Here is a 60,948-nt window from a genome sequence, read left to right as displayed (position 1 = left end):
AGAAGGCCCCTACCAATGCCTCGTTGTTCCATCCCAAATCAGAGGATAGGGTCCGAAATCGGATGGCATATTGACCCACGGTTTGGGACCCTTGGTGGAGGTTGAATAAGGATTCCGTGGTAGAGGCCAGACGGCCCGGCTCGTCGAACACTCGACGAAACGTCTCGAAAAAGGTACTTAGCTGGGAGACCACAGGATCATCCCGCTCCCAGAGAGGGTTAACCCAAGCCAAAGCGTCTCCCTCAAGATGGGAGACAATAAAAGCCACCTTGGCCCGCTCAGTGGGATATTGCTGAGGCAGGAGTTCGAAGTGGAGGCGGCACTGGTTCAGGAAACCCCGACACAGCTTGTGGTCCCCGTTGTAACGAGGCGGCTTAGCTAGACGGGGTGGTGGGTGAGGGGCCAAAGCTGGAACGGGAGCTGCGGCGACCGACTGCAGGGAGAGTAGGCGGTCGTCTATAGAGGCCATAAAACTAAGGATATGGGTCTGGGTATCTCTTTGCTGCGCCAGCTCTTGCTGCAGGCCAGCCAATTGGGAAGCATTCCCAGGATCGGAGGACTGGAGTGCGGACAGACGAGAATCCATGGATTTCATGAAAGCCATGATACGGGTTTGATTCTCCCGTAAAAACAGCAACTCCTTTTGAGCCGCAGCGGCTCCAGCGGGGTCCATGGCCTGTTTGTTCTGTTAGGGTTCTAGGTAGAAACCCGAGAGTGGACCCTCTGGGTCGTGGCTCCAGAGCCCCCGAGGGCGAGCGGCCCAGGTGATGACCACCCCCTATACAGGGAGTGTTAGGGGCAGGCCCAAAAGGGATGGGACCACGACAGCCGGAACCAAAGGGACGACCCGGGGAGTATACAGAAGAGCAGATCAGAGAATGAGAGGGTATATGAGGAATTGAGTGGACCCGGGACGGGAGGAGACAGGCTGCGGAAACCGGGCAGGATCAGGACGGAGCCGGGACCAAAAGCTGGAATGGAAGGACACAAGGAGATTAGGAGACACTGACCTAGGGGTTCGGACAGAACACCAGATAGGAGAAGGAAGCGAATTATGCCGGAGACAGACAGTTACTGAGACAGAGGACCAGGCGGGGAACAGGCACCGGGGAATACAGGATGGCGAAACAGAGGACCCGGGGAGAGAAGTAGGAGGACAGAATGAAGAGGAAGGCAACTGCAGGGAGAACTGGAGAGAGATCCCAGACGGAAAACTGGGCAGAGAGCAGAGCGCAGCAGGGGGTGCGCAGGGACCTGAGAGTCGGGGGTGACGCTGCACAGGAACGCTAAGCGCCACGGATCATGACAAACAGGCGTCTTACCTGTCAAGACGCCACGCAGAAATACCCGGTGGGCGCCGCCATGATGGGGCGGAGCCACCGGGTCACGTGCTCCCAGGATGCCCAGCGGTCGGTGACAGGCGAGCGCGCATGCGCGGGCCTCTGACGCGCCGTGACCCTGCAAAGCCAGACAGGGGACGGCGCGAGACTGAAGAGGGAGGGCGCCGGGAGGAGGAGGACCCCAGGTGAGCGTCGGGGAGTGTAACACTTACCTGAAAAAGCCTAAAACGTTTTGGAAGAATGTTCTCTGGTCAGATGAGACAAAAGTAGAGCTTTTTGGGCAAAGGCATCAACATAGAGTTTACAGGAGAAAAAAAGAGGCATTCAAAGAAAAAAACACGATCCCTACAGTCAAACATGGCGGAGGTTCCCTGATGTTTTGGGGTTGCTTTGCTGCCTCTGGCTCTGGACTGCTTGACCGTGTGCATGGCATTATGAAGTCTGAAGACTACCAACAAATTTTGCAGCATAATGTAGGGCCCAGTGTGAGAAAGCTGGGTCTCCCTCAGAGGTCATGGGTCTTCCAGCAGGACAATGACCCAAAACACACTTCAAAAAGCACTAGAAAATGGTTTGAGAGAAAGCACTGGAGACTTCTAAGGTGGCCAGCAATGGGTCCAGACCTGAATCCCATAGAACAACTGTGGAGAGATCTAAAAATGGCAGTTTGGAGAAGGCACCCTTCTAATATCAGGGACCTGGAGCAGTTTGCCAAAGAAGAATGGTCTAAAATTCCAGCAGAGCATTGTAAGAAACTCATTGATGGTTACCTGAAGCGGTTGGTCGCAGTTATTTTGGCTAAAGGTTGTGCAACCAAGTATTAGGCTGAGGGTGCCAATAATTTTGTCTGGCCCATTTTTGGAGTTTTGTGTGAAATGATCAATGTTTTGCTTTTTGCTTTATTCTCTTTTGTGTTTTTTCATTTAAGACAAATTAAATGAAGATAATAATACCGAAGAATTTGTGATTGCAGTCATTTTCAGGAAGAAACTGAGTATTATCTGACAGAATTGCAGGGGTGTCAATACTTTTGGCCACAACTGTAAATACACACTAAATATTCTTGGATTACTTCTGTGTTACAAGGATCAAAGTTGACATTAAAGGGAATCTGTCAGGCGGCTGAACCCTCCTAAGCCATCTATATTGGCATGTAGGTCGTAGGAAGCAGAATAAAACAATATCTGTGATCTGGTGTCTTATTCCAGAGAAATCCCCTGTTGTTGTTTTTTTTTTGTTTTTTTAAATGAGCTGTTAAAATCTATAGGACACAGGGGTGGGCATATCACTGCTGCAACCTGTGGCCAAAAAGGTAAGGGGATCCAGTTCTGCCTCCAAATAAGGTGCAATTTTGCATTTTTAGGATCTCTTGGGCTGCAGAGGGCCCATATATTGTTATTGCACAGGGGCCCTTTTCTGTCTGTTTCCACCAGTGATGGGCCAGACACTGATCTGCATGAGAATCTGCCTCCAGGGATTATTTTGAATAAAATGGGACATTGCCAGTGTGATGTGTAATGGCTGCTCTCTGCTCTCCTGATCTCACTGCAGAGCTGTGTGATTATACCTGACACATCTGAAGTTTCCTCCTAGCTTCAGCTTACTGGCAGACAGGTCTACAACATTGTTGTAATACAGCAGAGCTGTGAGAGCTGCAGCAAATGTGATTGTAAGGAGATAAAGTTCAGTTCTACTGTCCTGTGTTAGTTACTTGTCTCACACTGGTAACTCCCCTTTCATATAAAATAATCTCTGGAGACAGATTCTCATGCAGACCACTGCCCGTCTCATAGTCCTGAACTATGTCCTGAGCTCATTTATATATTCCAGAAAAATCCATGTTTTTCTTATAAAACATTGGATTACAGAGTATCAAAGTATAATTTTATTCAGTTTGCTATGACCTGTATGCTCATATAGACAGCTTAGGCTACATTCTCACAAGGAAATTTTGATGTTGCAGAATTTCTGCACCTATTATTTAAATTAGGTTACTTGCATTTTTTCATTGTGTGTTTGTGCACCTTTTCTCACGTTTTTAAAGCTGTTTTTTTTCCTTTTTTTGAAGTGTCATGCTTTACATAAAGCTTCGTTTTTGATACTTACTTTTTTTTGCTTTGACAAAACTTTATTGACATATTTACTTGTGGATTACATGCAGTTTTGATGCATATCTACTGCAGAAACACGCTAAAAAACACGTGTGATTTTACCTACATGTTTTCCGTATCTAATGTAAGTCTGTAATAAAAATCCGCACAGGAAACTCTGCATGCACACAAGAGTAATTGACATGTTGTGGAATTGAAACACGCACTGCAGGTCAGTTTACGCAGTGTTAAAACGAAGCACAGTGAGCATGAGATTTTCTATATATTTGATGAAAGATGCTGTGTTTTTAAAGGGAATCTGTCACTGGAAATTTGCGGGCTATGTAAATGCCGTGTCAGGTCCGATGGGCGGTGTTTCTTCTTATTTTCTCCACCCCATCCGTGGCCGACGTCCGCAATATTTTCAGGAATTAGAGTAGTTCTCCTCCATATTTTGCACGTGCACAAAGCAATCTTGCCTCGCGCACGCACAGTATGCTTTGCCCAACTGCGGGCAAAGCCGAAAATAATTACTGCGCATGCGCTGGTACACTATGTCCCAGAAGTATTTCGCTGTGTTCCGGGACATAGTGCACTACGGATGGGTTGGAGAAAAGAAGAAGAAACACCGCCCATCGGACCGGACACAGGGCATTTATATAGCCCGCAAATTTCTGGTGACAGATTTCCTTTAACGCAGCAAACATATGGAGCATCAGAAAAGCACCAAAAACTCTTGGTGGGAACGTAGCCTTAGAAGGGTTGATTCTACTCACAGATTCCCTTTAAGATAAGAATAGTACTATTAATTAAAAGAATATTTTTTAGTTTTAACAATTAGTGTTTTAATTTGCCACATATTGGGGTGCATTGTGAATACTTTGGAAACCATTCACTTACTAAAGACCAAAATAATACATTTTCTCAATATATTCTGCTTCATGATTCCTATTATACAGTGGCATGTAAAAGTTTGGGCACCCCTGGTAAAATGTACTGTTATTGTGAACAGTTAACCAAGTTGAAGATGAAATGATCTCTAAAATGTCTAAAGTTAAAGATGACACATTTCATCTGCATTTTAGGCAAGAAAACGTCATGTTTTAATTTTTAAAAAGGAAAACGGGCTGATGCTAAAGTTTGGGCACTCTTGGAGATTTGTGTGCTCGGATAATATTGACCAAGGTTTCAGACCTTTATTAGCTTCTAACCTGAAGCAAAAAAACAGCAGCCATGGGTTCTTCTACGCAGCTGCTTAGCACTCAGAAAATGAAAATGGTGGAAACCCACAAAGCAGAAGGCTATAAGATAGCAAAGTGGTTTCAGGGTGGAGGGACATGGGACCTAACCTTTTACCAGCAACCTAGGCGAGTAAGACTTTTGTGCGATTATCTGCGCTGGCAACTACCTGTAATAACTGTATCCTATGCACTGATGCGAACTACATGTTTACAGGGTGTAACTATATATCTATGGTATAGTACCCATTTGCTTTGACTACTATATTTTACTGTAGATGTCACATACCCCTTTGGTCAAGTCCATTGTATGCATCCTTCAGCTGTGAGGCACCTATATTTTTAAATTTTTTTATGTATGTTATTCTACTAATAAAACTTATGCAAAGGATGTAGCGTTCACTTTGTGTCCTGAGACAGACACTATTATACACACGTATTAGAGCAATGATATATAATAGTTTTGAAGTGCAATCCTCCATATGATATTTACCTATAGATTCAGAGGACGGTCTATGGATTGATTCTATGATTCCTATGACCGAGATAGAACACTTACCGTATTTTTCGGACTATAAGATGCAATTTTCCCCCCAAAAAATTGAGGAAAATGGGCGGTGCGTCTTATAGTGCGAACGCACACTTACAGGGGGTTGCGGCAGTGGTGTGATGTGGCAGCGGCAGAGATGCGGTGGTGCTGCGGCGCGGTGGGCAGTACGGCATGCGCCTGAGCAGGGTCCCTTCCTCGGGTGAGGTGACGCCGCGGCCCGGTGTCCACGGAGAGCAGAGCCAGGTGAATCACAGGTCTCTCGGTGGCGGCAGCCATCTTCCTGAGGCCGCGCATGCGGAAATTGAGTTCTTTGCTTCCCGGGCCTTCATGAAAATGGCCGCGGGAGGCCTCGCGTGCACAGATTGAGATGGCGGTGGCCATTTTCCTGAAGCAGAGTTCGCAGATTGAGATCTCGGCTTCAGGAAAATGGCCGCTGCGATCTCCATCTGCGCACGCGCTGCCTCCCGTGGCCATTTTCCTAAAGCCCCAGGAAGCAGAGAACTCAATCTGCACACACGCGGCCTCAGGAAGATGGCTGCCGCCACCGAGAAACCCGTGGTTAACCTGGCTCTGCAGCTTGCCTTGGACACCAGGCTGCGGCGCCAATTCACTTGAAGAAGTGACCCAGCCCACACCGAACATCAGCACCGCCGACACCAGACCGGACTATCCTGAGGAAGGGACCATGCCTCCTGTGACCCTACTGTACCACCGCCAGCCCTCAGGTAACACACCTTAACTTCGGACAATAAGACGGACCCCCATCTTATAAAAATATTTTTCTGCTATTTTCACCCCCAAATTTGGGGTGCATCTTATAGTCGGGTGCATCTTATAGTCCGAAAAATACGGACTGCAGTGCAGTGACATCCAGTTAAAAAAATTGCATTACCAATCTATAAGTTTTTTTTTTTTTAAATGGAACCGTATGTATTGTCACAGACTTTTATTAAAAGTTGATGTCAAGAGCTTTACCTGATGTATGCATTCATAGGGTATGTTCTTGCAAAGTTTTTACATGAGGTTTGGGATAGAGGCAAGCACCTCTTGGGTGGTTCCGATTACTCTTTGTTTACACCAGGGGTGGGGAACCTCAGGCCCCAGGGCCATTTACGGCCCTCGATGACCTTTTATCAGGCCCCCGAGCAGATTCTCAGGGACCACATTCTTGGGCAGGGAGCTGTATTTTGTTTGCCACAAGCTCATTAATTTCTTCTTGCTCTGTTAGCACACACACGCAGCGTTCACTACTGAACATTGAAGGGCATGCAATGAAAGATTAAGTCATGAAACCAGTGCCAGAGTCAGGATGTACTTTGTGGGGGAGTTTGTACGGCCCCCGAAGGATGGTATAAATATCCAAATGGCCCTTGGCCGAAAAAAGATTCCCCACCCCTGGTTTACACCATTGAGGCATAATCCTAGTCTTCTGGAATTTCAAACTTTAGAAGGGTGCTCTGATGGGGAGGCGAAGGGGGTGACGACGGTGGCACACATTCAGTCTAAAATTACATTAATACAGTTTGAACAACTGTGCACTGAATTTGACATTCCCCATAGGTTTTTCTACAGATTTTTACAGCTCCGGCATGCGTATGCAGCTCAAATCAAAGCTAGAGATCTTAGTATAGACCCTAATCCCTTGACAATGTTGGTGGGGGGCTTGGGCTCCAGAAGAGGACTGATTTCCTCCGTCTATAGAATACTTCTCAGTGCATTCCACAATAAGTACCCCCTTTGCACCAAAGCTAGATGGGAGGAGGATGTTGGCCAGCTCTCAGATGATCAGTGGGACTATGTGTTGAGTTCAGTGCCCTGTCTTTCATTATCGGAGGCCCAGAGATTATCGCAGGTGTATCTAATACTTAGGAAATATAAAACGCCTGCGTTCTTGCACAAAATCGCGATAAGGAGTGACTCGTGCTGCCCCCGATGTAGCCTACCTGATGCACAGCTTATGCATATGTTCTGGGAGTGTCCTCGGCTTGGACGGTTCTGGAATAATGTTCTGAATACCTTGGCAAGAGTTTATGGTACAAGATTGCTCCCTGATCCAAAGGTCTGTGTGCTGGGTATTATACCGGATATTCCTGTAGAAGACCCGCTGGCGATCGGTATGGCTAGAATTCTATATATAGCACGGAAAACTATTGCCTTGCACTGGAAGCAATCTGCACCCCCGACGGTGGAGGAGTTTATTAATAGAGTCAATAGTTCTATAAGGCTGGAAAAAGGAGTGTATATTAAAAGAAAAGCTATCGGAAAATTTGATAAAACCTGGAGCCCCTGGCTTAACACCCCGGGTTTGCCATCCCAAATTTTGCTGCTGGAGAATCTGTTCCCTATGCTTCGTTAATTATGGTACCCATTATTCCCTCTTGGTTCCATATGATCTCTTGCTTTATGAATAGGTTTCATGAATATGTCTATTGCTCATTTTGTACTATGTGCCTTTTCTACTATACATTTATAGGTCACATTCTAAGGGACCCACGGTTATATTAGTTATAATTTGATAATGGGGGGGGTTGGGTTGTGTATAAGAGGTATGTCTCAAACCTGTATGTTAAAACTGTGTGTGCCTTGTCTCAATTTTGTAAGTTAAAACTGTTTAATAAAAAATAATCTGATTTAAAAAAACAAAGTTTTTACGTGAGTTTTTTTGTAGTAGAAATCCAATAACTCTACCATAAACATGTGGTTTTAGAATTCTTCGCAGTTTTATGGTATGTGTTCATAACTTTTAAACTCAAGCAAACACAGAGTTTTACAAGCAGAGAAGACATTTTTTTTCTTCCTGATGCATCTTTTGTGTTTTGTCGTTTCCTGAGCATTTTCTCTGATTGGTTCGGCCTCCGGTGTTGTTGTTGTTTTTTTTATTATGGTTCTTTCATGGTTTTTGTAGTTTGTTTTTCGTTCCATTGAACAATGAAGAAACTGCTAGTGATTTTTTTTAACATAAATTATGTCAAAATGCTCCAAAAGACGTCTGGGATTTGAGCTTTCCTATTGACTTGTATCGTAAAGTACAGAGCATCTTCCGAGCAAAAAAAACAAACATCTGATGAAAATTTTTTTTTTATTGAATAACCTGATCATGCAACTGTTCAGAATACACAATTTTATCTCCATCTTTAATGTATACTGTCCTCACATTAAAGATCCTTTAATCCAGCATCTACTGTGTTCATCAACTGCTGTTAGATTAGTGCAGAAAAATTATTAAAAGGTCTTATAGAAGTAGTCAGTCAAAAATATATCCTTTAGGAAGAAATGAACCCATAATTAAAATAAAAGGCTACCATAAAACAACAAACTATCAGATGCCGGAATAAAGGAAATCTATAAATGTATTCTGATAAATACATCCAGTTGTGTCAATGCAGCAATGTAACAGTAGGAATTAGTCCTCATTCAGACGTCCGTGAGCTGGTGGGAAAAAAAAAAACAAAAGTGGTCTGATTGTCATGAGTGATTTTGAACAGATTTTCATCCTTTTCTTGTAAGCAAGAAAAGTTTTCTCTGTTTCTCCTTCTCAATGCAATGTTAAAAATGGACATCGTGTGATAGTGAAAATTTGGAATGGCAAAATTTTTCTTTTCCTTGTAAAAATTGAAAAATTTCAATAAAAATTACAATTTAAAAAAAATGGACCTCACATGGATGCCAATGTGTGCTGTCAAAGATTTTTCACAGACTTAACTTGCATGGATAAGGTTGATCTGCAAAGTGGATTAAAAAAATGACAAGTCCCGATGATATATATATATTTTTTTTTTTGCAAAAAATAAGGTGAACAGGATTATAACCTAATAGATACATGTTCTATCAGGGGAAAGACGGACGTCTGAATGAGGCCATATTCCATTTGCATGCCTCACCTGCTGCTAACACTGCAGTGTAATGTATGGCTAGGTAACACAGGGCTCAGATATAATCTAGCACCCCGCTTCCTCAGGGTGCTTCCTATACTCTGTTTGCACAGGTTAGAATACTACAAAAAAAAATACTAAAAGATACTGTGATCTTTCACATTGTAAGAACATGTCCGTACATACATGTTTTATAATGCACTAAGGCTTCAGAGATCCTGATCTCTTCTGCTGTGAGAGAAGGACGATAAAGGCCCGGCTTCTCTCCCACAGTCCACCAGGCACATGCGTCAGGCACAGGCGAGCACAAGGCAGTCTCCGGTCACCACTTTTAGTTTCACTATCTTTTCCCCGTCCGCCGTGTCTCTTTGCCATTACTGATTGAGTTTGAGGCTCCAGGGACTGAGTGGTTGGGTTGGCTGCGTGTAATTCGTCCACTTGCCGGGTGAGACGTTGCAGGGGGCTGGTGCACAGCACTACCTTGGTTGTTGTTTCCATTACCGTTGGGCAGCTCTGAAGGTGGAAATAAGATACATAATGGGACTCATTCAGAAAACAGTGTTCTAAAAAAGTGTTTGTGTTGTCACGGCAAATAACAGAATGCGTAAACACTCACAATATAATTTCAGCAAATTCTATTCCTTCAATCTAATATATAAAGCTCAAGTGTGTATATGTCTGGGATTGGTATCCGCACCGTCGCAGCTACAGCCACAAAATTTGGCAGTCACACGTCTGGACCCCGAGAGTATCCTAGGCTATGTGGTGAGGTGAAAGTTTAACCCTGCGCGTTCCAATTCACCAAACAATTTTGCCCCTATCTACATAATGGGGAAAAAGTGTGTGTATCAAGCCCCACCCCTCATTATGATGTCATAATGGCTGCCATAGCGACGCTGATGTAATCATAGGTTGCAAGCCCCACCGCTCATTATGATGTCATAATGGTTGACCATGGGATGGAGGATGTGTGATGGGTATATGGGCACTGGACTATGGGATGGAGGATATGTATGACAGGTATGTATGATGGGTACATGGGCACGGGACTATGGGATGGCGTATATGTATGTTGGGTATATGGGCACGGGACTATGGGATGGAGGATATGTATGATGGGTATATGGGCATGGGACTAGGAGATGAAGGATGTGTGATGGGTATATGGGCACTCGACTATGGGATGGCGAATATGTATGATGGGTATATGGGCATGGGACTATGGGATGGTGGATATGTATGATGGGTATATGGGCACGGGCCTATGGGATGGTGGATATGTATGATGGGTATATGGGCACGGGCGCTATGGGATGGTGGATATGTATGATGGGTATATGGGCACGGGACTATGGGATGGAGGATGTATGATGGGTATATGGGCACGGGACTATGGGATCGTGGATATGTATGATGGGTATATGGGCACGGGCCTATGGGATGGTGGATATGTATGATGGGTATATGGGCACGGGACTATGGGATGGAGGATGTATGATGGGTATATGGGCACGGGACTATGGGATCGTGGATATGTATGATGGGTATATGGGCACGGGCCTATGGGATCGTGGATATGTATGATGGGTATATGGGCACGGGCCTATGGGATGGAGGATAATTATAATTTGCTATAACTAACCACAGTTAGTTAATATGCCCGGGCAGCGCCTATGGGATGGTGCATATGTATGATGGGTATATGGGCACAGGACTATGGGACAGAGGATATGTATGACGGGTCTATGGGCACGGGACGGAGGATAATTATAATTTGTTATAACTAACCACAGTTAGTTACTATGCCCGGGCAGCGCCGGGCTCTTCAGCTAGTAGAAAATAAAATGTCTCATCTGCAGGACTATTCTTGAAGAAAAAACAAAAAAACTGAACTGAAGTAGAATTGAATGACATGCATGATGTAAAAGCATGTTCACATTGGTTTTGCTTGCTTTTATGGCCAAAGGAAAAAAACAATGTATGCATATACCCTAATAAAAATAAATAAGTAAAAAAGCAAGTGCATTAAATAACATAGGGTACTTAGTAAACACTGGAGCTGGGTGTCCGTTTGGGACCCAGAGACTCTGCTACTATTCACACTAGGTAGGTTTTAACCGTTAGTGTAGTTACTGTCTCAAATGGGTACACCTTGTCGTGGTGGGACAGCTTTATACTTTTTTGATCAAAATAGTGTTTACTAAGTACCCTATGTTATTTAATGCACTTGCTTTTTTACTTATTTATTTTTATTAGGGTATATGCATACATTGTTTTTTTCCTTTGGTTTTGCTTGCTTTTATGGCCAATGTGAACATACTTTTACATCATGCATGTCATTCAATTCTACTTCAGTTCAGTTTTTTTGTTTTTTCTTCAGCATTTTTGTATTCAGTACAAATAGGGTGTGGCCTCCATTCTACTGAGCTGTGTAGTTTATTTAGTCCCTCTGAAGCTGGGTGTCCGTTTGGGACCCAGAGACTCTGCTACTATTCACACTAGGTAGGTTTTAACCGTTAGTGTAGTTACTGTCTCAAATGGGTACACCTTGTCGTGGTGGGACAGCTTTATACTTTTTTGATCAAAATAGTGTTTACTAAGTACCCTATGTTATTTAATGCACTTGCTTTTTTACTTATTTATTTTTATTAGGGTATATGCATACATTGTTTTTTTTCCTTTGGTTTTGAGGACTATTCTTGAGAATGATGGGACTGCTGGACCAGTACGACTCATGTCAGGTGATGCATCATTCAAGAGTGGCTTCAAAAATCAAACATTTTTTTTTCTGCATTTCTATTGTTAAAAATGCTTGAAAGCTTGTACAAAAACAAAAAATAAACATATATTTTTTTTTTCTGGTTTTACATGATTGTGAACTAAAATTTCAACAAAAATATTCACCACTGGTGGTCTATCAATAATTGGACTCAAGCGCATGCTTCTTTAACCCCTTCAAGACCGACTAAGACATTTTTTGAACTTTAATTAATTTTCCTCCCTTTCTTCTCCCACGATCCATAACATTTTTTTATTTGGCCATCAAAAGACTTTTGTGGGTATGTTTTTGGCAGGAAGTAGTGTAGTTTTGAGGACACCATTCACTTGACCATGTAACTTAATGAAAACAAGAAGACAAATATTCCAAGTATGGTAAAATGATGGAGTAATAAAAAAAAAAATTCAACTTCACTATTGGTTTTTGTTGGTAGTAGGATTCTTCAGATCAGTAGGAATATGGGGACACCAAACTTAAGGGTGGAGAGATATACTGTATATTTATTAGGGAGAAAAAAAAAAAAAAAATATGAACCTGAACTTGGCATACATCCAATGATCTATTTTCATTGCATTTTTTTCTGCAGAGTGTATGCTCCCCACTCCCCAAAAAAAGGCCAAGAAAAGTTGAAATGCCTTAAACGTATGGCTAAAATTTGATGACTTTTTAATCACTTTATTTTTTGTTCACCTTGGGGGGCATGTGCATACTGCATGTGTCACAGTATTGCAGTATACGGGGAATCGCAGGTCTCCTCTGAAGCTCAGCCAGTGACTGAATGGCAGAGGAAGACCAAGGTAGCTATGAAAGAAGCCCTTCAGCAGGCTCCTGGCTGCAACGACAATTTATTGGTTCCCAACCATCTCGTCACAGGAATCGGGTCAATGGAAGTTTGTCACTCAAATTGAATTGCAGCCATTGCATGCATGTACAGTGACATTAAAATGGTTAAAGGGAATCTGTCAGTAAGATCAGGCCGTCTACATGGGCAGGCAGTCATAGGAAGCTGAATTACGGCAAATGATAACTTCGATATCAGCAAGTATCTAATTCCAGAGATATCGATGATGTTTTGGCGAAAGGGTTGGCACCCTTGAAACTGTTCCAGAAAATGCAGTATTTCCCCCAGAAAATTATTGCAATCACACGTTTTGAATTTTTATTCTGTTAAACCAGAGAGTCATGTGACACAAAATAGTTAATAAATAACATTTCCCACATGTCTACTTTGCATCAGCACAATATTGGAAACATTTTTTTGGTTAGGAAGTTATAAGGGTTAAAAGTTGACCAGCAATTTCTAATTTTTACAACAAAATTTACAAAACCTTTTTTTTTTTTCAGGGACCACCTCACATTTTAAGTCAGTTTGAGGGGTCAATATGGCTGAAAATACCCAAATGAGACACCATTCTACAAACTGCACCCTTCAAGCTGAGCAAAACCACATTCAAGAAGTTTATTAACCCTTCAAGTGTTTCACAGCAGCAGAAGCAACATGGAAGGAAAAAAAATGAACATTTAACTTTTTAGTCACAAAAATGATCTTTTAGCAACAATTTTTTTTATTTTCCCAAGGGTAAAAGGAGAAAGTAGACCCCAAAAGTTGTTGTCCAGTTTGTCCTGAGTACGCCGAAACCCCATATGTGGGAGGAACCACTGTTTGGGCGCACGTCAGGGCTCAGAAGGGAAGGAGCGCCATTTGACTATTTGAATGGAAAATTAGCTCCAATCGTTAGCGGACACCATGTCGTGTTTGGCGAGCCCCTGTGTGTCTAAACTTTGGAGCTCCTGCATAAATGACCCCATTTTGGAAGCTAGACCCCCTAAGGAACTTATCTAGATTCACAGTGAGCACTATGAACCCCCAGGTGCCTCACAAATTGATCCATAAAAATGAAAAAAAGTACTTTTATTTTAGCCTCAATTTTTTCATTTTCACATGGGCAACAGGAGAAAATGGGTCCTAAAATTTGTTGGGCAATTTCAAGTACAACGATACCTCATATGTGGTCATAAACCACTGCTTGGGCGCACGGCAGGGCTCGGAAGGGAAGGAGCACCATTTGACTTTTTGAATGGAAAATTAGCTCCAATCGTTAGCGGACACCATGTTGCGTTTGGAGAGCCCCTGTGCACCTAAACATTGGAGCTCACCCACCAGTGACCCCATTTTGGAAACTAGACCCCCACAAGGAACTTATCTAGCTGTGTGGTGAGCACTTTGAACGCCAAAGTGCTTCACAGAAGTTTATAACGCAAGGGTAAAAGGAGAAATTAGACCCCAAAAGTTGTCCAGTTTGTCCTGAGTACACTGGTACCCCATATGTGGGAAGGAACCACTGTTTGGGCACACGTCAGGGCTCGGAAGGGAGGGAGCACCATTTGACTTTTTGAATGCAAAATTGGCTGGAATCAATGGTGGCGCCATGTCGCGTTTGGAGACCCCCTGATGTGCCTAAATAGTGGAAACCACTCAATCCTAACCCCATCACACCCCTAACCCTAATTCCAACCCTATTGGAAAAATAAAAATAAATATTTTCTTTATTTTTCCCTACCTATGGGGCGTGATAAAGGGGAGGTTTATTTACTTTTTTTTATTTTGATCACGGTGATAGGGTTTATCACAGTGATAAAAATGTACCTGGAATGAATGAATGAATGAATGAATGAATCTGCCGGCCGGAAGGGGGGGGGGGGGGAGCAAATACTAACAGTGGCAGCAGATCGCCACCGTCAGTCGGCGGGGGGCAGATTGTAGTCTCCAGCCATGGCCGATGCTATTGCAGCATTGGCAATGGTTGGATTGTAATATTTCACCAAATTTCATTGGTGAAATATTACAATTGCTCTGATTGGCTGTTTCACTTTCAACTGCCAGAGCGCTCGTAGCCACGGGGGCGCAAAGCCACCCCCCCGGGGTGAAGTATAAGTCCTTCTGTACCTGCGGGTAGGGTGACCTTTCAGTGACCCGGTCACCTGACCCGCAGGAACGCAGTCAATTCATGACACAGCATATGCGTAAGAGGTCGGATTGGCACTGACTTTCATGATGCATACTCTGTGTCACAGGTCGGGAAGGGGTTAAGATCCCTCCACAGGTGTTAAATGAAATTTAGACCCGGACTCCTTGCTGGACACTTAAGAACTCTCCAGCGCTTTCTTTCCATCCATTTCTCGGTGCTTCTTGAAGTATGTTTGGGGTCATTGTCCTACTGGATGACCCATGACGCAAATCCAGATTTCTGACACTGGGCACTACAATGCGACACAAAATCCTTTGGTAATATTCAGATTTCATGATGCCTTGCATAGAGTCAAGGCACCCAGAGATAGAAAAACAACCCCAAAACATTTTTGAACCTCCACCGTATTTGACCGTAGGTACTGTGTTCTTTTCTTTGTAGTCTTCATTCCATTTTTCTCCTTTGTCTCCAGCCATAGCGTTGCATGTCACTCAAACATCGACGGATAGTCGGCGCTGACACTGATGCACCCCGTGTGTGCCAGACAGCTAAAGTTTCTTTGGAACGGATTGGGGCTGCTTATCCACAATCTGGACTATTCTGCATTGCAACCTGTCATCAATTTTTCTCTGCCATTCACATCCACGGAGATTAGCTACAGGGCCATGTATTGTAAAATTCTTGATTATGTTGCGCACTGTGGACAAAGGAACATAAAGGTCTCTGGAGATAGACTTGCAATCTTGAAGTTGTTGATATTTTTCAATAATTTTGGTTCTCAAGTTCTCAGACAGTTCTCGGCTCCGCTTTCTGTTCTCAGTGCTTAGCGTGACACACAATGCAAAGACTGAGTCAACTTCTCCCCTTTTTATCTTTCAGGTGTGATTTCCATATTGCCCACACCTGTTACTTGCCACAGGTGAGTTCGTACAAACATCACATGCTTGAAACAAAGTGGGTTACCCGCAATTTTGGAAAGGAGCCAACAATTTTGTGTGGTCCATTTTTGGGGTTTTGCATATTATGTCAAATTTGCCTTTTTTTTGTGTTACAAAACACACAAAGAAAATAATCGTGTATAACAAAACATATGCAATAGCAATAATTTTCTGGGATAAATACTTCATTTTCTGGAACAATTTAAAGGGTGCCGACACTTTCAGTCATGACTGCACGTAAATGAGCTGTTCAGGACTATGGGCTGGACACTGATGAGAATTTGCCTCCAGAGACTATTGTAAATGAAAGAACGCATTACCAGTGTGATACTTGTAACTAACACAGAATAGTACAACTAAACTTTCTCCCTACAAAACACATTTGCTGATGCTCTCCCAGCTCTGCTGTATTGCAACAATATTGCAGCCCTGTCTGCCTGTGAGATGGAAGCTGATAGGAACATGCAGATGTGTCAGGTATAATTACACACAGCTCTGCAGTGAGATCAGGAGAGCAGACTGTCAGCCATTACACATCACACTGTTAACTCCCCCCTTTACTAAAAATAAGCTCTGCAGGCAGATGTATGTCCAGCCCATAGTTGTAAACAGCTCATTTATATATATATAATAAAAACAGGGATTTCTCTCTGCCTAAAAACAAACATCGGATTGCAGATATCAGGGTATCATTTTATTCAGCTTCCTATGACCTGCATGCCCATAAAGACATCTTAGGAGGGTTGATCCTACTGATTGCTGCTGTTGCAAGCAGATGATGACGACTTTATAACACAGCTGGCAGCTGCTGGGTACTGTGCTCTCCATACATAAGCTGTGAACATATGATGTAATTTGACGTTATGTGGTCGTGGAGGGATTAAAATAAAAATCAAGTGAAGGAAAAAAAAACAAACACAGAAAAAAAAAAAAATTGCACTGTGTACTGCAATGTGTTTTGCAAAAACCAATACTGTGGTTATGTCCAGATAGGCGATCCTTATGGCTGTATTTTTCCCCAAGATTAAAAAAATGTCCCACTGAAGGCCATAGTCAGAGGGGCTGCACAATTTTAGAGCTGTAATATTTAACTAAGAGAACAGCCAAATCGCAGATGATCACCTGCAACATGCAAACAGTCTTATCAGTTGTGAGCAACCGGGGACCAATGACGAAAAAAAGAAATTTAAACCCATATGGAAGCATTTGCGACGCTGCATTGCAGTTTCAATAAGTCGCAATGCGTCCCCATGGAAAATCATTAGTCGCGATGCAACACTGATGCAAATGTGGCGGGACATGTCGCTGTGCAGCCCTCTGGGCTCCTGAAGGGAAAAGCCAATAACAATAACACTAGAACGTCCGGACCAACTGCACGAAATTATCTTACCACTGTATACAGGACCGTGCAGGGCTCATCTACATATATAATTGCCAGTTGGCCGCTGTCACCGAATCCCATAAGGCACCGCGGCAGTGTCACTTGCACCTGCACAAGTGACATACGGTATATACTGGAGTATAAGCCAGTAAGCGAGGGGGAGCAGCTGTGACCGCATACTCACCCACTCCTGGCGCGGCTGCAACGTCCCTGCATCTCTCGGTTTTCTTCCCCGCTTCCAGCAGCACTTCCTGTATTCAGCGGTCAGGTAATACCGCTCATTAAAGTAATGAATATGGACGCGTCTCCACGCCCATGGGCGTGGAGCGCATACCCATTACTTTAATGAGCGGTATCACCTGACCGCTGAGTACAGAAAATAGATGCAGGGACGTTGCAGCCACTGCGCGGGGAGGACGAGAGAGGACCACGGAGGACGAGCCAAGGCAAGCGATGCATACAGGATGGGACCAGGGAGCCATGCATACAGGATGGGGAGACACACATAGCAGGACAGGGACAGCCACACATAGTAGGACAGGATGGGGGGAAACAATGGATACCCGGCTTATACTCGATTCAATAAGCTTACCCAGATTTCCGTGGCAAAATTAGATGCCTAGGCTTATATTCAAGTATATACGGTCCACGTGTCCGCCATTCCCACGCAGGCACAATAACAGCCGTGTTGTTACGACGCATGCGCGGGAATAGCGGTGATGTGTATGTCACTTGCGCAGGCGCAGTTCGTGGCCGCAATTCCCACGCACGTACAGTAACAGCCACAACTGCGCGCTCTACCTGCACTGCTACTGTTAGCACCAATAAGCATACACAGATGTCAATTTAACCGCACTCCCGATGCGATAGCATCGGGCCTATTTCTATCTACATATATAATTACCAGTTGGCCGCTGTCACCAAATCACATAAGGCACCACGGCAGTGTCACTTGCACCTGCGCAAGTGACATACAGTATATACTTGAGTATAAGCCAGCAAGCCGAAGGGGAGCGGCAGGAGAGAGCAGCTGTGACAGCATACTCACCCACTCCTGGCGCAGTGGCTGCAACGTCCCTGCTTCTCTCTCTGTTTTCCCGGCTTCCAGCAGCACGTCCTCTATTCAACGGACACGTGGTACCAATCATTGAAGTAACGAATATGGACGTGTCTCCATGCCCATAGGCGTGGAGCGCATACACATTACTTTAATGAGCGGTATCACCTGACCGCTGAATACAGGAAGTGCTGCTGGAAGCCGGGAAAACAGAGAGATGCAGGGACGTTGCAGCCACCTCGCGAGTGAGGACCGAGAAGGACGAGTGAGGACCGGGGGAGCTGTGCCAAGGCAAGCCATGCATACAGGATGGGACCAGGGAGCCATACATACAGGAGGGGAGCCCCACATTCCAGGACAGGGATGGGGGTGGGGGTGCCACATACCATGGACAGGACGTGGGGACAATGCATACCCGGCTTACACTACAGTCAATAAGCTTACCCAGTCTTCCGTGGCAAAATTAGGTGCCTCGGCTTATACGCAGGTCGGCTAAGGCCTGTTTCACACATCAGTTTTTCACAATCAGTCAAGATCCGCCGTTTTGTGAAAAAAACGGATCCGCCAATTTTCCTTGCGGATCCGTTTTTTTCCCCATTGACTTTCATTATCGGCGGATTTTGACTGATGACTGTCCATTGCATCCGTATTTCTGCGGATCCGCCAAAATCTTGGCATCCGCAGAGATCACCTAACGGACCATGCAACGTTTTTTTTGCTGTCCGGATCCGCATTTCCCCCTCTTAACCCTGAATCAAGTCTCACTGCTGGATGAAAATTCTCTCTCTCTCTATCCTCAACCTCCATTCCTCGCGCGATCTCCAGCCCCACATCCCGCGAAATGACCGGTATTAATCTTTTTTTTTTTTTTTTTTTTCCTGCCGCGGTTCCTTTAAATTTTTACCATCGGTGGATCCGTACATCCACCGATCCGCTGTCCCCCGTTTCTGTCAGTCCGCCTGCGGATCCTATTTTGGCGGATTTAGACTGACAGAAAAAACTGAAGTGTGAAACAGGCCTAATGCTCGAGTATATACTGTACACGTCTCCGCTATTCCCATGTAGGCGCAGTAACAGCCGCGTTATTACTACGCATGCGCGGGAATAGTGGTGACAGCCACAACTGCGCGCTCTACCCGCGCTGTTCCTGTCAGCACCACTAAGCATACACAGATGTTAATTTCATCTCACTCCCGATGCGATCGCATCGGGCCCATTTCCAGTATGTACATAAAATACAGTCATTTAAATAAAGCATTTATAAAATATTTTATTCTGAATGGGTTTTTTCACCTGGCGGAGCAGCATTGTTGGAGGAGTTGTGATTAGCTGCTCCAGACGTGCCCTCTACCGGAGCCTGAAATCAGAAAGGTAAGACATCAAAAACACTTTGATGGCACAGAGTATTAATGCGGAAAATAAGACCCACGTACCTGTTTGCTTTGGGATTGCTGTGCGACATACTCAGGGTTTGGTTCACTAAAGTTAGGCAGTTCAGAATAAACCATGCAAAATCTGGGAATATAAAAACATTGATCTGTTTAACCCCTTCACCCCCAAGGGTGGTTTGCACGTTCATGACCGGGCCAATTTTTACAATTCTGACCACTGTACCTTTATGAGGTCATAACTCTGGAACGCTTCCATGGATCCCGGTGATTCTGACATTGTTTTCTCGTGACATATTGTACTTCATGTTAGTGGTAAAATTTTCATTCAAATAACTTGCGTTTATTTGTGAGAAAAACGGAAATTTGGCAAAAATTTTGAAAATTTCGCGATTTTCCAACTTTGAATTTTTATGCCCTTAAATCACAGAGATACGGCACACAAAAAACTTGATAACTAACATTTCCCACATGTTTACTTTACATCAGCACAATTTTGGAACCAAAATGTTTTTTTGTTAGGAAGTTATAAGGGCTAAAAATTGACCAGCGATTTCTCATTTTTACAACACCATTTTATTTTTAGGACCACATCACATTTGAAGCCACTTTGAGGGGTCTATATGATAGAAAATACCCAAAAGTGACACCATTCTAAAAACTGCACCCCTTAAGGTGCTCAAAACCACATTCAAGAAGTTTATTAACCCTTTAGGTGCGTCACAGGAATTTTTTTTAATATTTAAAAAAAAAAATGAACATCTAACTTTTTTTCATTAAAAAAATACTTCAGGTTCAATTTTTTTTATTTTACCAAGGGTAACAGGAGAAATTGGACTGCAAAAGTTATTATGCAATTTGTCCTGAGTACGCAGATACCTGATATGTGGGGGGGAACCACTGTTTCGGCGCATGGCAGAGCTCAGAATGGAAGGAGCGCCGTTTGACTTTTTCAATGCAAAATTGGCTGGAATTCAGATTGGACGCCATGTCACGTTTGGAGAGTCCCTGATGTACCTAAACAGTGGAAACCCCCTACAAGTGACCCCATTTTGGAAACTAGACCCCCCAAGGAACTTATCTAGATATGTGGTGAGAACTTTGAACCCACAAGGGCTTTACAGAAGTTTATAACGTACAGCGGTACAATTAAAAAATCATATTTTTTCCACAAAAATGATCTTTTCACCCCAATTTTTATTTTCCCAAGGGTAACAGGACCCTAAAAGTTATTGTGCAATTTGTCCTGAGTACGCTGATACCCCACATGTGGGGGTAAACCACTATTTGGGCGCATGGCAGAGCTCGGAAGGGAAGCAGCGCCATTTGACGTTTTTGGCTGGAATTGAGATCGGACACGATGTCGCGTTTGGAAAACCCCTGATGTACCAAAACAGTGGAAACCCCCCACAAATGACACCATTTTGGAAACTAGACCCCCTAAGGAACTTATCTAGATGTGTGGTGAGCACTTTGACCCCCCCCAGTGCTTCACAGAAGTTTATAACACCCGGGCGTGAAAATAAAAAATTCGTATTTTTTCCACAAACATGATCTTTTAATCACCATTTTTATATTTTCCCAAGGGTACCAGGAGAAATTGGACCCCAAAAGTTGTTGTCCAATTTGTCCTGAGTACACTGACACCCCATATGTGGGAGAAAACTACTGTATGGACACACGTCGGGGCTCGGAAGGGAAGCAGTGACGTTTTGGAATGCAGACTGATGGAATGGTCTGCGGGTGTCATGTGCGTTTGGAGAGCCCCTGATGTACCTAAACTATTGAAACTCCCCACAAGTGACCCCATTTTGGACACTAGACCCCCCACGGAACTTATCTAGATGTGTGGTGAGCACTTTGAACCCCCAAGTGCTTCACAGAAGTTTAAACACTCGGACGTGAAAATAAAAAAATCATTTTTTTCCACAAAAATGATATTTTTGCCCCCAATTTTTTATTTTCCTAAGGGTAACAGGAGAAATTGGACCCCAAAAATTGTTTTGCAATTTGTCCTGAGTAGGCTGATACCCTACATGTGGGGGCAAAACACTGTTTGGGCGCATAGCAGAGCTTGGAAGGGAAGGAGCACCATTTGACTTTTTCAACTCAGAATTGGCTGGAATTGAGATCAGACGCCATGTTGCATTTGGAGAGCCCCTGATGTGCCCAAACAGTGGAAACCCCCAATTCTAACTCCAACCCGAACCCCAACACGCCCCTAACCCTAACCCTACCCCAACACACCCCTAGCCCTAACCCTAATGGAAATAAATACATTTTTTTAATTTTATTATTTTTCCCTAACTAAGGGGGTGATAACGGGGGGTTTGATTTACTATTTATGGCGGTTTTTATGTTTGGCGGCTGTCGCACGCTAAAAGACGCTTTTTATTGTAAAAATAGTTTTTGCACCACCACATATTGAGAGCTATAATTTTTCCGTATTTTGACCCACCTAGTCATGTGAGGTCTTATTTTTTGCGGGACAAGTTGACGTTTTTATTGGTACCATTTTCGGGCACGTGAAATTTTTTGATCGCTTTTTATTCCGATTTTTGGGACGCAGAATGAACAAAAACCAGCGTTTCATGAATTTCTTTTGGGGGGGTGCGTTTACACCGTTCCGCGTGCGGTAAAATTGATAAAGCGGTTTTATTCTTTGGGTCAGTACGGTTACAGCGACACCTCATTTAGGTCGTTTTTTATGTTTTTGTCGGTTTTATGCAATGAAAACTACTTTATATAAAAAATAATTATTTTTGCATCGCTTTATTCAGCGAGCTATAACTTTTATTTTTTCGCTGATTATGCTGTGTGGCGGCTCGTTTTTTGCGGGACAAGATGACGTTTTCAGCGGTACCATGGCTATTTATATGCGTCTTTTTGATCGCGCGTTATTACACTTTTTGTTTGGCGGTATGATAATAAATCATTATTTTTTGCTTCGTTATTTTTATTTTTTAAGGGGTTCGCTAAAGGGGTTAACTAATGGGATAGTTTTATAGGGCGGGTCGTTACGGACGCGGCGATACCTAATATGTGTACTTTTATTGTTTTGTTTTTTTTATTATTTCCAAAAAATGGATTTATTGGGGGAATATTTTTTTTTTTTTCTAATTTATTTGGCGATTTTTTTTTAATTATTTTTACACTTTTTTTTATTTTTTTTTTTACTTTATTAAATAGTCCCAGGTGGGACATCACTGTCCTGTGACAGATCGCTGATCTGTCACATCACAGATCACTGTGACAGATCAGCGATCTGACACAGGCACTGCAGAAGGCTTCCTCATGCCTGCGCTTTGCAGGCACTGAGGAAGCCAGCTTCCGCAGGCCCCCGAAGGCCCCCGTCGCCATCTTGGATTCGGGGGCCTGTAGGAAGGGAGTCCCCCGCAGCAGCGCTGCACATTGCGCTGCCGTGGGGGGCTCAGGGAAGCACGGAGGGAGCCCCCTCCCTGCCGATGCTTCCCTTTAACCCCCGGTACACCGCGATCGTGTTTGATCGCGGTGTGCAAGGGGTCAACGTGTCGGGGGTGGTCCGTGACCACCCCTGACACATTGTGCCGGGTGTCAGCTGTGATAATCAGCTGACACCCGGCCGCGATCAGCCGGGCCCGGGTACCGTGGACGGGATAGTACGTCGGATGGCAGGAAGGGGTTAAAGGGTATCTGTCAGCATTTTTTTTTTTTGCTATCCCAGCTGAGAGCAGCATGATACAGGAGTAGAGACCCTGACTGTAGCAGAGTATCACTTAGGCTAGTTTCACACTAGCGTTTATGAGCGCAGCGACGGCCTGCGCACGGCCGCGGCTAAGCCCCGCCCCCTGCCGCACCTCCGCCCACCGGCGCATGACGCTGCATGCGCCCTGCGTCCCCAATCTTTATCACTGGGGGCGCAGGCCGTGCGCAGTATGCGTTTGGCGGCGCATCCGCCTTTTTGACGGTGCGCCGACGCAACCAAACTGCAGCAGGTTGCGTTTGGCGCAGGTCGGCGCACCGTCAAAAGGACGCATGCGCCGCCAAACGCATACTGCGCACGGCCTGCGCCCCCAGTGATAAAGATAGGGGACGCAGGGCGCATGCAGAGTCATGCGCCGGTGGGCGGAGCTACCGGCGGAGGCGCGGCAGGGTGCGGGGCTTAGCGGCGGCCGTGCGCAGGCAGTCGCTGCGCTCATAAACGCTAGTGTAAAACTAGCCTTACAAGAATCCTATGGAGGAATATATAATAAAAAAATTTTAGTCCGCTGCCTCAAGTAACCCTCGACTCTGCCCTGTCCTTCACATCGCACATCCAAGCTCTCTCCACCTCCTGTTGACTCCAACTCAAAAATATTTCCAGAATCTGTCCTTTCCTCAACCCTGAATCTACTAAAATGTTGGTGCACGCCCTCATCATCTCCTGCCTTGACCACTGCAATATCCTCCTCTGTGGCCTTTCTGCTGACACCTCTCCAGTCTGTCCACAAGTCTGCTGATGCTCAATTAATCCACCTCTCTCCTCCTCTGTGTCTCCCTTCATTGGCTCCCAATTCCTCAAGGTATCCACATCAAGCTACCAACCAGGGCTGTGGAGTCGGTAAGCCACAGTTGCGACTCCGACTCCTGGATTTTATCAGGCTCCGACTCTGGCTCCTTCATAAACGGCCAATTCATAACAACAAATTTACTGTTGTAAAATATTAAACATCGTGCTTATTCAGTTTCTCACCATCATATAAGTAATCAGACCACTTAGAGCAAAAACTACATTTATTAGAATATAGCAAATAACTTTTATAAACTGTAAGTAAATATGCAATAAACACTTTTATGCAGTTAATAAGAAATCTATAAATTTGTCCTCAGAAAAAGTATTGCCTCTGTCAGATCCTCCTTCATGGATGCCCTCAAATCTGATCTAATTATTTTGAGAGCAGAGAACAACCTCTCTACACTAACTTGTGTTGGTGGCAAAGCAGTAACCACTCGGGCAACATCTCTGACAATGTCAGGATACAGAGGAATCGCTTGTTGCACTGTTATTTTTGATGAACGGTCAAATTTCTCAATTTCTTTTAGTGCACATGAAAAATTCTGCTGAAATGTACTGGCTGTGTTCCTTGATGGGGATGACTCTTCTTCTATGCGGGAACGCTTTGCACGGTCCTTGTGATCCAAATATTTTTCGAAATTAAATTCTTCATCAGTTGATGATGAGGGTGAAGATGTGGCAGGACGACCAAATTCTTCTTGTTCCTCCTGACTGTTCTGCAACCCTTTCATCCTTACTGCTATTTCAAGCAGAGCTTCTTTTCCTTTACTTAGCTGTTCATCATCTAGAAGAATCCGATGCATTGGGTCTACATAAACAGCTGCCAAAAGAATGTTATTTTGTAATAGTAGCTCCTCGCTCCGTTTCATTGATGTAGCAATGCCACTTGCAATTAACCCTCCTCTTTGGGACAGGCGAAACATCAGGTTCTTCCACTCCTTTAAGAAAATACCTGGAGTTAAGTCCTCTGCTTGTAATTTTTTAGTCACTGTAAATGGGTGCTCTAGCAATTTTTCCAGCTCAGTCACCTGATTCCACCGACTTTCATTTAGTGTCAGTTGAGGGTTAGCCATGTCTACAAGAAAGGTTTTCAGTTCAACCAAGCGCTGAATCATTAAGTAAGTACTGCCCCATCGTGTGGCTTGATCAATAATTGCCCCTTTTCCAGCACGTCTCTTCAAAATTGAGTCAACTTTAGGGGTTCTGGCAACAGTAGCCAATTTTCTCACCTTGCCAATCAGTGCAGCAGCATGTCTTTCTTGCAGACTGTCTCTTATAGCCAGCTGTAGCGTATGCACAACACAGCGCATGTGATGAATGAAAGAACATATTGACACAGTTTCAACAAGATCATCTAAACTATCATGTTGCTGTTCATCTGAAGCAACTTCAGTTTGCTCCTCAGTTACAATACTGTGTTCCTCTATTTCAAACATTTCTATGTCTGTGGACCCAGAATGTTCTTCTAGCTGCTGGTCACCATCATTACTCTCATTCATTAGCTTAATAGTACTTATCATATTTGAAGCATTGTCAGTTACGACAGAAAGAACTTGCTCTTTTTTAAGTTCATAGTCTTGCAGAACCTTTTCCACCAAGACCTGGAGAAACTCACTGGTGTGATGAGCTTTGGTGTCTTTTACTGCCAATGTCTTGGTAACTATTTCATTTTTGTCACAAACAAATCGGACATTGATGGCAAAATAGTTCACTCTGTGACGTGTGCAGGCATCCATTTTAAGAAACAGAAAGCGTCCCTTGAGAGTTTTTTTAAGTTCTTCCTTTTGTTTAAAAGCTTCTTCGATTACTAATTTTCTAATACCCTCTCTCTCCAGAGAAACACCAAGCTTGCGGGCCATTTCCCCATTCAGACACATAAAAGCTGGTCGTGAAAATAATGAATTAGGCACACTATCCTTTACAACAAGCTCTATGATCTGTTTTTTAAATGTATCTACTGTCATTGTCACAGTAACTTTGTCACTGACAAAATATCTTGCAACTGATGGCTAAAAAGTTCTCTGCTCCTTTGTTTGGCTGGAAGAGCTGGGCACTGGTTCATTGGTTTGGATGCAGTCTCTCTCATCCACTGCTTTCAGTACTTCTGGATGAAAGCGCTGTAAATGTCTCTTTAGATTAGAAGCTCTGGTAGGAGCATTTTTATCTTTGCCTGAATATGCACTCATCTTGGCTTCACAGCATTTGTTTTCGTCTGGATCATTTGTCATACACTGACAGACATAATGTTTTCTATCTTGAGTGATGGTGAAATGTTCAAATACAGCTGATTTAATGTGATGCTTCTTTGACATTCTCAGGTTTTTAATTCTGCATTCACAATCCAAATGACAATTGTTTTTCCTAAAAACAATTGTACAAAATTATTGCCAGGTCGTACAACTGATATAGTGGTCAGTAATACTGATATTATTCCTCATGTACTCACAGTTAACTGATGCAAAGTTTGTTGAAAGGATAATACTTCTTACAGTCTTCCTCTTCTGAGTAGCAGGCAGCTGTGAGATGCTTGGAAGACGCACACCTAGTATGATCTAGTCTAGAGGAGGAGCTTTACTACTAAGAATTTGCAACACATTTTCACTTTCAGTTTCATACATTGTAAGTAGGGGGGTTGGGGCAGCATGAGGTTAACCAAGTATAAGATTAGATAAGGGCAGTGGAGAACAGTGACACACAAGAAGTAAGAAATGTCTCTATCTCCAGCAGAACTGCTTATCACTGTTGTTCATAGTTTGATAGAACATATATATCTGAGTAACATTTATAAAATTCATATGAAAGTTCAATTATGAAATATTAATACATTTTTTTTAAAGCTGGAGTCGGTACATTTCTACCGACTCCAACCAAAACTAACTCCGACTCAGACTCCACGACTCCGACTCCACAGCCCTGCTACCAACACTGACCTACAAAGACGTCCATAAAACGTCTCCCTCGTATATCTCCAAACGGATCTCCCGATACCTTCTCACATGTAATCTCTGGTGCTCCCAAGACCTCCTTCACACTTACACATTCCTCACCTAGTCACCTCCAAAACGTCTACCGAATATCTCCCATCCTATGGAATTCCGTGACCCAACACGTCCAATTATCCACCACAATCAGAGCTTTCAGACGGAACATGAAAATCCTTCTCTTCAAAAAATCTTACAGCCTGCAGTGGCCACCTCACCAGCATCAGAGCTGCTGCAATGCCCCGACCTACCGTCTCCTTCCCCATTACCCTATAGACTGTAAGCCCCCAAGAGCAGGGTCTTCTTCCCTCTGTACCAGTCTGTCATTGTTAGTTTATTCACTGTAATTTATATTTGTATCCTGTATGTAACCCCTTCTCATGTACAGCAGAATGGAACCAATGGTGCTATATAAATAATAATATACTATTCCTTACTCTCCAATCTTCTGCAGTTCACCTCCCCGTCCTGTGTATAGAGTAAGGCAGCCTTTGAAGACAGAAGCATACCTGTAAGGAGAACATGAAAGACCATGAAGTAACAGACAGTCAGTCAGTACCGGGGGTGCGGTTAGAGCCACGGCTCTCCATGCACAGAGCGGCGACTGAACCAGCCACCCCTGGTTGGAACCTGAACATTACCGAAAGGAATAAAGTTTGTTCCCTCCCAGCAGCAGGGGCTCTACCGGCCAGCACCAGGCAGGTTCACAACACTATTAAACTGCAGGTTAACAGCGTTTTTTCTCAGGTGACACCAAATCTCTCTGTATAGACATTTATCATTTGAAAAAACTGGTCCATTTCTAAATTCGAAATACAAAACTTTCAGGGACATATTGAGGGAACATGTTCAGGCTGACCACCACTTCCTTGAATGATAATTATCTCATAAATTTGTTAAGCAAGGAAAAACTACTATTTAAGAACAGAATGTGGGAAGAAAAAAAAAAAAAAAAAAAAAAAAAAAAAAAGGCACCAAAATTTTTTGGGGAGGGAATATTTTAATTATATAGTAATCGTTATACATTTTATATTTAGGCTATGTGCACACATAAGCAGAATTTTCCTGAGCAAAACCCGATTCCTTCCCAGGAAATCTGCATTTTTTTACGCGTTTTTTTTCCGGAGGATGCACATTCTCATTGAATATAGTTGGAAATGCGGATTTTTCCGCCAAATTAATGAACATGCTGCTTTTTTTTTCCGCAATGTGTTTTTTTTTGCGGAAAAAAATGCATCATGTGCACAAAAATTGCAGAATGCATTATAAGAATGGGATGCTTAATGTATGCGCTTTTTAAGCGTTTTTGCAGGGAAAAAACGCTTAAAAAACGCTAACGTGTGCACACAGCCTTACACAGTGAGAACAAAATAAAATAAAAATAGCAATTTGAAGCATGCACTAGTTTGTGCCATAAATCGGACCAGACTCACCCATTCAGGTCTATGAGTGCACAGGGTGAGCTGTAACATCGCCTATTGGTGCATCCTATGTTATCAACTGTGTATACAGGTGTTACTTGTCATTGTAATTTTGCCTCTGACGATAATGAGCCTGATGAAAAGTTCTCTTTTTTTTTTTTTTATGAAAGACTGATATTTAAAAATAATAATTACGGTATATATCCTCTTGATTACATTCTAGAGGTTTTCAATGGGGTACAGGTCTGGAGAATGGGCTGGTTTTGACGTGGTTGTCTCTTAATTATTGCCAGAGGTGTATATACACATATATAAGAGAGCATTTTACTCAAAAATATATATATATATATATATATATATATATATATATATATATATACACACACACACACACACACATATACATATACACACACACACTAGCTGAAGAGCCCGACGCTGCCCAGGCATAGTAACTAACAGTGGTTAAAGCAATTATAATTATCTAACCACAGTTAGTTACTATGCCCGGGCAGCGCCTATGGGATGGTGGATATGTATGATGGGTATATGGGCACGGGACTATGGGATGGAGGATGTGTATGATGGGTATATGGGCACGGGCCTATGGGATGGAGGATAATTATAATTTGTTATAACTAACCACAGTTAGTTTCTAAGAGTTAAAATTTCGCCTCACCACATAGCCTAGGACACCCTCGTGGTCCAGACGTGTGACTGTGCCAAATTTTGTGGCTGTAGCTGCAACGGTACGGATGCCAATCCCGGGGACACACACACACACACACACACAAAGCTCAAGTGTGTGTATGTATTACTAGCTGAAGAGCCCGGCGCTGCCCGGGCATAGTAACTAACTGTGGTTAGTTATAGCAAATTATAATTATCCTCCATCCCATAGTCCCGTGCCCATATACCCATCACACATATCCTCCATCCCATAGTTCCGTGCCCATATACCCATCACACATCCTCCATCCCATACCCATATACCAGTCATACATATCATCCATCCCATAGTCCAGTGCCCATATACCCATCCTCCGGTGCGGATGCCTATCCCGGACACACACATACACACTTAGATATCTATATATCTAATATATAAAGCTCAAATATATAAAGTGTGTGTGTGTGTGTGTGTGTGTGTGTGTGTGTGTGTGTGTGTGTGTGTGTGTGTGTCCCCAGGATTGGCGTCCGCACCCTTTTGGAAGTGCATTGAGCAGCAAGGTGGTGTGCTGGTAAAAGGGGAAAAAAAAAAAAAAAAAAAAAAAAACACTCTTAAATCTTCTGCCTGAGCGAGTGTGAACGAGCTGAGTGTGACCTGAGTGTAAGTGCGAACTGTGGTAAGTGTGTGACTTGAAATTCAGTGACTTTAGATTCAGGGAGTTTCCAATGGAGGTCTTACTGAATTGCTGTTATATTAATACTTTTTTTTTTTTTTTTTTAATTAATTTATTTTTGCTTATCTTATTGTCTGGTGCAATCCCCATTAGGATGTGCTCCACTATTGCCAATGCCATCCAGTGCACGTCTTGCCGCATGTATGGAATCCTTGAACAGCTGGTCGAGGGTGCATACTGCTGTGCAAGATGTGAGCACGTTGTGCATTTGGAAGCCCAGATACTGGATCTAAATGTGCAGCTGGCAACACTGAGATCCATAGACAATATGGAAAGGAGTCTTCTGCTCACTGAGCAGATGCTCAATGGGATAGATGAGGGGGGGGATGCTAGGTTGGAGCTGCAGGACAATGAAGCAGCTAGCAGGGTGACAGTTAGAAGGCGGGGTAGAGGGAAGAGCACCAGGGAGGCTAGTCCTGATCTGGCACACCCCAATAAGTTTGCTAAGTTGGCAGATGAGGGGAGTGATAGTGCAGGAGTAGCACTGTCCTCTGAAGTAGCATGTCCTCTGAAAGCCGGAGGAGTGTCTGCTCCAGTAAGGGGGAAAATAAGAGAGCAGGGCAGGCCAGACAGGTTCTGGTAGTGGGGGACTCAATTATTAGGGGAACAGATAGGGCAATCTGTCGAACGGTGTGCTGCCTACCTGGCGCTCGAGTCCGACACATCGCTGATCGGGCTGACAGATTACTGGGAGGGGCTGGTGAGGATCCAGCGGTCATGGTGCACATTGGCACAAATGACAAAGTTAGAGGTAGGTGGAAGGTCCTTAAAGATGATTTCAGGGAATTAGGCTGTAAGCTTAAAGCAAGGACCTCCAAGGTGGTATTTTCGGAAATACTTCCTGTACCACGTGCCACGCTAGAGAGGCAACGGGAGATTAGGGAGGTTAATAAGTGGCTCAGGAATTGGTGTAGGAAGGAGGGGTTTGGGTTCCTGCAGAACTGGGCCGACTTCTCAGTTGGCTACAGGTTCTACGCTAGGGACGGGCTGCACCTCAATGGGGAGGGTGTAGCTGTACTGGGGGAGAAAATGGCTAGAAGGTTGGAGGAGTATTTAAACTAGGGATGGGGGGGGAGGGTATTCCTTTTATAGGAGGGGAAGACAGTGCAGATAGAGACCTGGGCACAAATAATGACATTGGGGGTGGGGGTGGCATGGGGGGTGGGGTTAGAACAGTTAATAATTTAAGAAAGAATAGAGGTACAGAGAGATACATAAAGTGCATGTATACTAATGCCAGAAGTCTCGCCAACAAAATGGAGGAATTGGAGTTAATGTTGTTGGAGCATAATTATGACATGGTGGGGATATCTGAGACATGGCTGGACGAGAGCCAAGACTGGGCGGTTAATTTACAGGGCTATAGTCTGTTCAGAAATGACCGAACAAATAAGCGAGGGGGAGGCGTGTGTTTATATGTAAAATCATCCTTAAAACCCATCCTTCGTGATAATATATATGAATCTAATGAAAATGTAGAGTCCCTGTGGGTAGAGATAAGGGGAGGGGGGAAGAATAATAAATTACTGATAGGGGTTTGTTATAAATCTCCAAAAATAATGGAAGCTACAGAGAATATCCTCATAAAGCAAATAGATGAAGCAGCGACTAAAGGAGAAGTCATTATTATGGGGGACTTCAACTACCCTGAAATACATTGGGGAACCGAAACCTGCAGTTCCAGCAAAGGTAATAGGTTTTTGACAACTATGAGAGACAATTACCTTTCACAACTGGTTCAGGACCCAACAAGAGGGGGGGCACTGCTAGACCTAATATTAACCAACAGGCCAGACCGCATATCAAATGTAAGGGTTGAGGGTCACTTGGGTAATAGTGATCACAAATTAATAAGTTTTATGTATCCTTTAATAAGATGTGTAGTAGAGGGGTTACAAGGACACTAAACTTCAGGAAGGCAAATTTCCAACGGATGAGAGATGATCTTGGTGCAATTAACTGGGACGATATCCTGAGACGTAAAAATACACAAAGAAAATGGGAGACGTTTAATAGCATCCTGAATAGGACCTGTGCACAATATATACCGTATGGGGATAAACATGCTAGAAATAGGAGGAAACCACTATGGCTAAATAGAGCTGTAAGGGGTGCAATAAGTGACAAAAAGAAAGCATTTAGAAAATTAAAGCAAGTAGGTAGTGATGAGGCATTAAATAAATACAGAAGATTAAATAAATTCTGTAAAAAGCAAATCAAGACAGCAAAGATTGAGACAGAGAGACTCATTGCCAGAGAAAGTAAAAATAATCCCAAAATATTCTTTAACTACATAAATAGTAAGAAGCTAAAAAATGATAGTGTTGGCCCCCTTAAAAATAGCCTGGATGAAATGGTGGATGAGTATGAGGAAAAAGCCAATATGCTAAATGACTTTTTTTCAACAGTATTTACACAAGAAAATCCCATGACGGATAACATGATCAGGGTTAAAAATTCTCCATTAAATGTCACCTGCTTAACCCAGCAGGAAGTACGGCGGCGTCTACAAATCACTAAAATTGACAAATCCCCGGGCCCGGATGGGATACACCCCCGAGTACTGCAGGAATTAAGCACAGTCATAGATAGACCACTATTTTTAATCTTTAAAGATTCCATAATAACAGGGTCTGTACCACAGGACTGGCGTATAGCAAATGTGGTGCCAATATTCAAAAAGGGGACAAAAAATGAACTTGGAAATTATAGGCCTGTAAGTTTAACCTCAACTGTGGGTAAAATCCTGGAGGGTTTTCTAAGAGATACTATACTGGAGTATCTGGAGAAGAATAACCTTATGACCCAATATCAACATGGGTTTACAAGAGACCGTTCCTGTCAGACTAATCTGATAAGCTTTTATGAAGAGGTAAGTTCCGGACTGGACCAAGGGAATGCAGTGGACGTGGTGTACATGGACTTTTCAAAAGCTTTTGATACGGTGCCACACAAAAGGTTGATACATAAAATGAGAACAATGGGGATAGGGGAAAATATGTGTAGGTGGGTTAAGAGCTGGCTCAGGGATAGGAAACAAAGGGTGGTTATTAATGGAGCACACTCGGACTGGGTCACGGTTAGCAGTGGGGTACCACAAGGGTCAGTTTTGGGCCCGCTTCTTTTTAACATATTTATTAATGACCTTGTAGGGGGCATAGAGAGTAGAATTTCAATATTTGCAGATGACACTAAACTCTGCAGGGTAATTAATACAGAGGAGGACAATTTTATATTACAGGAGGATTTATGTAAACTAGAAGCTTGGGCTGATAAATGGCAAATGAGCTTTAATTGGGAAAAATGTAAGGTCATGCACTTGGGTAGAACGAACAAGTTGTATAATTATGTGCTTAATTGTAAAACACTGGGCAAAACAGTCACTGAAAAAGACCTGGGTGTATGGGTGGACGACAAACTCACATTTAGTGGCCAGAGTCAAGCAGCTGCTGCAAAGGCAAATAAAATAATGGGATGCATTAAAAGAGGCATAGATGCTCATGAGGAGAACATAATTTTACCTCTATATAAGTCACTAGTGCGACCACACTTAGAATACTATGTACAGTTCTGGTCTCCGGTGTATAAGAAAGACATAGCTGAACTGGAGCGGGTGCAGAGAAGAGCGACCAAGGTTATTAGGGAACTAGGGGGTCTGCAATACCAAGACAGTTTATTACACTTGGGTTTATTTAGTTTGGAGAATCGAAGGCTTAGGGGTGATCTTATTACAATGTATAAATATATGCGGGGACAATACAAAGACCTTTCTAATGATCTTTTTACTCTTAGACCTGTGACGGGGACAAGGGGGCATCCTCTACGTCTGGAGGAAAGAAGGTTTAAGCATACTCACAGACGCGGATTCTTTACTGTAAGAGCAGTGAGACTATGGAACTCTCTGCCATATGATGTTGTAATGAGTGATTCCCTACTAAAATTTAAGAAGGGACTGGATGCCTTTCTTGAAAAGTATAATATTACAGGGTATATACACTAGTCTCCTTAATATTGCGTTGATCCAGGGAGCTAGTCTGATTGCCGTAGGTGGAGTCGGGAAGGAATTTTTTTCCCCAATGTGAAGCTTACTGTTGCCACGTGGGTTTTTTTTTGCCTTCCTCTGGATCAACATGTTAGGGCAAGTTAGGATAGGATATGGGTTGAACTAGATGGACTTAAAGTCTCCCTTCAACCTTAATTACTATGTTACTATGTTACTATGTCGCAGCTACAGCCACAAAATTTGGCACAGTCACACGTCTGGACCCCGAGAGCATCGTAAGCTATGTTGTGATGTGAAATTTTAACCCCGCGCGTTCCAATTCACCAAACAATTTTGCCCCTATCTACATACTGGGGAAAATGTGTGTGCGTGTCAAGCCCCGCCCCTCGTTATGATGTCACAATGGTTGCCATGGCGACGCTGATGTCATCATAGGTTGCAAGCCCCGCCGCTCATTATGATGTCATAATGGTTGACTATGGGATGGAGGATGTGTGATGGGTATATGGGTACTAGACTATGGGATGGAGGGTATATGGGCACGGGACTATGGGATGGAGGATGTGTGATGGGTATATGGGCACGGGACTATGGGATGGAGGATAATTATAATTTGCTAAAACTAACCACAGTTAGTTACCATGCCCGGGCAGCGCCGGGCTCTTCAGCTAATTATATATAATTTTTTTTTTTTTTCTTCTTCATGCTGCCCAAGACCGAGGCAGCATGACTGGCTCATTTCAATAGGTAAGGCACTCTGGGATGATTATGTCTTGGCCATGACATAGCTATGGAAATGAGACAGTCAATAAGGGCAATTTTAATAAAGCACCTTTCTGCTTCACAAATCCCCTTATTTTAGGCTTGTGATCAATAGGCGATAACTCATCCACCATAGTGGTCAAAAATACATTAGCTTTCCACATATTCTTATTTTAAAAGATGGGGATTTTCACAGTCAGAAGACCATAAATCTGCAGGTAAAAGTTCAGGTAGTTACCCCTTCGTGAGTCTGATGATGTCTCCAGGCTGAATCAAGTTCCCCACATCATCCCACACGGAAATGTTGATGCTGCCCGTCTTGTCTGCTACTTTGCAAGTTCGGACTTCATGTCCATCCTTTGTTTTAGTTACTCTACCTGCAAAGCGAAGAAGAGATATAAACTGTATAATGCATTTATATCTACTAAATCCCCCTTCAAAATGCATATAAAGAGAATTCTCAGTGTGAACGCAGCCTTAATCTACCAATTAAAGAGGTATCCTCAAGTTTGAAAGTTCTGGAATAATTTCTCAATCCCTGGTGTTCTGACCACTGGGACCCCCATTTTTCCCAATAACGAGTGCGCTAAAGAGCCCTGTATGAATGCAGCAGTGGTGACTCCTGCCCACCGCCACGCCATCATTTTTAATGGAACTGCAGGAGATAGCTGAGTGCTGGGCTTGTCTCGTCTTCAGTACTCCCGTAAGAATGAATGGAGCAGCAGAGCCTCAGATCCAGTTCTGCTCCATTCACATGGGGCACTTCAGAGCCCTGGATCTCAGGGATCAATGGTGACACCAGCGGTAAGACCCCCAGTGATCGGGATTTTATCCCCCATCTCTTAAATAGGGGGATATGTTTCAGACTTGACAATACTTCAGGAAAACTCTTTAAGAGTAACAAGGCGGCAAATCCTGACTTGGCCGCAGCTTTAATGACTTGAACCAATGACATCTCAGAGCTCTAGGTACAGAGCACCCATACATAGTACAGAAAGCGTTACCACGGAAGACATCAGAAACGATCCTGTACCATTGCACAGCAAACGCAAGACGCCTAAATTGCAAAAAATCTATCACTGTAAACATTATTTGTAAAATCACATTTACTGCGGCAGCACATCCAGCCACTGTATTTGTACATCACATGTATAAAAGTCCTTACCGGTCTCAAGGACAATGAAAATAATATTCAGGTTTTTAAGTCCAGGCTTCACATCCTTCACAAAGGTTTCCGTGGTCATAGTGGTCGTCCTCCCCAGCCAATAGCGTTCCAATTCCTGTAAAGTAAAAATGTCATAGTGGTCACATTATTAATTTAATACTGTGTCCAATGGTGTACCAAGGTCACTGGGGTCTGATTGTAAGGCCATGTTCACACGGTCAGTATTTTACCTCAGTATTTGTAAGCCAAAACCAGTAAACACAAATGCAATTTTTAAATGAAGGTCTTTGTTACTGAGGGAAAGAGAAATCCAAACCTACAGGGTCCTGTGTGAAAAGGATTGCCCTTTAAGCCTAATAACTGGTTGGGCCACTCCAGCTGTGCTCCGATCCGGTCATGTGAGAGGCTCGGAGCGCAGTAGCGCGACACTTGGCTCTCACTCACAGCAGAGCAGGAGCCGAGGGTCATTAGCATATCGCATCCGATGCCATACACTGGTGTGACACCGGCCTTATTTATAGGCTGTAGTGCACCGCTCAGTATTAGTGTGCATGCTGCCAGTGAACACCTAACACCACATTTGCATTCTATTTGCAATGCCTGTCTGGATTTTTTGGGTGTAAAAGCTGCTGTATTTTATAGCATCAGGGTCTTGCAAAAAAATAGTAAAAATTACACACTCATTACTGAGAATTTTTGCAATGTAAAATGATGACATAGATTTGAGATGCAAAGGACGAGGACTACAGGATAATCATTGAAAACGTGCAGATATTGACGCTGCAAGTTTTCTGCTCAGAAACTCCATGCCATGTACGTCGGACTCTAAGTATACTGCCTAGCGTGTACCGTGGCCTCAGGGTGTACCACAGCTCCAGTGTACTGCCCCAGTGTACCGCCACAGTGTGTACCGCGGCCCCAGTGTACTTCCCCAGTGTGTACCGCGGCCCCAGTGTACTTCCCCAGTGTGTACCGCGGCCCCAGTGTACTTCCCCAGTGTGTACCGCGGCCCCAGTGTACTTCCCCAGTGTGTACCGCGGCCCCAGTGTACTTCCCCAGTGTGTACCGCGGCCCCAGTGTACTTCCCCAGTGTGTACCGCGGCCCCAGTGTACTTCCCCAGTGTGTACCGCGGCCCCAGTGTACTTCCCCAGTGTGTACCGCGGCCCCAGTGTACTTCCCCAGTGTGTACCGCGGCCCCAGTGTACTTCCCCAGTGTGTACCGCGGCCCCAGTGTACTTCCCCAGTGTGTACCGCGGCCCCAGTGTACTTCCCCAGTGTGTACCGCGGCCCCAGTGTACTTCCCCAGTGTACTTCCCCAGTGTGTACCGCGGCCCCAGTGTACACCATGGCCTCAGTGTAGTGCCCCAGTGTGTAACCGCGGCCCCCAGTGTACACCATGGCCTCAGTGTAGTGCCCCAGTGTGTAACCGCGGCCCCCAGTGTATCAGCTAATATGACCATTCTAGTGTGTTCTTCCCATAGAGAAAATTATCCCAGAGCACGCCTGATGCCGAGACGCATTGTGAGTGTGATCTGTGCAGTAGCCGGATGACATGGGGCAGATCTCACACACAGCGCTGAGAACATAAAGCAGCAGATACTCGGATCTGCGCCATCACTAGACGCACCCAGAAAATCTAACTAACGTCCATTCACCAGCGGTCAGTGAGGAGAGATGAGCAAATCTGTTCGGGTTCTGTCCCTGAATCGGATTGTGACATATTTGAACACTATTCATGCTGCACGTTTGTCTTATGATTGTCTCCGAATATATTCGGTAATTTCTACTCCCACTGACTCTAATGACGATCGGCTGTGCTCGACGAATATTTGAAAAACAATATTCTGTGCGGATCGTAGTCAGAAATCCGAGCAAATTGGCTCATCTCTAGCAGAGAGGCCATCCAGGATTGTAAGGAGCCTCCACACCAGCGATCGGCAGATCTGATCGGTCGGGTGTCAGGATCATGGCACAATATTTATATAATATAGCAATCGCTCTCCAGGAAAGTTAGTATCGCCCGATGTCATCGGCTCTTCCTTACTTCAATAACTCCCCGACTTTTCCTACATGGCAGCACCCTGCGGATGGAGGAGGAGTACTGCAGGCGATGTACATGCACCGCAGCAGCATGTCCGGGGCAAGAAGCGCTGTACTAGGGCGCGGAGACTGGTAACATATCATACCTTATGTTGACAGGTCCGGTGTCGCGACAGCTCTTTCCAGTCCCGATATATTACATCCCTCTCCGCCCGACCCCGCTTTCTTTTTGCTGCACTTGCAGGAAGTCACTGATTTTCTTCAGCCAATCACATTGCGAAAACCACAGCAGAGAGCCAATCACGACTCGGCATCGCAAAAATGTTACCCAATAGAATCGTTCTGGCTGCGCAAGGCTGAAGCCTTTCGTGACGTCATTAACGGAGGCGGGGTTATTTGTTGGGGGCGGAGCTCCTGTCTGAGCAGCGCAGTCAGTTACATCACAGGCGGTTTCCCGGGGCGACTAGAAGGAGTCGCAGTGTACCGTGCGCGCAGTGTGGCCAGTGCTCTGGACTGGACGCGTCTGTTATGTGTCTGGCAGCTGTAGTCAATACCGCTCTGCCGCCAGCTAGCAGCAGATGACGCTTCTACTCCTGTACGCAGGGCCGGTTTTAGGCAAAGTGAGGCCCTAGGCAAAGTTTAAAATGGGGCCCCAAATGCTGACATATTGCACATCACACAGAAGCATTTCGATTGTAGTTACATGCGCTGAGTTCAGGCCGCTAAATGATCGACAAAATTGAAGAAGTCGTTCAACTCTTGTTTCCCGGCCTCTTTCCACCGTCAGAGAAAGAACGATGGAGACAGAACGATCACTAATGGATCACTAAGGGTGTGCAGACATTGCGGGTTTTGCTGCGGATCCGTAGCTGATTTGGTCCTGCGGATCCGCAGCAGTTTCCATGCGGTTTACAGTACCATGTAATCCTATGGAAAACCGAATCCGTCGTGCCCATGCTGCGGAAAATTCTGCGCAGATTTGCTGCGGTTTATTTTCTGCAGCGTTACTTCTTTTTTGCGGAACCGCAGCTGCAGAGTACGTTCTGGGACATACAAATCAATCAATCTCTCATCCGCACTGCCCAACGTCACTAGAACCTGCATCAAATCCGCTGTACACATGCTAGGAATCCGCAGGAAAAATGCATGTGCTTTACCCTGCGGTTTCTGCCAAGAGATATGGATTCTCTGCAGAAAAAGCCGCAGACTAATCCGCAACGTGTGCACACACCTACAGATCACCATACAGTATCATGTTATCAGCAGCACATCTACAGTTTACACCCCATAGTCCTCCATATAATATAATCTGCCCCATAGTCCTCCATATAGTATAATACACTCCTCAGTCCTCCATGTAGTATAATACACTCCTTATAGCCATCCATATAATAAAATACACTGCTCAGTCCTCCATATAGTATAATACACTCCCCATAGTCCTCCATATAGTATAATACACTCCTCAGTCCTCCATGTAGTATAATACACTCCTTATAGCCCTCCATATAATAAAATACACTGCTCAGTCCTCCATATAGTATAATACACTCCCCATAGTCCTCCATATAGTATAATACACTCCTCAGTCCTCCATATAGTATAATACACTCCTCATAGCCCTCCATATATTAAAATACACTGCTCAGTCCTCCATATAGTATAATACACTCCTCATAGTTCTCCATATAGTATAATGCACCGCCATAGTCACCCATATAGTACAATTCACTTCCCATAGCATAATGCACCCCATAGTTCTTCATATAATCTATTCCCCATAGTCCTCGATACAGTATAATGCAGCCCACATATAGTATAATGCAGCCACCCAATAGAGCATAATGCAGCCACCCCACAGAGTATAATGAGCCCCACCATACAATATAATGTAACCCCCATAGAATATAATGCAGCCCCCCTCTTATAGTATAATGCAGCCACCCCTTAGAGAATAATGCAGCTACCCCAGAGTATAATGCAGCCACTCCACAGAATATAATATATCCCCCCATAGAATATAATGCAGCCCCACCCCCCATATAGTATAATGCAGCCCCTCCATAGAATATATGGCAACCCCCTCATAGGATATAATGCAGCCCCTTATATAACATATTGTAGCTCCACCATAGAATGCAATGCAGCCCTCCTCATATAGTATAATGCAGCCCCCATCGAATATAATAATTATAATACAGCCCCCCATAGAATATAATGTAGCCCCAAATAGAATATAATACAGCCCACCTCCCCATAGAATATAATGTAGCCCCCCATATTATATGACACAGCCTCCCCCTATAGAATATAATGTAAAATGTACCCCCATGGTATATAACACAGCTGCATAGTATATAGCCCAGCACCACATGGTATATAGCCCAGCACCACATGGTATACAGCCCAGCCCACCATGGGATACAGCACAGCATGGTATATAGCCCACCATGGTATAATACAGCCCAGCATGTTATACAGGCTGTATACCATGCTGGGCTGTATACTATGGTGGGCTGCATAATACAGCCCAGCATGATATACAGCCCACCAAGGTATAATACAGCCCAGCATGGTATAATGCAACCCAGCATGGTATATATCCCCCCAGATTGGTATAATACAGCCCAGCATGGTATATAGCCCCCCAGAAAGGAATAGTACAGCCCAGTATGGTATAATACAGCCCAGCATGGTATATAGCCCCCCCAGCATGGTATAATACAGCCGGGCATGGTATATAGCCCCCCAGCATGGTATAATACAGCCGGGCATGGTATATAGCCCCCCAGCATGGTATGATACAGCCCAGCATAGAATATAGCCCCCTCCAGCATGGTATGATACAGCCCAGCATGGTATATAGCCCCCCCAGCATGGTATGATACAGCCCAGCATTGTATATAGCCCCCCCCAGCATGGTATGATACAGCCCAGCATGGTATATAGCCCCCCAGTATGGCATGATACAGCCCAGCATGGTATATAGCCCCCCCAGCATGGCATGATACAGCCCAGCATGGTATACAGCTCCCCCAGCATGGTATGATACAGCCCAGCATGGTATATAGCCCCCCCAGCATGGTATATAGCCTCCCAGGATGGTGTAATACAGCCCAGCATGGTATATAATACCCCCCAGCATGGTATGATACAGCCCAGCATGGTATATAGCCCCTCAGCATGGTATATAGCCTCCCAGGATGGTGTAATACAGCCCAGCATGGTATATAGCCCCCCCAGCATGGTATATACCACCCCAGCATGGTATATAGCCCCCCAGCATGATATAATACAGCCGAGCATGGTATATAGCCCCCCCCAGCATGGTATGATACAGCCCAGCATGGTATATAGCCCCCCCAGCATGGTATGATACAGCCCAGCATGGTATATAGCCCCCCCAGCATGGTATAATACGGCCCAGCATGGTATATAGCCCCCCCAGCATGGTATATAGCCCCCCAGCATGGTATGATACAGCCCAGCATGGTATATAGCCCCCCCAGTATGGTATAATACAGCCCAGCATGGTATATAGCCCCCCAGCATGGTATGTTACAGCCCAGCATAGTATATAGCCCCCCCAGCATGGTATGATACAGCCCAGCATGGTATATATTCCCCCCAGAGTGGCCCCACAGTCCAGTACTCACACTGATATAAAAAAAAAACACTCCTCACCTTCTCCTCGTGCCCACGCTGCTGGCTGCTCCTGTCTCCTCCTGCTCTGTCTGGCACACAGAGCGTGATGACGTCAGAGGCAGAGCGGGGAATGATGGGAGAGGGAGTGTCAGCTGACGCTCTCTCCTCCATCACTGCCTCCTTCAGTGCGGCGGCGGGAGGCGGCGCTGGGGGGCAGGCGGACCCCCTGCCTCACAGGGGCCCCATAGCGGCTGTATGATGTGCCGCTGGCTGGGGGCCCCTGGAGGAGCGGGGGCCCTAGGCAGCTGCCTGGTCTGCCTGCCCATAACGCCGGCCCTGCCTGTACGAGGAGGTTTTTTCATTATTATTTTGCCATTTTATCACCGCACTGTATCTAAAAATAAATAGTGCTGATTAACCCCTTAAAGACAGGCTTTTTGTTATTTTTGTCTTTTTTTTAAATTTGCCTCTCCCCTTTTCAGCGGCCATATCACTTGTATTAGTTTTGCACTGACGCGGCTGTATAAGGTTTTGTTTTTTGTGGAACAAATTGTTGGGGGTTTTACACTGTTTTTGGGGTAATTTATATAATGCTATGTGGCAGCATAAATATTGGAAAAAAATAACTTTTTAATATATTTTTTTCTGTTCAAGTTTCATACCAAATATCCTGTTAGAAGAATTCTCTCAGATACTACTGATCTCTTGATGTCTAGTCTTCCACATTATATATATACCAGCTAAAGAGCCCGGCGCTGCCTGGGCATAGTAACTAACTACGGTTAGTTATAACAAATTATAATGATTATATATATATAGCTGAGTATATAGCCCCGCCCATTCCGCATAGCCACATTCACTATAATATCCCACATCATCCCGTCATCCAGAGCCACCAGACTACTTCCCCTAATATCCCACATCAGCCAGAGCCACCGGACTACTACCCCTAATATCCCACATCATCCCGTCAGCCAGAGCTACCGGACTACTACCCCTAATATCCCACATCATCCCGTCAGCCAGAGCCACTGGACTACTACCCCTAATATCCCACATCATCCGGTCAGCCAGAGCCACCGGACTACTCCCCCTAATATCCCACATCATCCCATCAGCCAGAGCCGCCATACTACTACCCATAATATCCCACATTGTCCCATCAGCCAGAGCCACCAGACTACTCCCCCTAATATCCCACATCATCCCGTCAGCCAGAGCCACCGGACTACTACCCCTAATTTCCCACATCTTCCCGTCAGCCAGAGCCACCGGACTACTCCCCCTAATATCCCACATCATCCCATCAGCCAGAGCTACCGGACTACTACCCCTAATATCCCACATCATCCCATCAGCCAGAGCTACCGGACTACTACCCCTAATATCCCACATCATCCCGTCAGCCAGAGCCACCGGACTACTACCCCTAATATCCCACATCATCCCATCAGCCAGAGCTATCGGACTACTACCCCTAATATCTCACATCATCCCATCAGCCAGAGCTACCGGACTACTACCCCTAATATCCCACATCATCCCATCAGCCAGAGCTACCGGACTACTACCCCTAATATCCCACATCATCCCGTCAGCCAGAGCTACCGGACTACTACCCCTAATATCCCACATCATCCCATCAGCCAGAGCTATCGGACTACTACCCCTAATATCCCACATCATCCCATCAGCCAGAGCTACCGGACTACTACCCCTAATATCCCACATCATCCCGTCAGCCAGAGCTACCAGACTACTACCCCTAATATCCCACATCATCCCGTCAGCCAGAGCCACTGGACTACTACCCCTAATATCCCACATCATCCCGTCAGCCAGAGCCACCGGACTACTCCCCCTAATATCCCACATCATCCCGTCAGCCAGAGCCACCGGACTACTACCCCTAATTTCCCACATCATCCCGTCAGCCACAGCCACCGGACTACTCCCCCTAATATCCCATATTATCCCATCAGCCAGAGCTATCGGACTACTACCCCTAATATCCCACATTATCCCATCAGCCAGAGCCACCGGACTACTCCCCCTAATATCCCACATCATCCCATCAGCCAGAGCTACCGGACTACTCCCCCTAATATCCCACATCATCCCATCAGCCAGAGCCACCGGACTACTACCCCTAATATCCCACATCATCCCATCAGCCAGAGCTACCGGACTACTCCCCCTAATATCCCACATCATCCCATCAGCCAGAGCTACCGGACTACTCCCCCTAATATCCCACATCATCCCATCAGCCAGAGCTACCGGACTACTCCCCCTAATATCCCACATTATCCCATCAGCCAGAGCCACCGGACTACTCCCCCTAATATCCCACATCATCCCGTCAGCCAGAGCCACCGGACTACTACCCCTAATATCCCACATCATCCCATCAGCCAGAGCTACCGGACTACTACCCCTAATATCCCACATCATCCCATCAGCCAGAGCTACCGGACTACTACCCCTAATATCCCTCATCATCCCGTCAGCCAGAACCACCGGACTACTACCCCTAATATCCCACATCATCCCATCAGCAAGAGCCACCGGACTACTACCCCTAATATCCCACATCATCCCGTCAGCCAGAGCCACCGGACTACTACCCCTAATATCCCATATCGTCCCATCACAGCAGCTGTATATGGGCACGGGAGGGGGGATTCATTTCTAGCATGTTCTCTCCTTTCTGGGGGGCAGACAATGGCTGGGAGCTTATGTTCCCAGGGATGCTAGATTTCTCTCACTATGTCAGTGTCTGCTGATTTCTCTCACTATGTCAGTGTCTGCTGAGGTGTTTTCTGGAGTGGGAAAACTGCTGCTCATAGCAACCAATCACAGCTCAGCTTCTTTTAAACAGCTCTCGTGAAATGAAAGATGCTTCATGATTGGTTGGTGATACACACATACATACATTCATTTTTATATATAGAGATTCTCATCTGTGAGAAAAATAATAAAATATTATATATAAAATTTTCATGGTTTGTCCTGCAGAGATATTATCCTAGAGATCATGCGATCCCTGGGGAGAATAGAAGCTTTAATAGAAGTTCTGCCAATGCTTCTATTCACTACCTGGCACTCATTGATTCCATGTAGCCAGAAAAAAAGAGGACAAAAGCGTTAGTAAACCACTTGTCTTATCTCCAACATCCCTAGTTGTGTCCGACTGCCAATGATCCGATCTCCACCACTTAGATTGCAGAAACTTTCATTTACATTTCCAAAGAAGCTTGGTTAAAGCCCAGGACCAAGCGCCTGAAACTTACAGCACTTGTTCATTATCTGGTAACCAGACAACCCCTTTAACACTGCAGGTGACTGATACAGTTATGGGAAACTGATTCGATCTATCTAAATAGGCTGTCAATCACCCGATGCATGAGCAAAGCTTTCATTCATTGGGTGAAATTAATTTTAAAGGGAATCTGTCACCCCCTGAGATGCTTTTCAGCTATTACTATGGGCATACAGGTTATAGAAATGTTAATCCAGTTTTACCTGTATGCGTCATACTTGCTGTCTAGTTGTGGAGAAATAGACTTTTATTTCATTATGCTAATGATTTCTTTCAGGCTCCGGGGCGTGCGGTGCCCGGAAGAAATGCCTGCCTCCTCTCTTCACTATACTATATATATACTATACTATACTGTCTGCAGTGTGTATCCGAGAAGTGTGTATCTTAAAAGTGTGAGATGATATGAAAATATGAATTAATCCAGAATGATGCATACCGACTGTGCCCTCTCATCTGCCACCAGAGTGTTAGTGCAGGAGTAGCACTGCTGCAGCAAGGCATGTCCTCTGAAAGCCGGAGGAGTGTCTTCTCCAGTAAGGGGGGAAATAGGAGAGCAGGGCAGGCCAGACAGGTTCTGGTAGTGGGAGACTCAATTATTAGGGGAACAGATAGGGCAATCTGTCACAAAGACAGGGATCGTCGAACGGTGTGCTGCCTACCTGGCGCTCGAGTCCGACACATCGCTGATCGGGCTGACAGATTACTGGGAGGGGCTGGTGAGGATCCAGCGGTCATGGTGCACATTGGCACAAATGACAAAGTTAGAGGTAGGTGGAAGGTCCTTAAAGATGATTTCAGGGAATTAGGCTGTAAGCTTAAAGCAAGGACCTCCAAGGTGGTATTTTCGGAAATACTTCCTGTACCACGTGCCACGCCAGAGAGGCAACGGGAGATTAGGGAGGTTAATAAGTGGCTCAGGAATTGGTGTAGGAAGGAGGGGTTTGGGTTCCTGCAGAACTGGGCCGACTTCTCAGTTGGCTACAGGTTCTACACTAGGGACGGGCTGCACCTCAATGGGGAGGGTGCAGCTGTGCTGGGGGAGAAAATGGCTAGAAGGTTGGAGGAGTGTTTAAACTAGGGATGGGGGGGGAGGGTATTCCTTTTATAGGAGGGGAAGACAGTGCAGATAGAGACCTGGGCACAAATAATGACATTGGGGGTGGGGGTGGCATGGGGGGTGGGGTTAGGACAGTTAATAATTTAAGAAAGAATAGAGGTACAGAGAGATACATAAAGTGCATGTATACTAATGCCAGAAGTCTCGCCAACAAAATGGAGGAATTGGAGTTAATGTTGTTGGAACATAATTATGACATGGTGGGGATATCTGAGACATGGCTGGACGAGAGCCAAGACTGGGCGGTTAATTTACAGGGCTATAGTCTGTTCAGAAATGACCGAACAAATAAGCGAGGGGGAGGCGTGTGTTTATATGTAAAATCATCCTTAAAACCCATCCTTCGTGATAATATATATGAATCTAATGAAAATGTAGAGATAAGGGGAGGGGGGAAAAATAATAAATTACTGATAGGGGTTTGTTATAAATCTCCAAAAATAATGGAAGCTACAGAGAATATCCTCATAAAGCAAATAGATGAAGCAGCGACTCAAGGAGAAGTCATTATTATGGGGGACTTCAACTACCCTGAAATACATTGGGGAACCGAAACCTGCAGTTCCAACAAAGGTAATAGGTTTTTGACTACTATGAGAGACCATTACCTTTCACAACTGGTTCAGGACCCAACAAGAGGGGGGCACTGCTAGACCTAATATTATCCAACAGGCCAGACCGCATATCAAATGTAAGGGTTGGGGGTCACTTGGGTAATAGTGATCACAAATTAATAAGTTTTCATGTATCCTTTAATAAGATGTGTAGTAGAGGGGTTACAAGGACACTAAACTTCAGGAAGGCAAATTTCCAACGGATGAGAGATGATCTTGGTGCAATTAACTGGGACGATATCCTGAGACATAAAAATACACAAAGAAAATGGGAGACGTTTATTAGCATCCTGAATAGGATCTGTGCACAATATATACCGTATGGGAATAAACATGCGAGAAATAGGAGGAAACCACTATGGCTAAATAGAGCTGTAAGGGGCGCAATAAGAGATAAAAATAAAGCATTTAGAGAATTAAAGCAAGTAGGTAGTGATGAGGCATTAAATAAATACAGAAGATTAAATAAATTCTGTAAAAAGCAAATCAAGACAGCAAAGATTGAGACAGAGAGACTCATTGCCAGAGAAAGTAAAAATAATCCCAAAATATTCTTTAACTACATAAATAGTAAGAAGCTAAAAAATGATAGTGTTGGTCCCCTTAAAAATAGTCTGGGTGAAATGGTGGATGAGGATGAGGAAAAAGCCAATATGCTAAATGACTTTTTTTCAACAGTATTTACACAAGAAAATCCCATGATGGATAACATGATCAGGGATAAAAATTCTCCATTAAATGTCACCTGCTTAACCCAGCAGGAAGTACGGCGGCGTCTACAAATCACTAAAATTGACAAATCCCCGGGCCCGGATGGGATACACCCCCCGAGTACTGCAGGAATTAAGCACAGTCATTGATAGACCACTATTTTTAATCTTTAAAGATTCCATAATAACAGGGTCTGTACCACAGGACTGGCGTATAGCAAATGTGGTGCCAATATTCAAAAAGGGGACAAAAACTGAACTTGGAAATTATAGGCCTGTAAGTTTAACCTCAACTGTGGGTAAAATCCTGGAGGGTTTTCTAAGAGATACTATACTGGAGTATCTGGAGAAGAATAACCTTATGACCCAATATCAACATGGGTTTACAAGAGACCGTTCCTGTCAGACTAATCTGATAAGCTTTTATGAAGAGGTAAGTTCCGGACTGGACCAAGGGAATGCAGTGGACGTGGTGTACATGGACTTTTCAAAAGCTTTTGATACGGTGCCACACAAAAGGTTGATACATAAAATGAGAACAATGGGGATAGGGGAAAATATGTGTAGGTGGGTTAAGAGCTGGCTCAGGGATAGGAAACAAAGGGTGGTTATTAATGGAGCACATTCGGACTGGGTCACGGTTAGCAGTGGGGTACCACAGGGGTCAGTTTTGGGCCCGCTTCTTTTTAACATATTTATTAATGACCTTGTAGGGGGCATAGAGAGTAGAATTTCAATATTTGCAGATGACACTAAACTCTGCAGGGTAATTAATACAGAGGAGGACAATTTTATATTACAGGAGGATTTATGTAAACTAGAAGCTTGGGCTGATAAATGGCAAATGAGCTTTAATGGGGATAAATGTAAGGTCATGCACTTGGGTAGAATGAACAAGTTGTATAATTATGTGCTTAATTGTAAAACACTGGGCAAAACAGTCACTGAAAAAGACCTGGGTGTATGGGTGGACGACAAACTCACATTTAGTGGCCAGAGTCAAGCAGCTGCTGCAAAGGCAAATAAAATAATGGGATGCATTAAAAGAGGCATAGATGCTCATGAGGAGAACATAATTTTACCTCTATATAAGTCACTAGTGCGACCACACTTAGAATACTGTGTACAGTTCTGGTCTCCGGTGTATAAGAAAGACATAGCTGAACTGGAGCGGGTGCAGAGAAGAGCGACCAAGGTTATTAGGGAACTAGGGGGTCTGCAATACCAAGACAGGTTATTACACTTGGGGTTATTTAGTTTGGAGAATCGAAGGCTTAGGGGTGATCTTATTACAATGTATAAATATATGTGGGGACAATACAAAGACCTTTCTAATGATCTTTTTACTCTTAGACCTGTGACGGGGACAAGGGGGCATCCTCTACGTCTGGAGGAAAGAAGGTTTAAGCATACTCACAGATGCGGATTCTTTACTGTAAGAGCAGTGAGACTATGGAACTCTCTGCCATATGATGTTGTAATGAGTGATTCACTACTAAAATTTAAGAAGGGACTGGATGCCTTTCTTGAAAAGTATAATATTACAGGGTATATACACTAGTCTCCTTAATATTGCGTTGATCCAGGGAGCTAGTCTGATTGCCGTATGTGGAGTCAGGAAGGAATTTTTTTCCCCAATGTGAAGCTTACTGTTGCCACATGGGTTTTTTTTGCCTTCCTCTGGATCAACATGTTAGGGCAAGTTAGGATAGGATATGGGTTGAACTAGATGGACTTAAAGTCTCCCTTCAACCTTAATTACTATGTTACTATGTTACTATGTTACCATCGCACTCTAACCAGCATGTCTATCTATTCTCCCTACAGGTACGTCACTCAGCTTTCCACAAAGACTTCTTACCTCTGCACATAGCATTCACTTGGTACGTCACTCAGCTTTCCACAAAGACTTCTTACCTCTGCACATAGCATTCACTTGGTACGTCACTCAGCTTTCCACAAAGACTTCTTACCTCTGCACATAGCATTCACTTGGTACGTCACTCAGCTTTCCACAAAGACTTCTTACCTCTGTACATGGCATTCACTTGGTACGTCACTCAGCTTTCCACAAAGATTTCTTACCTCTGCACATAGCATTCACTTGGTACGTCACTCAGCTTTCCACAAAGACTTCTTGCCTCTGCGCATGGCATTCACTTGGTACGTCACTCAGCTTTCCACAAAGACTTCTTACCTCTGCACATAGCATTCACTTGGTACGTCACTCAGCTTTCCACAAAGACTTCTTACCTCTGCACATAGCATTCACTTAGTACGTCACTCAGCTTTCCACAAAGACTTCTTACCTCTGCACATAGCATTCACTTGGTACGTCACTCAGCTTTCCACAAAGACTTCTTACCTCTGCACATAGCATTCTCTTGGTATGTCTCTCAACTAACCCCCTGCTTTACCCCAGTATTATTTATGACCTTGTTTACTTTGGCTTGATCATATGCATCTGGTCCACTCTTAATTATCTGACCAAGAGGAGCACAGACCACTCCTCTCAGCTTCACACCTGAATGCACTTTGTAGAACATGTATTGCATAGCACAAGTCTGCCAAGACTTTAGTCTGCAGTGTGTATCTTAAAAGCGTGAGATGATATGAAAATATGAATTAATCCAGAAGGTAACTGGAAAGAGTCACTGTAAACAATGTTTCTGTTTGTTTCCACTCTAACCCTTATAATCCTTCACTTTCTGTTAACCCCACTAATCCCTACACCTAGTAAGGAACTGTTCATCTCTTCTTCAATCCTTCCAATCCATCTCGCCTCTTCCTCAGATCTGTTCCTCAACATACAATCCTCTGTCTCCAAACACAGACAGCCCCCTCATGCCCTCTCCTGCTCCCACCTGCTAACACTCTCTCTGCTCCTCCTCACTGCCGGCGATATCTCTCCAAATCCTGGTCCTCCTCACCACATTCCCACAGTCATTTCTACCTCCCATCCACACCCAATCACAACTTTCCGTAACCACTCCAACCTTATACACATTCGCCCAGCCCCAGCTTCCCTGTCCCACTAACAGGGGCTCTGTGGAACGCTCGCTCTGTCTGCAACAAACTTTCTTTCATCCATGATATTTTTATTACTAACAAAGTTTCCTTCCTCGCCATCACCGAAACCTGGCTCACCTCCTCTGACACAGCCTCTCCTGCTGCACTCTCAAATGGTGGATTCCACCTTTCCCACACCCCCCGCCCCAGCTGCAAGCATGGTGGAGGAGTTGGCTTTCTCCTGTCAGATAACTGCTCCTTCACCCCAATCCCACTGCCGCCCTCTGTTACCCTCCCTTCCTTCGAGGTGCACTCTGTGCGCATCTACTCCCCCTCCAACCTCCAGCTAGCTGTCATATACCGCCCTCCAGGATCAGTCACCACCTTCTTTGACCACTTCACCACCTGGCTACTTCATTCCCTTTCCACTGATGTCCCCACTATCATCTTGGGCGACTTCAACATCCCCATTGACACTTCCCTCTCAGCTGCCACTAAACTTCTATCTCTCACTTCCTCCTTTGGCCTCACTCAATGGTCTTCTGCAGCCACTCACAAAGATGGCCACACACTAGATCTCATCTTCACCCGCCTCTGCTCCCTATCTAGCTTCTCTAACTCACCTCTTCCACTCTCTGACCACAACCTACTTACATTCTCTTCACTTTCCTCCTCAGGTCCACAATCCCCACCTCAAAAACTCGCACACCCTCGCAGAAATCTTCAACACCTCGATCTACACTCACTGTCTGAATCCCTCCTCCCTCTTACAGACATAAGTTCCCTACACAATGCGGATGCCGCTGCCGCTCTATATAACACCACAATAGCTGTAGCTTTGGAATCAGTTGCCCCTCTCAAACATACCAAAACTCGCAAAATCAACAGACTGCCCTGGCACACCAGTCTGACCAAAGAACTGAGGCGGGCTTCCAGGGCTGCTGAGTGGAGATGGAAAAAATCCCACTCCAATGAGGACTTCATCACATTCAAACAGTCCCTCACTACTTTCAAGGCCACACTCGCTGCAGCAAAACAAACCTACTTCTCATCTCTCATATCCTCCCTGTCTCACAACCCTAAACAGTTATTCAACACCTACAATTCTCTCCTCCGCCCCCCAGCACCTCCTCCCTCTCCATTCATCTCAGCTGAAGACTCAAGGAGAAGATTGATAACATCAGAGACAGTTTTGGTCAACAACCCCCAGTGCCCTTCCTCCTACCTGCCCTGCCCTCCTCCCCCAAAACCAACTTCTCCACCATTACAGAAGATCGACTCTCCACTCTACTCTCAAGATCACATCTCACTACCTGTGCACTTGACCCAATCCCATCCCACTTCATCCCAAACCTCACCACAGTCTTCATCCCAACCCTAACCCATCTCTTCAACCTATCACTAACAACTGGTGTTTTCCCCTCAAGCTTTAAACATGCCTCAATCACACCTATCCTCAAAAAGCTCTCTCTTGACCCATCCTCTGTATCTAGCTATCGCCCTATATCACTTCTCCCCTATGCCTCAAAACTACTGGAACAACACGTCTATCTTGAACTATCCTCCCACCTCTCTTCTTGCTCCCTCCTTGACCACTTGCAATCCGGCTTCCGACCACACCACTCCACTGAAACTGCCCTAACTAAGGTCACCAATGACCTACTAGCCGCCAAGGCCAAGCGACACTACTCTGTCCTCCTCCTCCTGGACCTGTCCTCTGCCTTTGACACAGTGGACCATTCCCTATTACTACAGACCCTCTCATCTCTTGGTATCACAGACTTGGCCCTATCTTGGATTGCGTCATACCTAGCAGACCGGACATTCAGTGTCTCCCATTCGCACATCACCTCCTCTCCGCGCCCCCTATCCGTCAGAGTCCCGCAAGGTTCAGTCCTAGGGTCCCTGCTCTTCTCCGTTTACACCTTCGGCCTCGGACAGCTCATAGAATCTCATGGCTTTCAGTATCATCTCTATGCTGATGACACACAGATCTACATCTCTGGACCAGATATCACCTCCCTACTAAACAGAATCCCTCTATGTCTGTCTGCTATTTCATCCTTCTTCTCCGCTAGATTTCTAAAACTTAATATGGACAAAACAGAATTAATCATCTTTCGCCCATCTCACGTGACCCCCCCAAACAGACCTATCCATTAAAGTAAACGGCTACCCACTCTCTCCAGTCCCACAAGCTCGCTGCCTCGGGGTATCCTTGACACTGATCTCTCCTTCAAACCACATATCCAAGCCCTTTCCGCTTCCTGTCGACTTCAACTCAAAAATATTTCACGGATCCGTACATTCCTCAACCAAGAATCTGCAAAAACCCTAGTCCATGCCCTCATCATCTCCCGCCTTGACTACTGCAACCTCCTGCTCTGTGGCCTCCCCTCTAACACTCTCGCACCCCTCCAATCTATTCTTAACTCTGCTGCCCGACTAATCCACCTGTCCCCCCGCTATTCCCCGGCCTCTCCCCTCTGTCAATCCCTGCACTGGCTCCCCATTACCCAAAGACTCCAGTTCAAAACCCTAACCATGACATACAAAGCCATCCACAACCTGAGTCCTCTGTACATCTGTGACCTAGTCTCCCGGTACTTACCTGCACGAAACCTCCGATCCTCACAAGATCTCCTTCTGTACTCCCCTCTTATCTCCTCTTCCCACAATCGCATACAAGATTTCTCCCGCGCATCCCCTCTACTCTGGAACTCTCTACTACAACATATCAGACTCTCGCCTACCATGGAAACCTTCAAAAAGAACTTGAAGACCTACCTCTTCCGACAAGCCTACAATTTGCAGTAACCACCGATCCACCAGCATGCTGCACGACCAGCTCTACCCTCGCCTACTGTATCCTCACCCATCCCGTTGTAGATTGTGAGCCCTCGTGGGCAGGGTCCTCTCTCATCCTGTACCAGTCGTGACTTGTATTGTTTAAGATTACTGTACTTGTATGTATTATGTATACCCCTCCTCACATGTAAAGCGCCATGGAATAAATGGCGCTATAATAATAAATAATACTATCACCCCCCTCGCATACACGTGACACTTACCTATGACGTGCAGTTGTGGCTCTGGAATCACGCACATACGCCGTGCACTTGCTCAACTGTAAGGTGGTGAAATGATACTATTCTCTTGCCCTTTCTCGTTCTTGTAATAACCCGGTGGTACTGCTACATGTCGTCATGTATTATCACCCAGAATTAATGGTATTGCCACACTGTGATATGTGTTACCATGTGCTGTAAATATGTTGTGTTTCATTGTAATATGCTATGTTTAGATAACGTGTAGTGCACCCTTTGGACACTAGAGGGGGGCACTTTAGTATATAGAGCTCTTAGTAGGATAGGGTTAAGTGTAGGAGGGGCTACCGGGAGTTAAGGCTAGGTTAGAAGAAAGTTAATTCAGATGGGGACAGGGTGCCCACAGGGGCTATAGGCCCAGGACGGCTCAGCAGCCACGCAACGTTACACAGTGACTGTTAGGCATCGGGTTCCTGCAGCTGCACAGGAACCCTGCAGCTGCACATACATCCAGTGGTCTCCCATTCCTTTCCGACCGCTCAGGGACCTGCACAGCAATCTCAGCGATCCAGGCGCCCTGCTCAGACCAGCTCTCTGGGTCTGGATGTTGCTGCCACCTCTGGACCAGCAATGGTAGCGCAACCTGCTTTGCAGGAAACCACTCCAGAGGCTGTCCTCTCGCCGCGCTACTGGGCATGCCCACGAGATGATCTCCCAGTGGAGATCGGGAGTCACATGCTCAGGTCCTTCTCCTGATCTGATTGGCCCATCTCAGAGGTCTGGAAGGTCCCGGAAGCGCATGGCTATAAAAGGCCCGCATGGCCGCTCGGCCATGCGCTAGTATAGACTATACTTGCTATGTGTGAATGGTGATGGATGTATGATTCTGGTGACTGACTCATTAAGATTCCCCTCCCTCTGATATTACGTATGTGGATAGGGAACTAGAGAGATAGTGGCAAGCTATAGGCCACAGTGCATACCGCACCTCTACACTAGCGTCCGATGGTGTCACGCCTCACGGCACTATCGTATAGCGGCAGTAGTTACCGCCGCTCTGCAGTTAGCAGCACTTACCGGCATCCGCGGTAGCGACGCCGCACGCACGGTAGGTCTAGACGGAGACCGACCTCAGTCTTGGGCCGTGTCCTGTGACTGTATACCGTGCGTGCAATCCAGCTGAGACCAGTGAAGCTAACAGGCACGGCGTTTATGTTTCACTTCCCCAATAGCGCCTCTGTGTGTTAACAGAGTCCACTCAGCACACATCAGGTGGCAATTAACCCGTGCGCGTTGTACCGCCATATAGCGCGTCTGCCATTGTCTAGCAGCGGTTTTTACACCTACTGCACGGTGGACCCTGGGCGGCGAACGCACTTTCTATTATTTATATTTAGCGCGTTCCGCCATCCCTAACATTATACTAGCGCCAGGGTCTGGCTAATAATGGCGGACCTGCAGCAGCTACAGCGGTACATTCAGCAGCTGGAGAGCAGGTTGGCGGCTATCGAGAGCTCCACCTCAGCTGCGAATGCTACAGTAGCCGCTGCTCAGGCAGTTGCAGAGGCTGTCTCACGCGTGTTCACATCTACGCCTATGCAGCCAATATCTCGCCTCCCGCTCCCCGACAAGTTTTCGGGTGACAGCGCCACCTGTAGGGGATTCGTGAGTCAGTGCTCTATCCAGCTTGAGTCACTGGCCGCACGGTTCCTTACAGAGCGGGCAAAGGTGGGGTTTATTGTCTCTCTCCTATCTGGCAGGGCGTTAGAGTGGGCTACGCCATTGTGGGAGCGTGATGATCCCGTGGTTCAGGGCGCTGCTCAGTTCCTCCCGGCTCTGAAGCAGGTCTTTTTGGGACAACGGATCACGCACGACACCTCTCTCCAATTATTGGCCCTAACACAGTGGTCTCTCTCGGTCAGCCATTATGCCGTCCGATTCCGGACATTGGCTTCCAAACTAGAGTGGCCTGATAAAGCACTCATCCCTGTGCTTTGGAGAGGGTTAGCGGAGCATGTCAAAGATGCTCTAGCAACCAGAGAGGTCCCCACAAGTCTGTAGGAAGTGAGTGCCATCTCCACCCGCATTGATCTCCGGTTTACGGAGCGCTGGCTGGAACGTGCGCAATCCAGATGAAGGGTTAACTTGGCTCCCACCTTCACCGAGCCGCTAAGATTTCCCGCTCAGGAGCTTACACCTTCAGAACCTATGGAGGTGTCTCGCGTCGGCCCCAAGCCACGTTGGGTGCGAAGCTCCGCACGTTGTTACCAGTGCAGGCAGTTTGGTGACTCGGCTAGCACGTGTCCTCTACGGTCGAAAAAACGATCACGTCCAGTGGTCGTGGAGAGCCCCACCAGGGCCTAGCGGGGTACTCGGTACCGGGCCCGTTGATCTCAATGGGAGTTGTCACTGAAGCTGTGACCCGGCTCGTGGCCCTGGCGCTCCATGGTAAAAAGGCGATGAATGAACAATGAAATAAAGTTCATGAATAGTTTGTGACGCCACCTGTGGTGTTCGGCAAGTGAGGTGTTAGGCCAACACTGCATGCAGATCCTCTGGGATGGGTGGTGGGTTGCAGCCAAGATGGTGAAGCTCCCCACAGGTGGAGCTGTAGTCCCAGGGCAGTGCAGATGTAGCAATGGAGGAGAGGCACAGGCGGTGTAGAGGCCGGTGCCCAGATGTAGTAGTGCAGGGTGTAGTGGAGGACACCAGGGCATGTAGTTCTAAAGCTTTACTCACAGTCTGCAGTTCACACAGATGCCTGCCTCCGTGCTGTGTCCTCCGGGTCCTGGGCTCAGTCAACCTCAAGGCAAGATAGGATGCTCCCTTCCAACACTCCGCCAACATGTACCTTTCTGAACATCTCCTCTATAGCGCCTTTAAGTGAAGTATTCCTAGTACTGAGTTACACTGGAGTGCCTCCTGACAGATGTTCCCAAGAACTTTACTTGTATGGCAGACAGCTGTAGCCTGCATCGGGGACTCCTTACTCCTGAGTCCCGGCTCACTATCCAAGTTGCTGTTGTGCCCCCAAGTCTTAGATGGGAGTAGTGCATTTACAGCCCACTACTCCACCGGTGTCTGCTGCAGGACCTTCAGTATCCATACAACCTCGGGGACCGGGCCCCCGGCCAAAGGTGCTCTGCTACTCTCTAAGCAAGGAGCCGCAATGTGGCTTTGCTACACTACTTTGTGGTGAGGGGTGCAGGTGTTGGAGAGTGGTTAGGAGTTCCCACCTTACCTGGATGGTGGGGTACCACACCTCAGGAGGAGGTGCAGTACTTCTGTGGCAACTGAAGCCTCAGGAGCGCCACATTCGCAAGTGGTGGTCTGACAAATATGAAACCCTTTTCTCCCAAACCGGTATTCCGAGGGATCTTAGATAGCGGGGCTTCCACCTGAAGGTAGAGGTTACGGTGGATTCCGGGGCTGAGGGGAACTTTATGTCCTCGACCTTCGCCCAAAAACATGCTATTCCACTGGTGTTACTGCCCCAACCTCTGACCATCAGGGTGGTTAATGGTGCACCTTTACCATCTCAGGTGACCCACCAGACAGCTCCACTCGGCTCTCAATCTCACCCTCTCACCGTGAGGTTCTGTCCTTGTTCATTTTGCCAGATGGCATCGACCAGGTGCTTCTCGGAGTTCCCTGGCTCCGTTGTCATTCCCCTCATATTGATTGGGCTTCTGGGAATATACTGGGTTGGAGCAAGGACAGTGAGGGAAGGTGCCTGAGGGGCAGTGTTCAGGTAGCTTCCACTGAAGTGCCCGCGGATCTCTCTGCACTTCCCAAACCATACCACCAGTACGCAGACGTCTTCTCTAAAAAATCTGCGGAGACGCTCCCGCCGCACCGTCCTTACGATTGCCCGATAGACCTTCTGCCAGGCACAGAACCTCCTAGAGGCTGCGTGTATCCGCTATCACTCCCCGAGACACAGGCTATGTCTCAATATATACGGGAGAACATGGCAAGAGGTTTTATCAGGAAGTCGGTGTCACCGGCTGGTGCAGGGTTCTTCTTCGTGCAGAAGAAGAGCAGAGAGTTACGTCCCTGCATTGACTACATAGGTCTCAACGCCATAACAGTTAAAAACAAATACCCTCTCCCGTTGATCTCTGAGCTATTTGACAGGTTGAAAGGGGCCCGGATCTTTACGAAATTAGATCTACGGGGGGCGTACAACCTGATCCGCATTCGCGAAGGAGACGAGTGGAAGACAGCCTTTAATACCAGGGATGGCCACTACGAATATTTGGTCATGCCCTTCGGCCTCTGTAATGCGCCTGGTGTCTTCCAGGATTTCGTCAACAATGTCTTCCTCGATATGCTCTCTACATCGGTGGTGGTCTATCTGGATGACATTCTCATCTTTTCACCAGATTTGACCTCCCACCGGAGAGACGTCTGCAGGGTCTTCGACCATCTGCGGGCAAACTCTCTTTTTGCCAAGCTGGAGAAGTGCCAGTTTGAGCAGGAGTCCTTGCCGTTCCTGGGCTACATCATCTCGGCCCAGGGGTTGGCTATGGATCCGGCCAAACTGCAAGCGGTAATGGACTGGCAGGAACCACACTCACTCAAAGCGGTGCAGCGCTTTTTGGGGTTCGTCAACTATTACCACCAGTTTATACCTCACTTCTCCACACTGGTAGCTCCTTTGGTTGCTCTCACAAAGAAAGGAACTAATCCTAAGGCTTGGTCTGAACAAGTCTCCAAGGCCTTCTCGTCTCTAAAATCCCATTTTGCTGGCGCTCCCATCTTACACCGGCCCGATGTGGATAAGCCCTTTTATCCTGGAGGTAGATGCGTCTTCCGTTGGTGCAGGAGCAGTCCTTTTCCAGAAGGATGCTCAAGGTCGGAAGCATCCCTGCTTCTTCTTCTCAAAGACCTTCGCACCGGCGGAGAAGAATTACTCCACAGGGAGCTGCTGGTAATGAGGTTGGCCTTTTCTGAGTAGAGACATCTCCTGGAGGGAGCCCGGTTTCCCTTCCAGGTGTATACGGACCATAAAAATTTGGTCTATTTACAAACGGCCCAGCGCTTGAACTCTCGTCAAGCTAGGTGGTCGCTCTTCTTCTCCCGCTTCACCTTGCACTATCTCTCTGGATGCTCTCTCGCGCTCAGTGGTCTCAGCGGAGGAAGGGGAGGCTGAGCCACGGCTAATTCTCCCTACGGAGAGCTTTACGACCGTGGCTCCAGTTGCGCTCGAGTCAGCGCCACCGGGCAAGACCTTTGTGCCTCCTCAGCTACGGCCGGAGGTTCTCGTGTGGGCACACGCGTCCAGGGTGGGTGGTCACTTTGGCAATAAGCGGACCACAGAACTCCTGGCAAGGTCATATTGGTGGCCGCACACGGCTCGAGACACTAAGGAATACATACAAACATGTGGGTCGCCCTCCCAGGGCTGTGGGGTACTCGGCACCAGGCCAGTGTCAGGGGGATGTGTCACAGCAGCGGTGACCCGGTCCGTGGCCCTGGGCGCCCAAGTAATCAAAGGGAGTTTGTAATGTAGTTTAAGTGGAATAGAATAGTTCATGACTCCACCTGTGGTGCTCGGCAAGGGAGGTGTTAAGCCGACGCCGCAGACAGATCCTCTGGGACTGGTGGTATGGTGCAGCAGTGATGGTATAGCCCTCCGCAGGCAGGGCTGATGTCCCAGGGCAGTGTAGTTGTAATGGTTGAGGAGAGGTGCATGCAGTGTAAAGAATGGTACCCAGATGTAGCAGTGCTGAGCGGGTTGGCGCAAGAATGAATGGAGGACACCGGGGCTTGTAGTTCCAAAGCTTTACTCACAGTCTGCGGTACACAATGGTGCCTGCCTCCGGGCCGTGTCCTCCGGGTCAGAGACTCAGCCAAACTCCAGGCAAGATGGAAAGCTCCTCTCCAACATTCCGCCAACATGTACCTTTCCTGAACGACTCCTCTATTGCGCCTTAAAGGGTGAAGATCTCCAGTACCGTGGTACTCTGGAGTTCCTCCTGACAGATGTTCCCAAGAACTCTACTTGTACGGCAGACAGCTGTAGCCTGCTTCGGGGACTTCCTTCTCCTGAGTCCCGGCTCTCTATCCAGTTGCTGTTGTGCCCCAAGTCTTAGATGGGAGTAGTGCATTTACAGCCAACTACTCCACCGGTGTCTGCTGCAGAACCATAAGTGTCCATACAACCTCGGGGACCGGGCCCCGGCCTGGCGCTGAGAAGCTATAGGCAGGGTTCCTCTTCTAACCCACGTCCTCTCTGTTCTCCTACTCCTTCGTTCCATACTTATCTCTCTCTCTCTTATGGAAGCTTAGGTTTCAGTTCTACGTCTTTCTCCTTCTTTCCCTTTCCCGTGCCAGCTGGCTCAGATCACTGAGGCAGCTGCAGTACTCCTTCCTCCATCCCTTCTTCCAGGGATCCTCACTCCTGTCTGAGTGACTTCCTACCCGACTGACCCTCTGTCAGACTGACCTGTCATCCTACACTTTCCCACTCTTTTATGTATCTAAACTCCTCCCACCTCCCAGCACATCCAGTGTTCCAAGCAGGGAACCACCAAAGGTGCTCTGCTACTCTCTATGCACTGAGCCGCAATGTGGTTGTGCAGAACTACCCTGTTGTGTGGGGTGCGAGTGTTGGAGTGTGGAAAGGAGTTCCCACCTTACCTGGATGGTGGGGCACTACACCTTAGGAGAAGGTGCAGTACCTCTGTGGCGACTGAGCCTCAGGGGCACCACACATGTGTCTCGTGTGCGCGGAAGAGGTCCTCTAGACAAAGGCCAGCTGGGTTATTGTATACTCTGCCAGTGGCGGATAGACCTTCGGAGATGGTTGGCATGGATTTTGTGGTTGGCCTGCCCAAGTCTGGTGGCAGTACGGTCATCTGGGTGGTCACCGACCATTTTTCTAAAATGGTGCATCTGGTGCCACTCGCACGGTTGCCTTCCGCTCGTGGTCTTGCCACACTGCTCATAAAACATGTATTCCATCTGCATGGCATGCCAGCCAAAATTGTTAATGACTGAGGACTCCAGATCGTTTCCCGGGTTTTGGAGGGAGCTCTGCAGCCTACTCAGCATTGAGCTAAACCTGTCCTCCGCTTACCATGCCGAGACGAACGGCTTGGTTGAGAGAGCCAACCAAACCTTGCTCACGTACCTGCGGCATTTCGTCTCTGCCAGGCAGGATGACTGGGCATCCTTGCTACCCTGGGCTGAATTTGCCCTGAATAATGCAGTGGCTGATTCCACTGGTCAGACACCGCTCCTTCTAAATTACGGCCAGCATCCGCGCGTCCCTGTCCCGATGCCAGTGTCCTCCGCTGACTCCAGGGTGGCAGACTGGGCAGTGGAGGCTCGCGACATTTGGGATCGCACGCAGGATGCTATTCGAGCCTCTAAAGAAAGAATGAGGGCATCCGCCGACACACATCGGCGACCCGCTCCAACCTTTTCCCCTGGCGACTTGGTGTGGCTCTCTGCTCGAAACATCAAGCTGCGGGCCGAGTCCACGCCACGATACATCGGACCTTTTAAGGTTCTCGCGCGAATCAGCTTGGTGGTCTACCGCCTGGCTCTTCCTCCACATTTAGC

At 45.9% G+C, this 60,948-nt stretch overlaps 1 protein-coding gene across 1 annotated transcript; it reads right to left on the bottom strand.

The window, feature by feature from the left end:
- Positions 1-8,280: 8,280 nt before the first annotated feature.
- On the bottom strand, positions 8,281-38,212 carry NABP2 (nucleic acid binding protein 2). Its single transcript, XM_073565157.1, has 7 exons — positions 38,059-38,212; positions 35,872-35,986; positions 34,945-35,083; positions 27,555-27,626; positions 19,648-19,729; positions 19,508-19,571; positions 8,281-9,603 (listed from the first exon to the last, which is right to left on the bottom strand). The coding sequence occupies exons 2-7, from the start codon at positions 35,948-35,950 to the stop codon at positions 9,431-9,433; spliced, it is 609 nt and encodes a 202-aa protein (XP_073421258.1). The 5' UTR covers positions 35,951-35,986; positions 38,059-38,212; the 3' UTR covers positions 8,281-9,430.
- Between the last annotated feature and the right edge of the window lie 22,736 nt (positions 38,213-60,948).

The sequence above is a fragment of the Dendrobates tinctorius genome, unplaced genomic scaffold (assembly GCF_039654945.1).
Source record: "Dendrobates tinctorius isolate UK_male_01 unplaced genomic scaffold, ASM3965494v1 ptg000561l, whole genome shotgun sequence".
Taxonomy (NCBI): domain Eukaryota; kingdom Metazoa; phylum Chordata; class Amphibia; order Anura; family Dendrobatidae; genus Dendrobates; species Dendrobates tinctorius.
Note: the sequence above shows the minus strand (reverse complement) of the source record. Positions and strands in the feature narration are given on the sequence as shown.

Excerpts from the sequence above, each read along its gene's own strand:
- NABP2 (XM_073565157.1), bottom strand. The coding sequence starts at position 35,950 with ATGACCACGGAAACCTTTGTGAAGGATGTGAAGCCTGGACTTAAAAAC. Across the intron at positions 19,730-27,554 it reads GAACTGCAGAAGATTGGAGA|ATTTTGCATGGTTTATTCTG; the intron begins GTAAGGAATAGT and ends TTATATTCCCAG. Across the intron at positions 9,604-19,507 it reads CAACAATGCTGCTCCGCCAG|AGCTGCCCAACGGTAATGGA; the intron begins GTGAAAAAACCC and ends TTCCACCTTCAG.